This window comes from Vicia villosa, linkage group LG5, assembly GCF_029867415.1.
Source record: "Vicia villosa cultivar HV-30 ecotype Madison, WI linkage group LG5, Vvil1.0, whole genome shotgun sequence".
In the NCBI taxonomy this organism is placed as follows: domain Eukaryota; kingdom Viridiplantae; phylum Streptophyta; class Magnoliopsida; order Fabales; family Fabaceae; genus Vicia; species Vicia villosa.
Window position 1 is genome coordinate 116,847,801 of NC_081184.1, and position 72,089 is coordinate 116,919,889.

The 72,089-nt window shown below is 36.1% G+C and overlaps 1 protein-coding gene across 3 annotated transcripts; it reads left to right on the plus strand.

The window, feature by feature from the left end:
* Positions 1 to 17,047: 17,047 nt before the first annotated feature.
* Positions 17,048 to 50,364, plus strand: LOC131602134 (methylecgonone reductase-like). Of its 3 annotated transcripts, none has more exons than XM_058874142.1 (4): positions 17,048 to 17,437; positions 47,016 to 47,259; positions 47,448 to 47,627; positions 47,743 to 49,482. In XM_058874142.1, the coding sequence occupies exons 1-4, from the start codon at positions 17,139 to 17,141 to the stop codon at positions 47,965 to 47,967; spliced, it is 948 nt and encodes a 315-aa protein (XP_058730125.1). In that variant the 5' UTR covers positions 17,048 to 17,138; the 3' UTR covers positions 47,968 to 49,482. The 3 variants fall into 3 exon arrangements, with proteins under 3 accessions (XP_058730125.1, XP_058730123.1, XP_058730124.1); XM_058874140.1 differs by lacking the exons at positions 47,016 to 47,259; positions 47,448 to 47,627; positions 47,743 to 49,482 and adding exons at positions 17,540 to 17,783; positions 17,987 to 18,166; positions 18,332 to 18,806 and having other exon boundaries at positions 17,055 to 17,437; XM_058874141.1 differs by lacking the exon at positions 17,048 to 17,437 and adding an exon at positions 46,529 to 46,918 and having other exon boundaries at positions 47,743 to 50,364.
* The last annotated feature ends 21,725 nt before the right edge of the window (positions 50,365 to 72,089 follow it).

Here is a 72,089-nt window from a genome sequence, read left to right on the forward strand (position 1 = left end):
GAGAACCAGATGAATCAGTCTCTGTTGGATGTATACACCCTAAAAATCACAGTGAAACCTTAATAATTTAAGATCTCTGATTCCAATGCCAATGGTTGTTTAATGATGCATGATTTTGTTGATGACCTAAGATGTAAATGAATGAGATATGTAAGCCAATTAAAAATAATTAGATGGGCAAATTTTGGGGTGCAACAGCTGCCCCTATTTAATCGTCTTAAACCTGAAGGGGAGATTGGCGTTAGCCTTTCGAGCAATCAAGGTTGAAGAAGATTAAATACCAAGTGAACCTGAAAATTTGCCTGATGAGAGATTGGATCCACTGGGGAAGACATGGTGTCAACTCCATTGAGGAAGATTGTATCAACTCCGAATTGATCAAATTAACTCTGAGTTAGAAATGAATTGAACATCAACTCTGGGTTGAAAAAGAAAAGGGAGGCAACTCTGGGTCAAAGAATAAAGGGAAGTCAACTCTGGGTTGAGAAAGAAAGGAAGAAAGTCAACTTTGGGTTGAGAGAAGGTAGTTGGATAATGACTGTGGATTGAAAGCAGAAAGATGAACAATTAGAAATAACCGTCAACTCTGGGTTGAGCAAAAAGATAACCATCAACTCTGGGTTGAGTGGGAAAGGAAAAATATAACCGTCAACTCTGGGTTGAGTAAAAAGATAACCATCAACTCTGGGTTGAGTGGTAGAAGGATCAACTCTGGGTTGAATAAAAGATAACCGTCAACTCTGGGTTGAGTGGGAGAAGGATCAACTCTGGGTTGAATAAAAGATAACCATCAACTCTGGGTTGAGCGGGAAAAGGAAACAAGAGATACCGTCAACTCTGGGTTGAGTGGGAAAGGACAAAATATGACCGTCAACTCTGGGTTGAAGAATAAAGGAAAGTCAACTCTGGGTTGAATAAGAGGTAAACATCAATTCTGGATTGAGAATGAAAAAGGAAATCAATATTAATGGGATGAGATATAGGCATCAACTCCGGGTTGAGCAAGGGTATCAACTCTGGGTTGAAGAAGAAAAGGAAGTCAACTCTGGGTTGAGAAAGAAAGAAGATCAACTCTGGGTTGAGAGAAAGAAAGAAGATCAACTCTGGGTTGAGAGAAAGTAATTCAACTCTGGGTTGAAAGAGGGAAGATAGACAATTAGGAGTAACCGTCAACTCTGGGTTGAGTGGGAAGGAGAAATAAGATCAACTCTGGGTTGAATAAAAGAAAAGATATCCTTCAACTCTGGGTTGAGAAAGGAACAAGAAAAAGATCAACTCTGGGTTGAATAAAAGAAGAGATAACCATCAACTCTGGGTCGAGAGGGAAAAGATAATTAACTCGGAGTTAAAAGATGAATGGAAAGTCAACTCTGGGTTGAACATAAAAGTATCAACTCTGGGTTAAAGAAAGATGAACATGATTGACTTTGGGGGATGACACCACAATGGTAACTCTGAGTGATCCAGTGGAATATCAATTGATTGCTTGTAGGGACCTCATCTGATGAGTAACTTGGTTTAAGCTTTACATGCAATGTTTGATTTGTTTTATGCACTTCTGGAGATGCAATGCAATGAATTCTATATGCAGTGTACTGATTGATCATGATTTCTGCTTTGTGGAATAGATTAGGCGGAGTTCTGAAATTCTGTTTGAGAGTCAAGGTAGGGTAGATGCCCCTGCTTTATTGATGATTGGATCATGTGGAAAAAATGATAATGAGAATGCAATGATATGCATGATGCATGTATGACTATGGATGGAATGATTGTCTCCAAGATACAAGGAGTGGATGGAGGAATCCTTGCAGGAAGGTTGTTGCTTGAAGGATAGCCCTTGTGAAGGTGAGGTGTTTGGCTTGACTCCTCGACACTTGTCTCGATATCTGACACTTGATTGAAGATGAAGAGATGAATTGTTACTAGCTTGCCCCAGCTTGTATGATCTCTTGAGATAGAACTTTGATAATGCTTGAATCATGGAGATTTGCGATGGACTGCCCCAGTGTCGATCATGGAATGGATGCCCCATATTGAAAGGAACTCTTCCACCAAATGGATGTTTAAGATATTTGCTCGGTGGATGACCAACCTTTGCCTTTGTAAGATTACTCGATGGAATTTCAATGTTGAACTTTCCTTGGTATCAAGTACTTACTTTCAAGTTAGAGACAATTCTGTTTTGAAAAGGATAATGAGAATGCAATGCACATGTTAATCTCAAAAGAAAAGTTTTATTTGCCAAAATGTTGTACTGATACTAACACAAGTGACAAGCAACATTAGGAGTCAGTTTTGACATGATTTCACAGTTTGTATGCTTTCAGAACGAACCCTGCTTCAATTAGGACTTTTGAGGGTTGTAACGTGGCCGGGTTCACGGTTTGAGAAACAAAGGATAAAGGCTCAAGTTCTACTTAACCCACCCCTTCTTCGTGATGTTCTCCAGTCCTACGTTCAGCTAGTTCGACACGAGTATTTACTTTTCAGGAAGGATTGTGATGGATGAGGATCCTTTATGGCTTTGGCGGAGGTGGCAGCCACCCTTTGATTCTTTTGTTGATGGTCACAACAACTTGTCCCTTGGAGGATTTTTCTTTTGCTTTGTTTTTTACTTTCCCTAACTTTTGCCTGGACAAAGAGTTTCTTTTGAATTTGGTTTTCGTTGTCCAGCGGGATATGCCCTAATTTTTGCCTAAGTCATTTGCTTCAAAGCTCTTCCTTTCTTCTTTTTTTTTTTGACTTAGCGGGCTTTTGTTTCTTTCTTTTTTTTTATCATGGTTCATAACTTTCTTTTCATTCTTTTTGTCTCGTTCGGGAACAAGTTGTATGACTTTTGTGAATGACTTGAAGAAAAGGTTGTGACTGCCTTCTTCTTAGTGAATGAGAGACATCCATTGTGGATAGTGCTCTTCTTCTTTTGTTGTGAGAGATGGAATATGGTGGATCCTCGGATGAAATACCTACAAGTTGAGCGCTCAGTCGCACTAGCTGAAGACTACCCTGCCCCTGGTTAAAATTGAGGGTTTTGTATTTTTTTGAAAAGAAACTACTACTCCTTAGGCTCAAAGGGGTTGACGAAGGTTTCACTCCCTTATAACTCCGGTGTTTAGGAATTGAAACAATGCCTGTACATCGTCAGCAGGACCTTTGTTCCAAAAGCATACAGTTAGTAGTTCATGTATTTTTTTTATTTTCATCATTCTCCTTTTTTTAGTTGCTTAAGACAAATGAATTGAATATCAATGAACATAATAACTAAGATGAAATGATTTGAGAAAAACATGTATGTTACATTATTTTTATTTATTCAAACAGAATGAGTTTCTTACAATGAGAAGTACTTGATAACAACAAAAGTAATATAGTTGAAAATGCTTGAGAAGTCTAAACAATGGCAAGATTGGCTCTGAGTTGCAGTAAGAAGTTTTGTAATTATTGCAAGCAGCGGGGCCATATTATCTCTGATTGTCCCACTCGTCCTCCACGATCAGCACAACGGTCGGTGCAAGAATTTCCTTCTAGTACAAGCTCTGTAGTTGGTCCTTCCATCACCAATCCATCTAATGGTGGTGCTCTCCAACCTGAAACAATCCAACAGATGGTACTTTCCGCTCTTTCAACCTTGGGAATTCAGGGTAAGTCTTCGAATGTTTCCTGCCCGTGGTTTCTTGATTCTGGTGCATCCAATCACATGACAGCCTCTTCTGAATACTTGCACAATTTACATTCTTACCATGGTAATCAGAAAATTCAAATTGCGGATGGTAATGCTCTCTCTATCACTAATGTTGGTGACCTCAACTCTGATTTTCGGGATGTGTTTGTATCCCCTGGACTTGCTTCCAATTTATTATCTGTTGGTCAATAGGTTGATAATAATTGTAATGTAAATTTTTCTCGTGATGGTTGCCTTGTGCAGGAACAGGTGTCGGGGAAGGTGGTTGCGAAGGGGCCTAAAGTGGGAAGACTGTTTCCACTTCAGTTTATTTCTAGTCATTTATCTCTTGCTTGTAATAATGTCTTGAATTCTTATGAGGACTGGCATAGAAAATTGGGTCATCCTAACTCTGCTGTTTTATCTCATTTATTTAAAAATGGTTTGTTGGGAAATAAAAATGTTGTTTCTAATGCCTCTCTTTCATGTTCTGTTTGCAAATTAGCTAAAAGTAAAACACTTCCTTTTCCGTCTGGTGCTTATCGGGCTTCCTCTTGTTTTGAAATGATTCATAATGATGTATGGGGTATGTCTCCTGTAGTTTCTCATGCTCGCTATAAATATTTTGTCACATTTATTGATGATTATAGTCGTTTTACTTGGATATATTTTCTTCAGTCTAAATCTGAAGTGTTTTCTATGTTTAAGAAATTTCTGACATATGTTGAAACTCAATTTCATGAAAGTGTTAAAATTTTTCGCTCTGATTCTGGTGGTGAGTACATGTCTCGTGAGTTTCAGGAATTTCTTCAACAAAAAAGGCATTTTGTCTCAACGATCTTGTCCCAATACCCCCCAACAAAATGGGATGGCAGAACCTAAGAATCGTCATTTGCTTGATGTGACACGCACTTTACTTCTTCAAGCTTCTGTACCACCCCGATTTTGGGTGGAGGCTCTTTCCACAGCTGTCTTCTTGATCAATCGTCTTCCTTCTACGGTTATTGATCTCGATTCTCCTTTTTTTCGTCTTTTTAAAATTCAGCCTAATTATAATGATTTACATACCTTTGGATGTGTTTGTTTTGTTCACTTACCTCCATTTGAAAGGCATAAGCTTGGAGCGCAGTCTGTTCAATGTGCATTTATGGGGTATAGTCACTCTCATAAGGGATTTGTGTGTTATGATGTCACTAACCATCGTTTTTCGTATTTCTAGGAATGTGACATTTTTTGATAATCAGTTTATGTTTCCATGTGTTTCTCCTGTCATGAATGATATTGTTACTCTTCCTAATTTTTCTATTATGCCTCAATCTATAGAACGCTATAAACCAGGTCATGTATATGTCAGAAAACATAAACAGCAGGTTCCCACACCCCTTCCCGATGCTGAACCGCCACCTGATCCTGTAATGGTTGAACCACGACGTTCTGGTCGAATATCTCGAGCACCAGATAGATATTCACCAGACAGGTATGATTCCTCACATACTTCTCTGACTGCCACACTCTCTAGCATATCTATTCCTACTTGCTATTCACAGGCTGTTAAAGATGTACGTTGGATAAAAGCAATGAATGAGGAATTTCAAGCTCTTCAAGAGAATTTCACATGGGATATTATCTCTTGTCCTCCTGATGTTAAACCCATTGGCTGCAAATGGGTGTATTCGGTGAAATTGAATTCTGATGGGTCCCTCAACCGTTTCAAGGCTCACTTGGTTGCCTTAGGAAACAAGCTGGAATATGGAATTGATTATGATGAGACATTTGCACCGGTTGCCAAAATGACATCTGTTCGTATGGTACTCTCTATAGCTGCTTCTAACGGGTGGACTCTTCATCAATTAGATGTGAAAAATGCTTTTCTTCATGGTGACCTGGCGGAAGATATTTATATGACTCCTCCTCAAGGTTTATTTCCGTCATCTAAGGGTGTGTGCAAGCTCAAACGCTCCTTATACGGTTTGAAACAAGCGCCTAGAGCATGGTATGAAAAATTTCGCTCCACTCTACTTAGGTTTTCCTTTACTCAGAGTCAGTACGATTCTTCTCTATTTATTCATAGAACATCTACTGGAATTGTCCTACTTCTTCTGTATGTTGATGATATGATTATTACTGGTTCTGATCATGCTTCCATTCAAAGCCTTAAACAGCAGTTACAAGCAGCGTTTCATATGAAAGATCTTGGTAATTTGCATTATTTTCTTGGTCTTGAGGTTCATTCTACATCCAAGGGCATATTCCTCCATCAACACAAGTATGCCACAGATTTAATTTCTATGGCTGGTCTGCAATCAACTAATCCAGTAGATACTCCTCTTGAGGTTAATGTTAAATATCATCGTGATGATGGTGATCTGTTGCATGATCCCTTATTGTATCGTCAACTCGTGGGTAGCCTTAATTACTTGACTATTACTCGCCCTGACATATCATTTGCTGTTCAACAAGTAAGTCAATTCATGCACTCTCCTCGCCACCTACACTTGGCAGCACTTTGACGTATAATTTGTTACTTGAAGGGAAGCTCTCATCGTGGTTTATTCTTTCCTACTGGAGTTCCTCCTAAATTGAGTGCTTATAGTGATGTCGATTGGGCAGGGTGCCCTGATAGGATATCCTTATCTAAATAAATGAACGGTTAGTACTTAGTTAGTAGGCTGTGTAATGGGGTGTATAGACCAGGGCTCACAAACCACCACATGGTGTTGTCTTATAGATTTTCATCAAGAGTCACCACAATATATTTTAGATTAATGATGATCCACTTTGTAGATAGTCACCCACATATTTTTACTGCTAAAATCATAAACTTTCTCTTTATCAATGGGATATGTCATCTGACTAACATTCTCCTGAAGACTTTAAATATAAGGAGGTCAAACAACCAGCTCCGCTACTAGTACTACTATTAGGTCACAATTTTGGTCGGCATAGTCGTTCGCAGCAGTTGCCGGCTGCAGCATGCAAGACATCCGACTGTGGAGTCTGCGGTGACGGCAAAACTCTTGCGCGGAGGTTAGCTCGTTGAGTTGTCAATTAAGGGGCCAATTAATTTGGGCCCCAGCCCCATAATAAGGGGCCTAAAAAAGTCTAAAAATAGTGAGTATAGAAGACAATTTGACACCTTTTCGCCAGGTCATAACTTGAGCCACGAGATGTAGTATAATGTGTTCTAATATGCGTTGGAAAGCTGAACGGATAAGCTATAAGTTTCATGTTGAAGTCAGAAGCCAATTCCTTGTGCAAAAGAGTAGAATAAATCATTTTCATTTCATACTTAAGAAAATAATAGGTTTTGTGGTCGACGGTCATTTTTATGTTTTATGGATTGGTTGCTATTAGGGCCTGATTTCCTTTTATTATTTAAACAATTTTCGTAGCCTTACAACAGGGAATTCTGTACTCACGAAATTAGGACAGAGCATACAAATTCAATGGAGAACCAACCACCTAAAGTTGATCTATTTTAATCGTGTCTCCACCAAACACTTTGAGATTTTTATATCTTTCGATTAAATTTAAGTTCCTTTTAATTCTTCTCTTTGAGTTTCACTTGCTTAATTTGTTATTTCATAGAGTAGAGTTGATTAATTTCGATTGATGTATGATCCTTAACCAATATCACGTTTAGCGTAGCTTTTTCGTTAATTCATGTTAGATTAAGTCGTGTTTGCTTAATTAACGACTACTTTATCTGCTTGCTTAATTCGGAAGTTAGGAACATATATAAGATAATATCAATTGCACTTGTTGATTGTTGCTGTAATCAAAAAAGGAATTAAATTCGCTTATGGATTTGGGAATTATATTATCGATGATAAGCCAGAGACCGAAATAGTAGATTAATTTGTTCATCATATTTGCTTTCACAATAATTAATTGTGATTCACTGTTTCTACGATCACCTTAAAACCTCCTTCTTTCAATCTGTCGATTAATTTAAGTCAAGAGTCCTTGCGATACGACTCGAGTGTCGTTTTCATATACTATTAATTATTATAAGCTCGTTTTTACCCTTGTGCGATTGTGGATCAAATTGGCGCCGTTGCCAAGGACTCTATAGCCAATTTTAAAATCCCAGTTTAGCGTCTTGTTAGCAATATTTATTTATTTTTTTTGTTTTTGGTTTTTGATTTTCAGTTTCACAATAATTAATTGTGATTCACTATTTCTACGATCACCTTAAAACCTCCTTCTTTCAATCGATCGGTTAATTTAAGTCAAGAGTCCTTGGGATACGACTCGAGTGTCGTTTCCATATACTATTATTATAAGCTCGTTGTTTTCCCTTGTGCGATTGTGGATCAAATTGGCGTCGTTGCCAATGACTCTATTTTAATTTTAGCCAAATTTAAAATCCTAGTTTAGAGTCTTGTTAGCAATTTTTATTTATTTTTTTGTTTTTGGTTTTTGATTTTCAGGGTTGTAGGTAAGTATTCTAGCCTATCATCTGACTCTGACTCCGTAAGCAACTATTTCAAATTGCTTCAAATATTTTGCACAAAATCAAAAATATACCAACAAGCAGTTCTCCCTTTGAAGATACTTCTAAGGAAAATCGATCCTCAAAATCGCAAATTCCTCTTTTTTCTATTTTCATATTTTCAAAAAATTCAAAAAAAATTGTAGATTTTTTATTTTATTTTATTTGAATTTTAGTCATATTTTCATAATTTTTAGATTTTATTTTAATCTTTTTTATTGAATTTTATTAATCATATTTGATAGTGATTTCATTGGATTCTATGTTGATTTAATTCTGATTATGATTTTTTTAGTGATTTTATTAGTCATATTTGGTATTGATTTTATTAGAATATGTGTTTATTTGATAATCATATCATGATGAATCAAAATAGAACCTTAAGAGAACTTGCGGCGCCAAATGTTAATTATAATGCATTATATATTGAATATCTTGAAATTGATGTACCATTTGAATTAAAATTTTGGTTTAATAAACTTGTTGCCATGGTTTAGCGGTATTGCAGGTGAAGATCCTCATAAGCATTTAAAAGAATTGTAGGTTATTTTCTCTACACCAATGAGGCCTGAAGGAGTTATAGAGGATCATGTCAAGCTCTAGGCCTTTCCATTCTTACTAGAAGGTGCTACGAAAGATTGGTTGTACTATCTTGAACCAAATTCTATTACAGAGCTGGAATGATCTAAAGAAAGTTTTTCTAGAAAGATTTTTTCCTGCCTCAAGAGCTTCATCTATTAGAAAAGAAATATGCGATATTAAACAAATTAACAGAGAATCTTTGAATGAGTATGGGAGAGATTCAAGAAATTGATGTCTAGTTATCCTCAGCACCAGATTTCTGAGCAGATACTAATCGAATATTTATATGAATGATTGCTATTTATGGAAAAAAAATATTTTGGATGCTGCTAGTTAGGGAGAACTTGTTGATAAGACCCCAACTGCAGCAAAATCTTTAATTAAACATGTCACTCAATTCCCAACAATTCACAACCACGAACAATTATACGATTCTTACAAAAGGAGTGAATGAAATTCAAGCTTTTTCTTCCAACAAGGCTTTAGATATCAGAATTGATGAGCTTACTTCATTCATGAGACAGTTGGCAGTAGGAAAAACTCAAACAACAAGATTATGTGGCATTTGCACTTCCCCTAAACACCCAACAGATACATGTCTTACATTGGAAGAGGGTGTAATTACCGATTTTCCTCAAGCCTACGCAACAAACGCTTACAATCCTCAGAGCAACAACCAAAATATAGTATCCAATCAAACCTTTGGTGTGGAAATCCACCGCCATAAAAAACTTCACAAGTGACTACCTCTATAGCTTCCGGGCCGTTATTAGAATACCTTGTCAAGAAAATGGATGTATGTAATCTTCAATTTCAGCAACAAACAGATTCTAGTATTCTGAATTTGTAGAAATAGATTGGACAAATTGCCACTTTAGTGAATGCCATGCAAGTTCAAGGATCTAACCAACTACCTTCTCAAATAGTAGTGAATCCAAAATGTCCTAATGTGAGTGTAATTTCATTGAGATCTTGAAAGAGTATTGAATCGGTTGAACGAGTCCCAAAAAAAGTAAAAAAGTTGTTTAGCCCATCCCTGATGACGAAGTTGTTGTGAAAGAGTATGTACCACCAATTCCTTTCCCATACAGATTAGTGAAAACTAAAAAAATGGACGAGGAAGATGTGGATAAGGAAATATTGGCCGTATTCAGAAAAGTGGCGGTGAACACTTATTGATGTTATTAGATAGGTTCCCAAATTTGAAAAAGTTCTGAAAGACTTGTGCACACATAAAAGAATATTTAAGGTAAATGAAAGGGTTAAAATGGGATAGAACATTTCATCTTTCATTCAGCCTATGCCTATATCTGAAATAATCCAAAACGGTCTAGAATGTTTCATCTATCACTCTAACCATGTCCCAAAAGTGCAAAGATTCGAGAATTATCTTTATTCCATGTACCATTAGGGATATTAAATTTGAAAATTTCATGTAAGATTTAGGAACTTCAATTAACACTATGCCTAATTCTATTTTTAACAATCTTGACCTTGGTCCTTTTTCAAAATACAGGTTTGAAGATTCAACTAGAAAATAGAGGCAATACTCTCCCTGTCGGAGTAGTGGAAGATATACTTGTTCAAGTTAATGATTTGATTTTTTCTGCAAATTCTATATTCTAGATATGGAAGGAGAAACTAATTTAAAGTCATGCAAGACACCTATCATTTTAGGCAGGTTTTTCTTGAAGACAGATGTTGATAAATCTGATTCATCATCGTTATTGTTATTCTTGGAGAACAACAAATCCTTGATGTTATCCAGATTTTGTTGTATAACCTTTGTGCACATTCTTTTCAAGTTTAATGGATTGCATGCATCTAACTACTCATAAGTTATTTGTTCCAACCATGGGAAAATATTTTTTCCGCACTTGCATTCCATCCCAAAAAACTTTTCAAGCTTACTTAAATTCTAAGCTTTCATTATCTTGAGCAAATATTATTATGGAAAATGCTTTCACAAGAAAGAGAATAAGATATATAGTGGTGGATATCTTGGCAATATCACTACTACAAAACGCACATACGACAATGCCAAAGTCACCACGATTAATCAATACACCGAGGTGACATATCTAAACTAAGACGCTAACAAATTTATTATTATTTAATTAAAAAATGTTAGCATATAATAACGGTGGATGGTTTAACCGTGGTGATAAAATGAAACTTTCATGGGTTCGAACCTCAGCGCCTTCAAATATTTTATTCCTTTAACGTTAAGATGCACCTTTTTTTAAAAAATAAATAATAAAAGGGATATCACTATGGTTGCTAGTTTTAACCGTTGTGAAATAGTATACTCATGTACAAGCAAATTAACTATCACTTTTTGACAGTAGCGCCGTAGCCTTCGCAGGTAAACCCTAGCACCCATTTTTTCTCTTCTTCTTCGTCATTATCCGTGATTCTTGTTCTTCATACATAAGGTATTATTCTTCTTTCATATTCCTGTTAGATAGTTCCTAATTATCTTTTTTGTTGCATCTTGTTGAATGTTCTCTTTTTTTTAGATTCGTCTTCACGACCTTAACAGGAATAAAGTACAAGAAGTATGAAGCTATATTGAAAAATTAATCCACCTTGTACTTCTTCATAGCTTCACAAACAGTATGAACTTCATATTGATGGTATAAGTTGTTAGTATTTTTCTTTTGTTGCATGTATTTGTTGTTGAAAATTAAGTTTGCGGTTTCACATCTTGATAACTTTCATGGTGTTTATAGAACTCAAAACAAGAGCAATACATTGATAAGTCACGAGAAAAGTAAATGAAGAAACAACAGCATCAAACTTCATCTAGTTTGAGAAACTATGAGAAGAAATATAAGAATTCTGAAGTTGTTGTGTAAACTACTTACTCCTTATATTTCTTTTCATAGCTTCACAACCTAGATGAACCTCATAATTGACTCCTATTCCACATACGATTAGTTTCAATAAAAGGTGCATCCTGAAATCATTTATAATATTTGGTTCTGTTGTATGATGTTGTTTTGTTAATAACTGCTTTTGTATGTTGTTGTTGATTAATGTTCTCAGAGCAAGAAGATTAGGTTAAGTTTATTATATTCTATGTAGATTGTTTGTTTCACTAACCCTCACTTAAAATATATTCATTTAAATTGACATAGATACTTATAATCTGCAAATTAAGTTGTATTTGAAAACTAACTTATATCAATCACTGTTTTTCGAAATGCTTGCGTCTTATCTTTCATTTCATGCTATTTTACATATTGAATATGGTATAATGACACGGCTCCGTAGATACATCGGTATCTTCGATTATAGTTAAATTTCAATAAAAATTAATTGGTTAATTTGTCATCAACACTTATCATCGTAATTTTTATGATGAGATATCATTATAAAAGTTACAATGATAAGTGATGATGACAAGACAAATTATCCAATGCCTTGTTGTTATTGAAAGTTAACTATAATCAAAGATAACAATGTATCAAAGGAGTTAAACCATTAAACCACAATCTATATATAAAAGAGCATGAAATGAATAATGAGATGCATGCAATCAAAAAACAATGGTTTGTTTAAGTTGGTTTTCAAGAATAATTAAATTTTCAGATATAGACTTCTTCATCAATTTGAATCCTTGTATTTTTTTAGCAAGGTGTTTGGAAAAACAAGAAATCTACACATTATATAATAAACTCCGGGTACTTTCAACAACGGGTATCTATTGTAAGCATGATCAAAAGTAGTTTATGTTTTAAATTATTTGCTGCTGCCGGGTTTCGAACCCAGTACCTACGTCTATATATCACAACAGTTTATAAGAATAACTGTAGTGATTTGTGGCGCACGCCCTGCCTTACAATAAAGGTTTCAAGGCCGTGGTGGAAACAACGAAATTACAACCACGCCCTACTTAACAGTGGTATGGCACGCGTGATGGTACCCCTTTTTCAAGCATTGTGTAAGGGGTTTTCCGTAGTAGTGTATTTTGAACGTTGTTAATTTATGAATGTAGGGGCGTAAATTTGTTGTTGTAGATGAGTAACAAAATCCCTCGATTGTTTTTTAAAAACGAGGGAAAAGAAATGCCCCATTTTAAAAGAAATAAAAACATAAACATAAAGAAATAAAGACATAAATTGTATTTGTTGGGATTCGAAGCATGCCCTTAATTATTTTTCCCTCGGTTTTATTCATAAATCGAAGGAAAAGATGATATTTATTTAAAAATAAAATAAAACACGACGCACCTGAGTATTATACCTCAGTTATTTGTTGGGTGAAGTGAAAGCTTTGTCATAAAATGTATTATTTGTAGTAGTGCTTTCAAATGATGAAGGAGCTATAAACTCCAAGATTTCTTCGACAACGATCGTCACTTGACCCTTCCAAAATTCTATTAGAAAAGAAAGTCTTTTTTTTTCATCACTGGATGTCAATATCTAGAATTCACAAACATAATCTAATTTTTCAATCTGAAAACACAATCAAACTTTAGAAAAACATCAAAACCTTATAATGTACCTTATAACTACCACTCGCACTCCTAGAATTGAGCAGCAAGAACAATGGGTTCTTGGCTGAAGATTTAAGATAAATTTTTTTAGAAGAATCTCACACACAACTTATTTACACTCAAGAAATCAACTAACTAGGAATTTTTTCTTAAAGGATGGATTGAAAGAAAGTTTGTGTGATTGATAAAATACTTTTTTAGTTTTTCAATAAGAGAATGTAAAAACCATATTTTAAAGGTGAATATTTTTTGCAAAACTTAATTACTGTTTTGAAGAGAAAAAAACTTTTGATATGTGATAGATATAAGACACAAAATAGGTGAAAAGTAAACTAGCAATATAATTCGAGTTAAAACCCAAAATTCTGATTTGATTCAAATGAAATAGTGTATTGAATCAAAATGATAAAATCGGGATTTGACATATTTGATTCGAGTCATGACTTGCATTTGTGATCTCAGTCATGCAAAATTGTGACTCAAGTAAAATTTTCCGAAATGAATTACAAAAGTTTGAGTACATTCGAGATTTTATTCAAACATGAATATGACTAGGGGTGGCAAACGGACATGCCCGCCCCGTTTAGGCCCGAGCCGCAAAAGCCCGCGAAAAAACGGGACAGGACGGAGCATGCATATTTGATTGTACGGGCCTAAAACCTTGCTCTGCCCCGCAAAAAGTGAGGGCGGGCCGGGGAAAGGCCGCGAGCATTGAACCATTTAGCCCTAAAAATAGTAAAATTGTATGAAAAAGCTAATGCCCGCAAAAAAAGGTGCGTGGCAGGGCGGGCACATTTAAAGGAGTGGGTCTAAAACCTTGCTCCGCCCTGCGTAAAAGTGCGGGTAAAACGGGCTTTCCCCGCAGGCCGGGCCCTTTTTTCCACCCCTAAATATGACTCGAGTCAAGGGTGCCTTTGGTTCGAGTCAGACAAAACAGTGAATCGAATCAAGCGTTTAAGCGCCAAAATCCAAATTTCTCATTTACTCATGACTCGAGTCAGACAAAGTTGTGACTCAAATCAAGCTTAAAAAAATCTTGTTTCAAGTTTTCTAACTTGGAATTCAAGCCATACATTGTTGACTTTTTATCAATGTCTATATTTAAAAAAAAAGGATTAATAGTGATTTACCCCCTGTTTTTACTCCTAAAAAAATCCAATCATAAAAATAATAATATATCAAAGAATTTTTCAAAAATTACCAATTTGTCAGGAACAAAATAGATATTATTCATTCATAATGACTTTATATTTTATAGGTTATTGATAAACCCTTGATAGGATAAAATAAAAAAATCGGAAGGAAATACAAACTTCTTTTTACGGAGTGTTTTTATAAAATGGAAGAGACAAAATAGATATTAACTAAAAAAGAAATAATTACACCTTGAATACAATAAAGACTTCTTGAGATAGCTTATGATGGGTGCAGTTACCGTGCATAGATAAAAATCTATGCACCATGCATAGATTATTATGGACCCTTGGATCAAATTCTAGACATCAATTGTTATTACTCAATACTCAATACTCATCACTCAATACTCAGTACTCAATACTCAATACTGGATTAAAAACATGATCCAATGACTTATGTAGATTTATGCATGGTGCATAAGTAAAATCTTTATGCATATTAGCCAAAGCCGCTTATGATAGCATTAGTTGGAACTTCTTGAGATACGTCTTAAAAAAAATGGGATTCGGTGCTCGTTGGTTGAGTTGGATGGAAGGGTGTATTTTTTCTAGTCACATCCGTCTTCGTTAATGGAAGTACCACGAAGGACTTTAAGGTGGAGAAAGGTCTTCGTCAAGGTGATCCTATCTCTCTGTTCTTGTTTTTTTTTGGCAACGGAGGTTCTTACGGGTCTTATGAAGAAAGCAATCGATGTTGGCGATTTTAAGGGGTTCAAGTTTAATGAAGATGTGGAAGTGAATTTGTTACAATTTGCGGACGATACCATTATTATTGGGGAGGGCGATACCGCGAATCTTTGGAGTGTGAAGTCGATCCTTAGAGCCTTTGAGTTGATGTTTGGTTTAAAAATTAACTTCCATAAAAGCAATCTTTATGGAGTTAATGTTGGGGGTTGGTTTTTAGAAGCGGCATCTTCCTTCCTCTCTTGCAAAATTGATTCCCTCCCTTTCAAATTTCTTGGAGTGAAGGTGGGGTCGAGTCCGCGGAAGGTTACTATGTGGAATGACTTAATTACTCTCTTGAAAAGGAGGTTGGCGGTGTGGAGAGGTAAGTACCTCAATGTAGCGGGCCAGGTGGTGTTGTTAAATTCAGTACTAAATTCTATCCCTATTTACACTCTGTCCTTTTACAAAGCCCGAGATTCGGACATTATTAAAGCCGCCCAGCATCTTTGGAAGTTAAAAGCTCCGACTAAAATTCATTTTTTTCGGGTGGAGAGTGATTCTTAATAGAATTGCTACAAAAGATCAATTGCTCAAAAGGGGAATTCTGGCGAATACCGGTGATTTAGTGTGTGTGTTTTGCTCGGAGGAGGTGGAGAATTTACCGCATTTGTTGGGTCTTTGCAAGATCGCTTCTTGTATATGGCGGAAAGTTTTCGATTGGATTGGCTTTGATAAGGAGCTATCGTTGGAGGAGTTTCAAAGGTATTTTGACCATTGTGATAAGATGCGGAAGTTATCAAAGAGAGCTACTGTTGGCGTTATTTGGCTAGCTACCACTTGGAGTTTATGGTTGAGGCGCAATGCGGTTATTTTTGAAAGTTTATTTTTGATGATTGTTTATCGGAGATTGTTCTAATCACTTGGAAGTAGATGTGTTCTTTTTATAAGCTTGTTCATAATTGTAATTTTCATGCTTAGAATATCCTACCCCTCCTTTGTTTTGAGGCGGAGGGGCTTTCCGTTTGTTTTGAGCGGAATATCCCTTATACACTTATTAATAGTATCATTGCTTATTTTAGAATTATCTATATGTGCAAAGACGAAAGATACTTGGCGAACCAATGAAATATTGATTACAAAGATCTAGTCGGCACCACATAAATTCTAGTATCCAAACAAAAATATAAAGAGTATTGATTACAGAGGAATAAACTGAAAAATAATCTAAAATATCATATGCTAGGAGAAAATTCTAAAATATGTTAAAATTATATTTGCAAACTATTTCTTACATTATTTATTCAATATTTAAATATTAACGCAAACTAATTTGAGGTTCGCCTGCAGTTATGCCTGAAATTGACGAGGCTAGAAAGAAGAGTCTGTGTATGTAGCCCAGGTGCATCTCATTATTTTATTTCAAATTATTTTCAATGATAGTAAACTATTCAATATGTTTAGTCCCTAAGAATTTAATAAGGTTTTTAAAATATACAGCTCTGTGTTTTTAAATTCAAGCATTTTTTTTTCTAGAGTCAACTCAAACTTAAGACTTCTTTGACGTCACTGAAGATGCCATTCCACATCATTGAAGTTGTAATACTGCCCTGTATTAATGAACCATCTCTTTCAAAATTGACATAGTCAAACATATAATACTCTATTGAGATAACAATTACATATCTCTATTGTGGATGGATACATGCTATATCTCTTTGAATATTCCAAACTTGAGGACAGTTGCATGCATATCTCTAATGTGGGTTCATGTTATATCAACGATTCAAACTAAGATGTATATATAATAGAATGGAAACTTCCCTTTTCAAATAATCACTCACTATCTTGCTTTTGTCATTGCTTTGCTCATTAGGGAGTGAATAGTCAATATTCAATATTCAATAATATAATAATTATAATACCTTATTTCTGTGATATTAAACAATTATTTATAGCCACAACTCAAGTCTCAAAGTTAACATAACAGAAAATTGTGAATTTTGCGAAACTTGTGCCTTTAACCATCGCAAAACAAAGAAGATGGCAGCGAAGGATGTTCCAGAAGTGGTTCTTAATTCAGGAGAAAAGATTCCGGCGATAGGATATGGAACAGGAACTCCTCCTCCTCTATCAGCTTTGATAGATGCCATTAAAATTGGCTACAGACATTTTGATACTGCTTCTTTCTATAATACTGAAGAACTTCTAGGTCAAGCTGTGTCAAAGGCTTTAGAGCTCGGCCTCATTAAAAATCGCGACGAACTGTTCATTACTTCCAAGTTATGGTGTACTGATGCTCACCATGACCTTGTTCTCCCAGCTCTCAAAACCACTCTCAAGTAAGCATAGTTCTCTTGTCTCTTTTTTTTCCCTTCTTTTTAGCTTGAATTTTTTATTACTTGACTAATTTAATTTTTCGTTTTTTGGTTGAAATTGTTTAGAAACCTGGGCTTGGATTATGTGGATCTCTATTTGATTCATTGGCCAGTGAGGTTTAAACAAGATGTGGTAGGCTTTAACTTTACAGGTGAGGATACGATTCCCATCGACATAAAAGGAGTATGGGAAGCTATGGAAGAGTGTCATAGATTGGGCTTAGCAAAGTCTATTGGTGTTAGCAACTTTGGTGCCAAAAAGCTCACCTTACTTTTAGAAAATGCCAAAATCACTCCTGCGGTTAATCAGGTATAAGATTTTAACACTATTTGATTTGATTCATTCTCACATATATATGAAATACACTAAATTTTTTCCGTGTTTACTTCAAAATGGAAAATTAACACGTATCAGATATAGACACACACGTAAAAATACATCTGGATACCATACATCCTACTAATTATAGACATGGCTGTATCTTCATGTTAGACATTGTTATTTGTATTTAGGTGGAAATGAGCCCATCATGGAATCAAGGGAAACTCAGAGAATTCTGCAAGCATAAAGGAATTCATGTGAGTGCATGGTCACCACTAGGAGCATACAAAGATCCTTGGGGTTCCGCGTCAGTGATGGATAATCCAATTCTGCATGAAATTGCTGAGGCTAACAAGAAAAGTGTAGCCCAGGTGCAACTCATTATTTTATTTCAAAGAAGTCAAACTATATTCAGTGACAAGACAACTATGAAATATATTAATTTAATTATGTTTTACTAAGGCTTTTAAAACATAGATATACTATTATATTGAGATGACTATTACATATTTCTAATGTGGATACATATTATGCAGATAATACTAAGATGGATATACCAGCACGGGGTAACTGCCATTGTGAAAAGCTTCAATAAGGAGAGGATGAAACAAAACATTGAAATATTCGATTGGGAATTGAGCCAAGAAGAGTCAGACAAAATCAATCAGATTCCTCAAATGAGAACCCTAAAAGGAGAAATGTTTATATCAGAAAATGGACCTTACAAATCCTTGGAAGAGTTATGGGATGGTGATGTTTAAATAATTTATGAGATCATGCTTTATGCAATGATTATTTCTTGCACTTAAACTGTACTGTACCCATTTTCTCTTTTTCAAGGTTTTATCACACTGGATTTTCCTTGATAATCTTTTTATCCTATTAGAAGTGAACCTTTTTATCTTCTATAAAATCTCTGATTCTTTAGGTAACTTTAAATAAGAGAAAGTGCTAATAATATAAGAATGTACTCGGATATTAAAGGCTTGCATGACATTGTATCTCAAAGAATTCATACACTAAACTTCCATTCAGTATGAAAATTGTATGGTGTACTCGAAAATATTGGACCAACCTAATTGTGGTAAAAAAAATTATGGTCATAGGGCATGCTTGTTGAGGGGTTAATAATATAACTTGACGATATTTTGAGGGAAGACCTAACTTTTGGTTGGTGATTGCTAGTCATGAGCAACGGAAATTTTTACCTAAGTCACTTATCGAAAATAAACATACAATAACAGACCAATACACCGGAAATAGAAAATTCTCCAAATTTGTAAGAATTTTGAGGATCAACAACAAATATATGACAACAAATCAAACAAATAAAGACACAAGAAAACACCAATACTTTAACATGGAAAGTCCTTCATTATAAGAGTAATAACCACGAATCGTTCAGACAAAGAAATAACTCCACTATAATCAGACACTAGGTAAGACCCGCACGATGCGGTGATGCAAATTAGTTTTAATATATTTTGTGTTGACTTTTAATTATTTTAAGATTTTTTTTACAACTATAGTCGATACATTTATAATATAATAATTTATCTTAAATTTTCTTAAAACACAATCAAATTTATTTTTAACATCTATAATGGGAGAATGTACTTGGCTGTGAGTGGATAAGGTATGTGAGATAAAGAGTTTCTTAGAAGGGTGGAGTTGATGGAATTTGTTGGAAATTTGAATTTCATGCAAAATATCTGGTGTAATGCACTCCAAATTTTCGATACATTATGAAACTAGTTTGAATTTAAAGGTGTGTGAGATGCATGAATGTCCTGGCAAAACAAGTGTGATCTTTTTTTGCCTTTTAGTGTCAAAATCTTGACTTTTTATTTGACTTTTGATTTATGATGCATGAAATGATTATTGAAATTCAAATGAAATAAAATGATGATGAATTTATTTCTCCAAAAGGAATAATTAAACATGAAAATTTAGTCAATTTTCTCAACATGTGCAATGTTGACTTTACTTTGACTTTTATTATAATGTATGATAATGATCAACGAAATTCTAAATAGAATAATGTTATGATGATTTAAATGATTATTGTAACAATGACTCATGATGCATGAAAGTTTAGTCAAATTTGCTATCACGTGAAAATATTGACTTTATGTTGACTTTTTCAATCATATACCTTATTTAGCAAGCAACCATGCCATAAATCTTAAAATGATGGATGAATGATATTAGAAGGTAAAAAAGGTAAAGTAAAATGTTGACTTTGTTTCTCCTTTAACCTCTAAATACATCTTTTTTGACTTTTGACTGGCGAATGCTTATGGGACTCCATGATCAAATGAAATGGTCATGATATGCAGATGAATTTAAATTCAATAAAAATTTGTGGGCAAAATTTTTCGTATGACAACAAGCAGTTAGTCAAATGTTAAGCATGTTAAGCATGTTCGTGTCCAAGTCAAGGAAGCAACATTGGGAAGCAGTCAAGTGGATCCTAAGTTACTTGAAGGTTACAATGGATCATGGTATCATGTTAAGCATGGAGCAGGGGGTTCCATTAGTTATGGGATATGTGGATTTTGACTATGCAGGTGATTTGGATAATAGGAGGTCAATAACTAGGTATATCTTTACTCTTGAGGGGATGCTTATATGCTAGAAATCATCAGTTCATTCTATAATAACAATGTCTACAAATGAAGCAGAATACATGGCAATAGCTTAAGCTGCTTAGGAAGCATTGTGCCTTGCCTTTACATGGTTAGTCAAACAATTTGGTGTTGAGTAAGGTGGAGTTAAACTGCATTGTGATAGCTAGATTGCTATCTATTTGGCGAACAATCTGATGTATCATGCTAGAACCAAGCATAATGATGTGAGGTTCCACAAGATCAGAGAGCTGGTGGCATCCAGAAAGATATTACTTCAAAAGTTTCACGCTTTAAAGAATGCATCTGATATATTGACCAAGCCAGCCACCACCGACAAGTTCAAACAATGTTTGGACTTTTCACATGTTTCTCAGTATTAAGCAGGAGCTACACACCCCTAGTTGCTATGATATGCCATTTTGCAGTTAATCTTCATATGAGTTTGATATTCGCCAAAGTGGAGATTGTTGAGTTTGGGCTCATATGTAAGGCCAGGTGAGTAAGGGGCAGAGCAACAAAGCGGTGACGAGCCTTTCCCTTGTGTTGGACCCAAGTGTTTGTTGAGGGGTGTGAGTGGGGTGTGTGGGGGGTGCAAAGGCAAAGCCCTTGCAGTACACTTTAATTATGTGTATTATTGTAATCTGTATCATTAGTATCCATATATATACTTGTATACTGAAACCCTAATGTGTAATTTAGAATAAATCAATAAGACATAACTATAATTACTATATATAATTGTAAACGTAGGAAATTTATCTGAATATATGCGTGTTTCTCTTTACTCTGATATGCAATCGTGTACCTGTTCCAATAAACCGTGTGTTATTAATTCAGGCATCATTGTTGTGAATTACGACAAGGTTCAATTCAATCAATTATTTATTATGTGAGGCAAAGAACAGTAGAAATCAAAATAAATGGCCTTCAATAATAATAACCAATAAGCAGAAAATATAACAGAATAATGCGAGAAAAGACAAAAGGTATGTTTACCTAGTTCGATCAAAAGATCTTCTCTAGGGGAGATATCAACTCTCCAATTCCCTATACTCAGAAAGTTGTTACAAGAGATTACAGATGAGTTAGAAGAAAATAGACTTCTCCCCTCAGAGTTCCCAAGAACAACTCTGGAGGCTCCCAAGAACAAACTCATATTTTCTACTCAAGTGTTTCCCAACCTCTCAAACTCGCAATATATGAATCACTCAAACCCAAGTTTTTAAAAAGTATTTCCCAAATCCCTTAGATAACTCCCAAGGTTTTCCAAAACCTTTGCCTTTCTAAATTTTCCCTCGAGAATACCATAAACCCAATAAATCCTAAGATTGTCACACTGTAAAACACTAAAGAGACACATATTTATAATTACAAAAATCCAACGTACAAAGCCCAAAGAACAACCTATTAATTATTAGAATAAAATATTATAAATATCTTATAATATATTTTATATTAATTTAGACTATTTATAAATTAATATATATCAGATATTCTAACATTAAATAACAGAGCCATAAACTGAACCGGTCTAACCCGAAATCTGCGAACCGTCTAAACCGAACATTCTTGCTCTTTTTTTGGCTTAGTGATTTTTGATAATCTTAAAATATGTTTTCTTTATCTACATTAACAAAGGTTTTAAGGCATACTTCAACAATCTCCACCTTTGACTTGAAACCATGTTGATGTCAATTTAACTATTAACAATCTTGCTGATCTCTACCATGTTGAAACTCTAATTAATAACCTTGATTAAATTCAAATCAACCTTGAATCTTAATCTCGCCACTTGCATCCACTTGTTTCCAATTAGCCTTTTCTGCCTAGGTAAGTTAACAAGACCACAAGTATGACTTTTCAACAATCGTTGACTCCGCCTTCTTTCAAATGCCTCCCTAAAGGTCTTTCTTTCTGAATTTTGAAACCTTTCAACCATATTCAAAGCATAACACCCAAGGCTAACATAATCTTACCTTTTGAAATGCTACAAAGCCTCTCCTTCTATTATCATGAGTCAAATGATAATCATAAATCTCTATAATCGTTCTCTCACTACTACTAGTATTATAGTAGAAATCTCCACCTCAACCCTAGTTTTCTCCGTTATAGTTTCTAAGAGATTTATCCCTTGGTTTTTACTATTACTCTGAAGAAAATCTCTATCAACCAAGTAAGCTGCTTTGATATCATCCCTTCCCCAAAAAATCAATAACAACTTAGCGGTAACATTCATTTTCCCCTTATATTTTGCAAAATTCAACATACACTTCTGAAACAGCCTCAAGGCATTCATACAACCATGACCTCAAATTCCATAGCTCTTTCTTGTCATGAAAGCTTCTACTAGTTAATGATGAATGAATAACAACACTTAAACCTTCTAAAATATATGGACCACACATTTTAGACCATTTAACAATAATCACTTCATCATGCAAAATCTTTAACACTCCACGTTCAACTCTAGTGTAATAACCTAGATCATCAAACATGCTTATAGATAACAAATTTTGCTTGAGTTCTAGAACATACCTCACATTGTGAAGAAGAAAATCATGATTATTAAACATTTTAAGTCCGTACGTACCAATACCATGAAACATTGCAAGTCTTATTATCACCAAGGCAAACAACTCCACCTTGCACCAACTTCAAAGTCTCAAAGTATTATATTATTGGACACATGTCATAAGAGTAACCTGAGTCAATAACCCAACTATATTCAGTTTCCAAACTCGATACCACTAGTGCATTAACATCCTCATAACCATCATCATTCAAGGAAACTGTAACTTGAACAAAATCATCATTGACCTTTCTCTCTAGACAATCCTTCTTAAAATGACCAATTTTTTTGACTATTTAAACATTTTACCTTTGATTTGTCAAACCTCTTTGATTTGGACATCCCTTTACACTCACCTCCTTCTCTTGACACACTTAAGCCTTCACCATTATCTTCAATCTTCAAATATTTTTCCTTTAAAAATTCTTTGGATTTTACCACTGTCTGGACTTCATCCAAAGTGATAGTATCTTTTTACCATAAAGGAGGCATCCTTAAAGTGCTCAAAGGATTTAGGTAAAGAAATCTAAAAGATTAAAACTTTATCCTCATCATCATTCTTCACTTCAATATTCTTAAGATCATAAATAATCTTGCGAAATTCTGTAACTTGCTCCACTATAGATTTTTTCTCCAGAATTCAAAATGAATAGATTTGTTGCTTCAAACAAAAACTGTGAGCCAAAGACTTTGTCATATACAATGATTCAATTTTTTCCCACATAGCAACTGCAATTTTCTCCCAGGCATCTTCTCTTAAAACTTTATCCCAGAGGCACAAGATAATGGCACTCATGGCCTTATTCACCGTCTCAATCTTCTTTACCTCTGTAAACCCTGCAAGAATCAATGCTTCACTCTTCAAAGCATCGATACGCTCCTCTTGAACTAAAATTTCTTGCATCTTAATTTTCCACAATCCAAAGTCGTTGTTTCTGGAAAATTTCGCGATCTTCCATTAAGTCATGGTGATCACTTGATACTCCTTTATACCATGGTGGGCGCCACTTGTTATGAATTACGACAAGGTAAAATTCAATCAATAGTTTATTATTTGAGGCAAAGAACGGTAGAAACTAAAATAAATGGTTTTCAGCTATAATAACCAATAAGCAAAAAATATAACAGAATATGGCGAGAAAAGAAAAAATGTTTGTTTACCTAGTTCGATCAAAAGATCTAGTTTCAGGGAGATAGCAACTCTCCAATTCACTATACTCAGGAAGTTGTTACAAGAGATTACAGATGCGTTATAAGAAAATAGTTTTCGCCTTCAGAGTTCCAAGAACAACCCGAAAGGCTCCCAAGATCCAACTCCTATTTTCTACTATAGTGTTTCCCAACCTCTCCAACACTCAAAATATGAATCACTCCAACCCAAATTGTTTAGAAGTATTTCATAAACCCCTTAGATAACTCAAAAGGTGTTACGAAATCTTTGTCTTACTAAGTTTTCCCTCGAGAATACGATAAACCCTATAAACCCTAAGATTGTCACACTGTAAAACACTTAAGAGACACATATTTATAATTACTAAAACACAACATACAAAGCTCAAAACACAACTCATTAATTATTATAATAAAATATTATATCATATAATATAATATTGATTTAGACTATTTATAAATTAACTAGTGGGATACCCGTGCGTTCGCACGGGTACTGATGTGGTATGCACGCTTTTGTTTTCAAAATATAATAAAAATGTAAATAAGAAAAACCAAATTATTTTACCAAAAGAGTTTATTATTTTTAAAAGAACGACATATTTTTAAAATAAAAATAAAATTGTTTTACCAAAATTGTTTTACAGCAATAGTATATATTTCAAATTTTCATATATTATTTTAAAAAATATTGTATCTTAAATTAAAAATAATATTAAAATCAAAATATTAGTAACATAAATAATTTAAAGAATAACACATTTTTCTTGTGTTTGGATTCATATATTATTTTAAATATATTTATTTTTATTTTCTTTAATTGTAAAAAAATTTAATAGTTCGCACGAATTCTAATATTGACACATGTTTAACCAAGAAAGTCTATTATTAAAAATAAAACATATTTTTATTTATATTTAGAGCATAAATATAGTTTTTCCATATATACAAATATTTTAATCAACCGTATATTTTCTCGTATGTAAATATTAAATTTGTTTTGACATTATTTTTAAAATATTTATGCATTCATTTAGTGATCTTACCAAGATAAAAATAATCTTCAGTGACCTGCAACACTTGAGCTTTTTGTGGTTGGTGCGAAAAACAGGGGGTGTACCTGCAAGACACTTTGATGCCAAAGTAAGATTCAAAGTGAAGGGAGAGAGCAAGTACAAAGTTAGAGTGAGATTAAAATACACAACCCTCTTGTGAAGAGGGTATTTATAGTGCCCTAGGCCAAAATCTCTTTTTGGACTTAATTCTCCGGCCCAAAATAGAAGACTGCCAGGTTCCTACGTGGATAAGGGTGACCAGTGCGTGGTCCACGTCCTAGGTCAATTGTCTATGATCCTCAGATGGTGGAATACCAGTTCTTCCGGATGGCAGTTGGCCACGTGTCCTTAGAGTGACACGTGGGCGAGAAGCTCCCAAACGGTCATGGCAACTTGAGCCATTTCGTTGGGCCTTCCTTACAATAGTATTGGATTGGGCCTTGTCTTTATGCAATCATTTAGATTTGTAAATATGAACTAATAATATATTATTTGAAAATATTATTTTAACTATATAATTAAATTTTACTAACATAAAAAAATAAGTTTTGCCCGTATTCGGATTCATACATTATTTAAAATATATTTACTTTTATTTTCTTTAATTGCACAATAAATGTAACGTAATAACCCGTGAGTTCGAATGAATTTTGGTATATACCCATTTTTTTGAATAAGCAATGTTATTAGAAAGAGAGTATAAGGGATACTCCTCCCGATACAGACGGAGAACCTCAACTACTCAAAACAAAAGAGAGGATGAGTACTCCACACGAAAAAATTACACGTGTTCACAAGATTATAGCTAGCGGATAACCATTTCCAAGAAATGAAAATGATCTCCGACATACATTCCGAAAAACTAAAGGACCCATTATTGAATATGATAACGTTTCGCCTCATCCAAACACACCACACCGATGCTAGCCAAATTACCGCTACTATTTCCCTTCGAACCAACATTCTCACCTTGTCAAAAGTAAAAGGGAAAACTTGAAACTCCTCCAAGGTTAACCCCGCGCCAGATCCAATCCACTCTAAAACCTTCTTCCATATGGCCGCAACCACCCGACAACCTCCGAGAATATGCGATAAACACTCTTCCTCCGATGAACAAAAAACACAAAGCAAGTTGTTATTATCCAAAATACCTCTTTTATGTAAAAGATCCTTAGTGGCAATTCTATTGTGAATGACCCGCCAACCGAAGAAGATGAATTTTGATGGAGCTTTTACCTTCCAAATAAAGGAGCAAGCTTTAACCACATTAGAGTTGATAGGGGGACCCGAAAGCTTGGTAAAAAACCACTCGTAACACGAATTTACTGTAAAAACTCCATCCAAAGTAATGTGCCAAGCGAAGGTATCCTTAGAAGAGTCACATAATGCTATATGGGAAGTGGAATCGCACAGCTCCTGCCACAATGATGTTGTGCCTACGCTGCTATCTTGCAAAATAGCAGCAGCGTTCCAGCCGCGAACCAGCCCCGATGCAGCCTCTGCCACTGATATTGAATCATCCTTTGCTACCGCAAACAACTCTGGAAAGGTATGCATCAACGATTGAGAGGTTGCCCAGCTGCTGTACCAAAACGAACGTCGAGACTATTGCCAATAGCACACGCCACAACCCCTGAAAAATTATGGTTTAACAAAGAAATATAATGTCAGATAAAAGGATGTCCCTCCACCATATTGAGTCCCTTTTGTAAACCACGGAAATATCGCCAATAAGTACCTTCCTCTTCACATCTTTGTATCGAGAAATAAGAATGCTACGCAAAACAACCTCTTCATCCGACAAAATCCTCCACTTCCATTTGCTGAGTAACGCGATGTTCATCACTTCAATGTTCTTAACCCCTAGGCCCAACGGATGGATCTTTTTATGTCATTCCTGCTCCAAAGGAACTGGCTTTGAATGGCCTTAATCTCTTTTAGAATCTTGGTAGGATCCTTGTAGAAAGATAGCGAAAAAATAGAGATGGCATTTAGGACCAAATTGATCAAACACACCCTTCCTGCCAAATTGATATGCAAACCCTTCCAAACAACTAACTTGTTCTTCAAGACCGAGATCAAATCCCTCCACATCGATTGCTTCCTTGGACTATCTCCAACCCTAACTCCAAGGAATTTAAAAGGAAGCCTATCGACTTTACAAGAAAGAAAGGTAGACGCCGCTTCTAAATACCCATCCTCCATGTTGATACCATAAATGAAGCTTTTGTGGAAATTCACCCTCGATCCCGACATTAACTCAAATCCCCTTAGAATCGTTTTCATGGTCCACAAATTCGCGGTGTCACCTTCCGCCAATATTATGGTATCATCCGCAAATTGGAGCAAACTAACATCCTCCACTTCATTAATCTTAAAGCCTAAAAAATCTCCCAAAACACTAGCTTTCTTCATTAAAGCCGTTAACACCTCTGTGGCCAAAAAAATAGAAAAGGAGATAAAGGATCGATCTCCTTGGCGGATCCCCTTTTCGACCTTTAAATCCTTGGTTATGCTTCCGTTGATGAGAACCGACATGTTACTCATGAAGATGCATCCGTCCATCCAACTTAACCACTTGGCTCCAAACCCCATCTTTGTTAACACATACTTCAAAAAGTTCAAACTTACACGGTCGTAAGCTTTCTCAAAATCTACTTTTAGAACCACACAACTCTTATTCACTCTTTTAGCTAAGTCCAACACCTCATTCACAAGCAAAACTCCATCCACAATATTTCTACCCGGACCAAACGTCGTTTGATTTCTCGAAACCAATCTCCCTATAACACTTCTCATCCTTCTCGCCAAGAGTTTAGAAAGAATCTTATGCAAACTACCCACAAGACAAATGGGTCTAAAATCGGACAAAGATTGGGGATTCTTGACTTTAGGGATAAGAGCTATGAAGGACGAAGAACAACTCTTCGTGAGCCTCACCTTATTGTGAAAATCCTTCACAAATGTCACCACATCTTACTTAACCGAATCCCAACAATGTTGGAAAAACTCTAGAGTGAAGCCATCCGGACCAGGACTTTTGTTACCGTAACAATCCTAAACCGCTGCCTTAATCTCCTCTTCCAAAAATGGTCTTTCCAACCACATCCTATCCTCCTCGTTAAGAAAACTTAGATCAACACCCTCCAAGACAGCCCTATTAAATTCTTCTACTTTGAAAAAGTTTTCAAAGTGATTCTTGGCCTCTAGTTTTGTAACACCCGTAATTTCGTAAATTAATTTAATTGAATTTTAATTGAATTATTTGAATTTATTTAATTATTCGGGGATTAAATTAAAATTTTGAAGAATTATAGGAATACGATTATTGGGCCAGAGTTGTAGTTAGTAAAGAGGGGGTGTCAATTGTTGAGCCTTTTACTAAAGTTGGTCTGTTTTTCATAAAAGAAGGAAAATAAAGGGAATTGGAAAAATAGAAGAGAAATAGCAGTTTGGAGAAAAGAGGAGAACGTGAAAGAGCTGAAGAGCATAGGAAGGGGAAGAACCAAACCAAACTCTAAGGTAAGGGGGACTCTCCGGTAATCTCTTTTATCGATTCATGAGTAGTAGGATTGATTGTATCTTGTTTGATTCAATTGAGATATGTTAGGTTTTGGGAATATTTGATGAATTGGAATGATAGTGATTGTATATGGTGTTAATTGGTTCCCCAAACATGTTAATGTTGTGTTATAACATGAATTCTGGTGTTGTTTTTGTGTTTGAATCGTTTTGGTATGAATTGGGTGGAAACAGAAATGGTTAGATGTTATCAAAACCGTGTTCTTGGGACTGCAGGTACGAAGTAACCGGTTACCTGGGTGTGGTAATCGATTACTTGAGGTTACGTCAACGAAGAAGTGCTATTCGTTGTGTAGTAACCGGTTTCTGGGATTGGGGTAACCAGTTACCGTTGTTTGAAAATGTGTATTGTTGCTGTCTGGGAGGCAGTAACCGGTTACTGGAATTGAGATAACCGATTACCGCTGTTAAAAACAGAATCCTAGGTTACTTGAGTTACAGTAACCGATTACTTGAAGTGAGGTAACCGGTTACCGCTGTTCGTTTTTGAAAAATAAAGTATTTTATAAAATTCATATCTTTTAAACCGTTTATCCGTTTTGAGTACCGTTTTGAGCATCGTGAAGCTAAAAAAATATTCTATGATACTGAATGATGTGTGGGAATAGTAGTTGGCTTTATTTTAAATGTCGTGATTTAAATTCTTGGTATTGCATCATACATTGTGTGCATAAATTGATTAATGTGACAATGTGGATGTATTGTGACAATATGTTTGTGATGAAATATTGTGCTTGATGTGATCTATATACTGTGATCGTTTGGAATATGTTGAGGTGTGAATACATTATCCATAATTGTTGTTGGTGTTCATGATTAGCATGCGATAGGTGATGCATGCATACATAATCATATTGTGGCTGTATCCTGGTGGTGTTGGATCAGCGGTAGCAAATTCCCATTATGTGGAATTGGTGAGTGGAGGTAGCCGTATCCTTGATGATGGTGGATCAGTGAGATGGGTTAATCCCTTGGATTGGTACCACATGCATGTAGTTGCATTGCATTAGGTTGTATGTATGATTATAACATGGAAGATGTCCAATGTTATAATGTGATATGATTGATTTAGCTAGTGTCTTTGATGTATCATTGTTGAATACCTGAATATATTCAGTTGGGTGAATAATATATATGATGTCTTGCTATTTATGGATTTATAACATTGATTAATTGCGAATGAGACTCACCCTTACTGTTGTTATTTTTCAGATTAAAGTGTAGCAGCTTGCGCTTGGTGAGGATAACTCGTAGAGTTACTTCGTTTTAGTTCGGTTGTGTCAGTATCGTGCTCTGGCCTTGTAACATTGGGGAACGCTTATTTTAGAGTCGTTTGATGAATTATTTTCCTATGTTGGAATAATGGCTTTTTTTTTAAATCGGTGAATTTTGGTGTGAATCCTGATTGTTTTATGTTATTCAGTTTTGAAGTATTTTCTGTTGTGTTAACATATTTACTGAATAATATGTGTTGATGTTTCCCCTAATGCATGACACGATTTATTATTTTAAATATTATGAAGCTGTAATACCCTTTTTATGTTTTACTCTGAATTTTATTTGATATTCCGCGGGGTTTTAGAAGGGTGTTAAACCACTGCACACACATTTTAACTATGGTCACACTCATGATATTAAATATAAATCATACTCTGAAAACTATTGTGCTAGACCTAAGCTCAAACAAAGCTTCAGGCACACTAACATCAAAGGACCCAAAAAGATATGGGTACCTAAGGAGAAAATGGTCTATGTTGCAGATGCCCTTAGCAGTAAAATCAAAACATCAGTCATGGTACCTGGACTCTGGATGCTCGCGTCACATGACGGCAAGAAGGTCTATGTTCCAAAGCTTGGAACTTAAATCCGGCGGAGACGTTAGATTTGGAGGGAACCAAAAAGGAAAGATCATTGGATCAGGAACTATTGGTAATGGTAACTCTCCCTCTATAACTAATGTTTTACTAGTTGAAGGATTAGCTCATAACTTGCTATCTATTACTCAATTGAGTGATAATGGTTATGATATAGTATTTAATCAAAAGTCTTGCAAAGCTGTTAGTCAGAAAGACGGATAAATCCTCTTTACTGGTAAGAGAAAGAGTAACATTTATAATATTGATCTTTCTGAACTAAAATCTTTAGAAAGTAACTTGTCTTTTGTCTGTAAATGATGAGCAATGGGTTTGGCACAAAAGATTGGGACATGTTAGTTTGAGGAGATTATCTCAACTCAACAAACTCAATTTGGTAAGAGGACTCCCCAATCTAAAGTTCAACTCAGATGCTCTTTGTGAAGCATGTCAGAAGGGAAAGTTTTCAAAAACCTCTTTCAAATCTAAAAATGTTGTCTCTTCCTCTAGACCTTTAGAACTTCTGCATATTGATTTATTTGGTCCAGTGAAAACTGAATCAATAAAAGGCGAGAAATTTAGATTAGTCATTGTAGATGATTACAGTATATGGACATGGGTAAAGTTCTTAAAACATAAAGATGAGTCACATACTGTATTCTTTGATTTTTATAACCAAGTACAAAATGAAAAAGAGTTTAAAATCATTAAGGTTAAAAGTGATCATGGAGGAGAATTTAAGAATCATCTCTTTGGGAAATTCCTTAAAGACAATGGAATCTCTCACAATTTCTTCTGCCCCATGACACCTCAACAAAATGGGGTTGTAGAACGTAAAAATAGAACATTACAAGAAATGGTTAGAACTATGATTAATGAAGCTCATATGGCTAAGCATTTCTGGGCAGAAGCAGTAAACACTGCATGTTATATTCAAAATAGAGTGTCCATAAGACCTATTCTTGAAAAGACTCCCTATGAACTATGGAAGAATAGGAAACCCAACATTTCATATTTTCATCCATTTGGTTGTACATGTTTTATTCTTAACACTAAAGAACGTCTGAACAAGTTTAATTCTAAGGCACAAAAGTGTTTTCTGTTAGGATATTCTGAACGTTCAAAAGGCTATAGAGTATATAATACAGAAACCTTGATAGTTGAAGAATCAATCAATATCAGATTTGATGATAAGCTTGGCCATCAAAAGCCAAAGCAGACTGGAAATTTTGCAGATACAGAAGAGCAACTCACAAACCTTGATAATTCAGAATATGAAGATGCATAATAAATTACATCAACCATGGAAAACATGAGAATCACTGAAGAGAATCCTCATAAAAGATTTTCAAGACTAACTACACATCATTCAGAAGATGTCATTCTAGGCAAGAAAGATGATCCTATCAGAATTAGAGCATTCCTAAGAAATAATGAGAATTCATTATTTGGATCAGTGTCAATGGTTGAGCTAACTTCAATAAACGAAGCTCTTCAAGATACATATTGGATCATTTCCATGCAAGAAGAAATAAACCAATTCACCAGAAATTGTGTATGGGATCTAGTTCTAAGACCAGAAGAATTCAACATTATTGGAACAAAGTTGGTGCTCAGGAACAAAATGAATGAGCAAGGAGAGGTCATCAGAAACAAAGCACGACTGGTTGCTCAAGGGTATAATCAGCAAGAAGGTATTGACTATAATGAAACCTTAGCCCCAGTCGCCAGGTTAGAGTCTATCAGATTATTAATTGCTTATGCTTCCCAATATAACATAACTCTATATCAAATGGATGTTAAAAGTGCATTTTTAAATGGTTATATTGAAGAAGAAGTGTATCTTCATCAACCCCCTGGATTTGAAGATTCTATATATCCTGAACATGTTTTTAAACTAAATAAATCTTTACATGGTCTAAAGCAAGCTCCAAGAGCTTGGTATGAACGATTAAGTTCATTTCTTCTAGATAAAGGTTTCTCTAGAGGGAACGTTGATACAACACTATTTCGAAAATCATTTAAACATGATATCTTAATTTGTCAAATATATGTGGATGATATTATGTTTGGAACTTCTAATATATCTCTTGGAAGAGAGTTTGCTAAGTCTATGCAGGCAGAATTTGAAATGAGCATGATGGGTGAACTAAAATTCTTTCTGGGAATTCAAATTAACCAAACTTCTGAAGGTACTTACATACATCAAACAAAGTATGTCAAAGAACTTATGAAGAAATTCAAACTATCATAAAGTAAAGAAGCAAAAACCACAATGAATCCTACTTGCATCTTAGGTAAAGAAGAGGTAAGTAAGAAGGTAGACCATAAGCTCTATAGAGGTATAATTGGTTCACTACTCTACCTAACTGCATCTCGACCTGATATTCTGTTTAGTGTGTGTTTATGTGCAAGATTCCTATCAGATCCTAGAGAATCACACTTGACTGCTGTCAAGAGAATTCTGAGGTATCTAAAAGGTACTAATAATGTTGGACTATGTTACAGAAAATACAGAGAGTTTAATTTAGTAGGTTATTGTGATGCCGATTTTGCTGGAGACAGAATAGAACATAAAGTAGATCTGGAAGCGGTCAGTTTCTAGGAAATAATCTGATCTTCTTGAAGGATAGAAAAACACTTAGAAAGGGGGGGGGGTTTGAATAAGTGTAGTCTAAAAACTTGAACGATAAAAACAATTTGCACAGTTATTGTTATCCTGGTTCGTTGTTAACTAAACTACTCCAGTCCACCCCCACGGAGTGATTTACCTCACCTGAGGATTTAATCCACTAATCGCAACAGATTACAATGGTTTTCCATTTAGCCCACGACTAAGTCTTCTAGAGTATCCTGATCACAACCTGATCACTCTAGGAACAAATGCTTAGACACAAGCTAAGACTTTCTTAGAGTATCCTGACCACCACGTGATCACTCTAATTACAACTGCTTAGACACAAGCTAAGACTTCCTAGAGTATCCTGATCAACACTTGATCACTCTAGTTACTTACAAATTAATGTAATCAATTCTAAGAGTATTACAATTGCTTCTGAAAAGCTATAATCACAACAGTGATATTTCTCTTAACGTTTAAGCTTAATCTCACTAATATATTACAACAGCAATGTAGTGAGCTTTGATGAAGATGAAGTTTCTGAGCTTTGAGTTGAACAGCGTTTCAGCAAGTTTTTCAGAATAAGTTCTTTCAAAAACGTTAACCTTGCTTCTCATCAGAACTTCATATTCATAGGCACTTGAGAAGATGACCGTTGGGAGCATTTAGTGCTTTGCGTATTCCGTACAGCATTGCATTTAATGTTTTACGCTTTTGTCAACTACCTCGAGCCTTGTTCACGCTGTGTCTACTGACGTTGCCTTTAATAGCTTCCAACGTTCCTTTTGTCAGTCAGCGTAGCCTGCCACCTGTACTTTCTTCTGATCTGATGTTTGTGTATACAACGTTTGAATATCATCAGAGTCAAACAGCTTGGTGCATAGCATCTTCTTGTCTTCTGACCTTGAAGTGCTTCTGAGCGTGATACCATGAGAACTTCAGTGCTTCTGCTTCTGATCTCAAGTTCTTCTGATGCTTCCATAGACCCATGTTCTGATTCTGCCTTGACCATCTTCTGATGTCTTGTCAGACCATGTTCTGATGTTGCATGCTGAACCTTCTGAGACAAAGCTTCTGAGCGCTGATTTGTGCATACTCTTTATATATTTCCTGAAAGGGAAATTGCAATGTATTAGAGTACCACATTATCTCACACAAAATTCATATCCTTGTTATCATCAAAACTAAGAATATTGATCAGAACAAATCTTTTTCTAACAATCTCCCCCTTTTTGATGATGACAAAAACATATATAAATGATATGAATTTGCGATCAGAAAGAGCAGACGACTAAAGACAATTACACAGCTATAGCATAAGCATGTGAATATGTCTCCCCCTGAGATTAACAATCTCCCCCTGAGATGAATAATCTCCCCCTGAAATTAATACTAGAAGAATTTTATAAATAAAAGACTTCCCTGATTATTTCGGTAGAGACGTTCACGGTGCTTGATCTTCAGAACATTCATGACTTCTGATTTCTGCTTCCATAGGACAGCTTCAGAACATTGAATTTCTTTAGATCCTCAGAACATTCACATCTTCTGATTCCTGCTTCCATCGGACAGCTTCAGAACTTGAATTTCTTTGATCTTCAGAACATTCACAGCTTCTGATTCCTGCTTCCATCGGACAGCTTCAGAACTTGAATTTCTTTGATCTTCAGAACATTCACAGCTTCTGACTTCTGCTTCCACTAGGACAGCTTCAGAACTTGAATTTCTTTGATCTTCAGAACATTCACAGCTTCTGACTTCTGCTTCAATTGGGACAGCTTCAGAGCTTGAATTTCTTCTTACATCACTTCATGCTAGATTGTATCAGAACATTGTTGAATGTACCAGAGCATCATCAGAGCATCTCTACATCCTGAAATGTTACAGAACAAAACTAAACGACAAAAGTCAGCATGAATGAGTCAAAACATAGAATATGTTTCATAACACATATTGTATATCAGAGCCATATGGTACGTGTCAGAACACATAAACATAATGTTTCAGATCATATTCTATCATCAGAATATCTGAACATTCTTCCTTCTTGCTTCTGATTCTGAAGCTTCATAGCACTTAATTTGCTTCAAGAATCCAAGAACTTGATTCTCTAAAGAATTACTTTTCCTCATCTTGTTGCTTCTTATGTTGATCTTCAGAGATAATCTTCAATTCCTGCAACAACACAACTTAAAGCATAGAACTTTGCAAGTTCTGTTAGTAATGTGGGGCCTTTTTACCCGGTAACTGATAATATTAATCAGATCATTTATCATATATTTTCTCCCCCTTTTTGTCATAACATCAAAAAGAATATAAAAGATTCAGATGTAGAAAACGACAAAGGAAAGAAACAGAATTAAACTTTTCATTGATTAAACACGCAGGATTACAAAAGATGTATGCAGAATAAGCAGATGCAATCAAACAAAGAAAATTACAAGGACTTAAGGACTACAACCCTAGCCTAGTCATAATCTTAGCTAGCATATCATGAATCCCTGCGGCGTTCTCTGCATGCCTGTCCAGACTAGAACCTCCACTGTAGGAGAGATGCATGAATTCAAGGAGGAAGTGAGAGACAGTTCACAGGAAGAGAGTTAATGTCTCAAACGGGGCTTTCCCTTAACATAGAAGTCAAGAACATGATCCTTAACTTCATCCAATATCTCAAGAAAGTCTTCTTCCTTTGGATAAATGTTGATAACAGCATCACAGAAGAGATCTGACTTGAGACTTCTTGGAATCTTGAGAGATCCGTCTTGAAATCACTATCAGCGATCCCCGAGATTTGTTTCTCAACCTGGAACCAGACAACCCTTCCAACCGTTCTATTCAAATAGATCGACCATCCTTGAGCCTTCGTCTTCGTTTTTGGTTTGAAACCATAAGCACCCAAGTCATCAGAGTCCACAGAAGATTTACACAAAACTTCCATTTCTGATGGAGGAATGTAGCGAGTTTTCAATGGAGAAACCTCTTGAGAGGAACTTGAAGACGGATTCATGGTGAATGCTAGGTTGAAGATGAATAAACTAGGGTTTATGCAAAATGCAGATAAAGAGAGAGAGAGAGAGAGAAATAAATAGAGGGAAAAGAAACGTTTGAAGAGTATAAAAAGAAACTGAAATGATGAATGGCATTTAATGTTACATGACGTGAGGAGAGATAATAATGACAAAAGAAGTGATTAGAACAGTTACCTAAGTAGGCGTCCCCTCAACTGCACGCACGATTGTCCAGAGATAGTGAACACGTGTTTACCATCTGGATAGCCAGTTACAGCTGTTTTACTTTTAAAGAGATTCTGAATCAACTTAGACAATGAACCGTTAGTAATAACCGAATCACTACTTCTAATTGATTGCAATCAGAACTTCTTAAAAAAAACTAATCCAATTTCATTTCAGAAGATACTCATACATAAGATCTTCTCATCTTCTCATTCTGGGCATAAATCCATACTGATATTCTTCAGAATGAACTTAAACCTATCTTCAGCAAGGGGTTTTGTAAAGATATCAGCCCATTGATGGTCTGTATCCACAAAGTTTAAAGATATAACACCCTTCTGAACATAGTCCCTTATGAAGTGATGTTTAATCTCAATATGTTTAGCTTTTGAATGCAAGATAGGATTCTTAGATAAACATATAGCAGAAGTATTATCACAGAAAATAGGAATGTTACTCTCGTATATCTGATAATCTTCTAGCTGACTTCTCATCCAGAGCATTTGTGTGCTACAACCAGCAGCAGCAACATATTCTGCTTCTGTTGTTGAGAGGGCAATTGTAGCTTGCTTCTTGCTGTACCATGAGATCAGATGACTTCCAAGAAATTGACAACTTCCAGAAGTGCTCTTCCTTTCAATTCTATCTCCAGCATAGTCAGCATCACAGAATCCTACTAAGTTGTAATCTTTGGATCTTCTGTAAACTAAACCAACATTAGTAGTACCTTTCAGATACCTCAGAATTCTCTTAACCGCAGTTAAATGAGATTCTCTCGGATCTGATTGGAATCTAGCACACAAACAAACACTGAAGAGAATGTCAGGTCTAGAAGAAGTTAGGTATAAAAGAGATCCAATCATACCTCTGTACAACTTCTGATCTACCTTCTTACTTACCTCATCCTTACCTAGGACACATGTTGGATGCATAGGAGTTTTGGCTTCTTTACTTTCAGAAAGATTAAACTTTTTCAGAAGTTCTTTCACATACTTCGTTTGATGAACATATGTTCCATCAGAAGTTTGGTTGATTTGAATCCCAAGGAAATACTTGAGTTCTCCCATCATGCTCATTTCAAATTCAGCCTGCATAGACTCAGCAAACTCCTTTCCAAGTGTAGCATTAGATGTTCCAAAGATGATATCATCAACATATATCTGGCATATTAAAATATCCTTTTTAAATGTTTTACAAAAAAGAGAGTAGTGTCCACTTTTCCTCTAGTGAAACCATTTTCCAGAAGGAAAGAACTTAAGCGTTCATACCAAGCTCTAGGAGCTTGCTTCAATCCGTATAATGATTTCTTTAATTTAAAAACATGATTTGGAGACTTGGAGTCTTCAAAACCAGGAGGTTGATGGACATAAACTTCTTCATCTATATAACCATTTAAGAAGGCACTCTTGACATCCATCTGATAAAGAGTGATGTTATGTTGAGTGGCAAAAGAAATTAATAGACGAATAGATTCTAACCTGGCCACTGGTGCAAAGGTTTCTGTGTAGTCAATCCCTTCTTGCTGACTATAACCTTGAGCAACCAGTCTGGCTTTGTTTCTTACCACTTCTCCCTTCTCGCTTAGCTTGTTTCTGAATACCCACTTAGTGTCGATGATGTTAAATCCTTTTGGTCTAGGAACCAAGTCCCATACATCATTCCTTGTAAACTGATTGAGTTCTTCTTGCATGGCAATTATCCAGTCTGGATCTTCTAGAGCTTGATCAACAGAAGTTGGCTCGATCAAAGAAACAAGACCTAATTGACATTCTGCATTGTTCTTAAGGAATGCCCTTGTTCTGATGGGATCATCTTTCTTCCCAAGGATCACATCTTCTGAATGAGCTGAAGCAAGTCTAGGTGATCTTCTGACTGTTGGCTCTTCAGAAATCCTGAGATTCTCTAAAGATGCAGCAACTTGATCTTCTGATCCATTGCTTCTGAGACTATCAGCCTCTGCAGCTTTGCTTCTTGGTTCTACAGCTTCTGATATATCAATATCTATATCTGCAAAATTCTCAAGCTGCTTTGGTTTTTCAAGACCAAGCTTATCATCAAACCTGATATTGATTGATTCTTCTACAATCAATGTTTAAGTATTGTATACTCTGTAGCCTTTAGAGCGTTCAGAATATCCAAGAAGGAAACACTTTTGTGCTTTAGAATCAAACTTACCAAGATGATCTTTAGTATTCAGAATAAAACATACACATCCAAAAGGATGGAAATATGAAATGTTGGGCTTTCTGTTCTTCCACAATTCATAAGGAGTCTTATTTAGAATAGGTCTGATAGAGATTCTATTCTGAATATAACACGCAGTGTTTATTGCTTCTGCCCAGAAATGCTTAGCCATATTGGTTTCATTGATCATGGTTCTGGCCATTTCTTGTAGAGTCCTATTCTTTCGCTCTACAACTCCATTTTGCTGTGGAGTTCTAGGACAAGAGAAATCATGGGCCATCCTTCTGACTTACAGCCTTGCAAGACTTTTGATTGAAGATTATATCATAACCATTATCACTTAATTGACTTATGGACAATAAGTTATGCGTTAATCCTTCTACAAGAAGTACATTAGTTATGGAAGGAGAGTTACCAAGACTTATGGTTCCAGAGCCAATGATTTTGCCCTTCTGATCTCCTCTAAACTTGACTTCTCCACCTGGTTTAAGCACCAGGTCTTGGAACATAGACCTTCTTCCCGTCATGTGTCGCGAGCACCCAGAGTCCAGGTACCATGACATTTTGCTTTTTGTCCTCTTTGCCGCCAAGGATATCTGCAACAGAAATTATCTTCTCCTTAGGTACCCACAATTTCTTGGGTCCTTTCTTGTTAGTTCTCCTCAAGTTCTGATTGAACTTGGGTTTAGCATTATATGAAATAGGAGGAACAGAATGATAGTTTATGTTCTGAGTTCCATGATATTTCTTAGGTTTTGTCACATGCTTCTTGGTGTGTGTTATGTGAAAGCTTTGAGCATGTGATGTGTGCCTAATATCATGGGAGTGGCCAAATTTAAATTGGTTATACAGAGGCTTGTATGATATTTTCATATCATCCACAGATTCAAGCTTGTATGGGATTTCACCCTCATAACCAATGCCAGCTCTTTTGTTTCCTGACACAGCATATATCATAGAAGCAAGTTGACTTTTGCCAATACTTCTAGATAAAAACTTTCTGAAACTTAAGTCATATTCTTTCAGAATATTGTTCAGACTTGGAGTAGATTTTTCAGAGACAGAAGGAGATCCAGTATTTTTGGATAAATTTAAAACTTTTTCCTTCAGTTCAGAATTCTCCACTTCAAGCTTCTTAGTTTCAAATTCAAATAGCTTTTTCAGCTTCTTGTATTTGATACTAATCTGAGACTTGAGTTCCAGAAGTTCTGTTAGACTGGAAACTAACTCTTCTCTAGATAGTTCAGAAAATACCTCTTCAGAATCTGATTCTGATGTAGATTCTGATCCATCATCTTCTGTAGCCATCAGCGCGAAGTTGGCCTGCTCTCCTTCAGAGTCTGATTCTGATTCAGATTCAGAATCATCCCATGTTGCCATAAGACCTTTCTTCTTATGAAACTTCTTCTTGGGATTCTCCTTCAGAAGTTTTGGACACTCGTTCTTGTAATGTCCAGGCTCATTGCACTCATAGCAGACAGCCTTCTTCTTGTCAGATATTCTGTCACCAGAAGATTCTCCTCGTTCAAATTTCTTTGAATTTCTGAAGCTTCTGAACTTCCTTTGCTTGCTCTTCCAGAGTTGGTTTACCCTTCTGGAGATCATGGACAGTTCATCTTCTTCTTCAGATTTTGATTCTTCAGGATCTTCTTCTCTAGCCTGAAAGGCGTTAGTGCATTTTTTAAAATTAGATTTTAATGCAATAGACTTACCTTTCTTCTGAGGTTCATTTGCGTCAAGTTCAATCTCATGACTCCTCAGGGCACTGATCAGCTCTTCCAAAGAAACTTCATTCAGATTCTTGGCAATCTTGAATGCAGTCACCATTGAACCCCATCTTCTGGGTAAGCTTCTGATAATCTGCTTTACATGATCAGCCTTGGTGTAGCCTTTATCCAGAACTCTTAATCCAGCAGTTAGCGTTGGAAATCTTGAGAACATCTTCTCAATATCTTCATCATCCTCCATCTTGAAGGCTTCATATTTCTGGATTAGAGCAAGAGCTTTAGTCTCCTTGACTTGAGCATTTCCCTCATGGGTCATTTTCAATGACTCATATATATCATGGGCAGTTTCCCTGTTAGATATCTTCTCATACTCAGCATGAGAGATAGCATTCAGCAAAACAGTCCTACATTTATGATGATTCTTGAAAAGCTACTTTTGATCATCATCCATTTCTTGCCTTGTAAGCCTTACGCCACTGGCTTTCACTGGATGTTTGTAACCATCCATCAGAAGATCCCATAATTCACCATCTAGACCATGAAAGTAACTTTCCAGTTTATCTTTCCAGTATTCAAAGTTTTCACCATCAAATACTGGTGGTCTAGTATAACCATTGTTACCATTGTATTGCTCAGCAGAGCCAGATGTAGATGCAGGTGGATCTGTTGGAATTTCACCAGCCATCTTTTACTGAAGCGTTTTTCTCTTCCTGAATCTTTTCTAAACACGGTTAAGTGCTTGCACCTTAGAACCGGCGCTCTGATGCCAATTGAAGGATAGAAAAACACTTAGAAAGGGGGGGTTTTAATAAGTGTAGTCTAAAAACTTGAACGATAAAAACAATTTGCACAGTTATTGTTATCCTGGTTCGTTGTTAACTAAACTACTCCAGTCCACCCCCACGGAGTGATTTACCTCACCTGAGGATTTAATCCACTAATCGCAACAGATTACAATGGTTTTCCACTTAGCCCACGACTAAGTCTTCTAGAGTATCCTGATCACAACCTGATCACTCTAGGAACAAATGCTTAGACACAAGCTAAGACTTTCTTAGAGTATCCTGACCACCACGTGATCACTCTAATTACAACTGCTTAGACACAAGCTAAGACTTCCTAGAGTATCCTGATCAACACTTGATCACTCTAGTTACTTACAAATTAATGTAATCAATTCTAAGAGTATTACAATTGCTTCTGAAAAGCTATAATCACAACAGTGATATTTCTCTTAACGTTTAAGCTTAATCTCACTAATATATTACAACAGCAATGTAGTGAGCTTTGATGAAGATGAAGTTTCTGAGCTTTGAGTTGAACAGCGTTTCAGCAAGTTTTTCAGAATAAGTTCTTTCAAAAACGTTAACCTTGCTTCTCATCAGAACTTCATATTCATAGGCACTTGAGAAGATGACCGTTGGGAGCATTTAATGCTTTGCGTATTCCGTACAGCATTGCATTTAATGTTTTACGCTTTTGTCAACTACCTCGAGCCTTGTTCACGCTGTGTCTACTGACGTTGCCTTTAATAGCTTCCAACGTTCCTTTTGTCAGTCAGCGTAGCCTGCCACCTGTACTTTCTTCTGATCTGATGTTTGTGTATACAACGTTTGAATATCATCAGAGTCAAACAGCTTGGTGCATAGCATCTTCTTGTCTTCTGACCTTGAAGTGCTTCTGAGCGTGATACCATGAGAACTTCAGTGCTTCTGCTTCTGATCTCAAGTTCTTCTGATGCTTCCATAGACCCATGTTCTGATTCTGCCTTGACCATCTTCTGATGTCTTGTCAGACCATGTTCTGATGTTGCATGCTGAACCTTCTGAGACAAAGCTTCTGAGCGCTGATTTGTGCATACTCTTTATATATTTCCTGAAAGGGAAATTGCAATGTATTAGAGTACCACATTATCTCACACAAAATTCATATCCTTGTTATCATCAAAACAAAGAATATTGATCAGAACAAATCTTTTTCTAACACTTCTAGTATAGCAAAAAGCAAGCCACAATTGCACTATCAACTACAAAAGCAGAATATGTGGCTGCTGCAGGCTGTAGCACTCAAATGCTTTGGATGAAAAGTCAGTTAGAGGATTATCATATCTATGAGCGTAAGATTCCTATTTTCTATGATAATACTTCTGCTATATGTCTTTCTAAAGATCCTATTCTACACTCTAAAGCTAAACACATTGAAATTAAACATCATTTCATCAGGGACTATATTCAGAAAGGGATATTAAGCTTAAACTTCACTGATACAGACCATCAATGGGCTGATGTTTTTACAAAACCACTTTCTGAAGATAGATTCAAATTCATCCTAAAGAATATCAGTATGGAATTGTGTCCTGAATGAAATTATGTTCAAAATCTATTGTGCCTAAAGTTGAAATATCTGAATTATAACTTCTTACAAGTTACCATCTAGAAATATCTGACCTACTCGGTTCAGAAGTTTGTTTTCTAAGATGAGTCAGAAGTTCAGTAGATAAAACTGCTAATCCATGTAAACTTAAAAATTTGAGCACGTGTTCAATATCTGAAAGGTCGCGCGTGTAAAGCAAAAATGAGTAAAAAGTCATTGGTAACTGTTGCATTAATTTCTCTACGTTATCCCTAAAAAGTTTTTAATCATAACGCTAAAATTTCTTGGTCATTGAAACATTTTTCTCTTCATTCCATAATGCATGCGAATCTATGCATTGATTACCTAGGCAAAATGTTTCACTCCCCTCATCAATCTCCTATAAAAGCCTTCCTGTGTCAAAGTTCTTTAGCATCCAACAATCCATTTGTGTCCGTTTTCTTTTACTCAAAACCTTTATTCTATCATGGCCGCCCAAACAACCCTCTCTGTCATAAAAGAAAAGAATTTATGGTTAGCCAAAAGAGACAACTACTATATCGACCTCTGCCATAAACAAGGATGAGAATCCTACATTCTTCTTCTTAATGGTTCTGTCTTTCCCAACTTAGTGAAAAATTTCTAGGTCAATGCTTTAGTCAGTTAAGATAATCTGAGCATTACCTCCTCCATCCACGGAATTCAGCTTACAGTTTTTGAAGCATCTATTACTGAAGTAATTGGATGTCCAGCTAGGAACAATGTTGCATGTCTCACTGTCTTTGACTATGCCAATGCATTTGTCATTCCAAACGACTTGAGCAGATGAGCCCGTCGTCTCAGAAACAACCCCTATTATCTCTCTTCATCCAAACAAGCCTGGTTTATGATGATCCTTTAAAACCTCATTCCTCGAGGAAAATTCCACAAAATTCTGTATGCTAGAGATAGGTTCTTGATCAATCGCTTGGGAGCAAAGAAGCCAATAAATCTTGCTGCGGTTATCTTTGGACACTTGAGAGAGTCTCTAATAGCTTTTAAGTATGGTCAAGAATTCTTCATACCCTATGGAAGAGTCCTGTCAGCTTGTTTTGAATCTGCATGAATCGTGAACACTCTTCGCACTTCAGAACTTCCAAACAAAAGGGAAGCATTGTATGCTGAGCACTGTGAACGCTTTTTCTTTCATGGAGGATATTATGAATATAACAACTAGGAGTCTGTGTCTTAGCATTTTGAGTCTGTAATAATCTAGATTTTTTTTATCAATGAATATTTTCCTTTTGTCTACTATTTTTGTCTGGGATAACATGATATTTAATACTTATAACAGTTCTACCGGGCTAAAAACGACTCATACATTTTCATCATTTTTTGATTATGACAAAAAGGGGGAGAATTAGTTAAGGTTAATTAATTAAGGTTATTTAAGGCTGTAGAAATTTTGAAGAAGCTGAAAGGGGGAGAAAACATAAATCTTCTAAAAGGAATAGAACATTGATATTTAATTTTCGAACAGAACATATCTAATTCTATATCAAGATACTCTGATCATTGAACTCATAAAGTAAAATTACTATTCTGAATGATCTGAACATCATCTGGACAAGTCTTAGGGAATCAAAGATAAATCTTTTCTAACTTGTGTACCAGAAGTTTCTATTGTTAAAAGAATGCAGGAATATCTTAAATTAGAAGGAATATTTCCTTAGAATTTCTGAGAAGATACGCGTATGCATAGCCACATCCATCAATCTTCTGAAGAAACAAGCCAAGGAGAAAATTATTCAGGGAAGTTATATGTTATATTTCTCTTTAAATATTTATTTCAGGGGGAGATTATACACCTCAAGGGGAGACTGTTTCTCTCATATACAAAATTTCTGAACAGAACGTAAAAGTTTTGTCATCATAAAAAAGGGGGAGATTGTTAAAACATAGTTTGGTTCTAATCATATTTTAGTGTTTTGATGATAACAAGCAAATAAATTTTGTATAAGCAAACATGATACTCTAATTATATGTTCCTGAGTTTAGAAGATGTACCAGTTTCAGCACAATCAGAACTTGACAAACACGCAAAGCTGGACAAACGCAAGAGATACTCAAGTCTTAAGGCAACTTTTGATACTGCACCAAACTGCTGCGAATACATCTATAACAGAAGCTGAAATACAAGGCTGAACAGAAGATCATGAAGACTGATTCAAAATAATACCGTTAAAGACATAATCATTAGCAAAACGGCTTCTACACTCCAAAAGTGCAATTCCCAAGGTTGATTGAAGAAGCTATCCACATGCAATTCCATGGAGAAAACAAAAACTAAGACAACACGCAAAACATTTAATGCTGGGTACAAGAGTTGAAGTTAACGGGCAAAAATCTTGAAGCTATATATTCATGATCGTTTGAATCAACAAACACAACAATCACACACAAGAACATCATTACTCTGAAAAATCATCAAGTGTGAAGAAAACTCGATGAAGCATAAACTCTCATATTCATATTCTGAGTTCATAAACTTTGTACTTAATCTTAGTGAAATATCACAATGGTGATTACAACTTTTTAGAAGCAACCTTATACACTGTCATTTGAAGTTACGCAGTAACTAAGTCCTTGAGAGACCAGTTGGGTCAGAAGTCTCAAGAAGTTTAGGACTAGTTGAGTCTTAGAAGTTGGTTAGTCACAAATAGTTGGTTTGTGCAGGATTGTTAGTCACCAGCAGTTTGGCTCGTGCATTGTATTGTGAGTCACGACAGTTGGTTGTGCAGGTGTAATCAGGTTCTGATAATAGTGGATTAAGTCCTCATTGAGAGAGACAAATCACCTGAGGAGAGTGGACTGGAGGTAGCCTTATTGAGAAGGTGAACCAGGAAAAATATACTTGTGTCATGTCTATTGTTGTTAATGATATATCATAAAAAAAAAGGTCATTAAAAATATACAACATAAAATTTATTATTCAATCTAATTAACGTATTCTTTGTTATTATTAGGCTGCAAACATATAGATCGAAAGCACGGCTGTCGAGGATCCTATTCCATACATTATAGTGTCAGGAAAGGTAATTATTTAGTATGAGAATGTAATTATCATGAAAAATGTTCTATTTTTATTAAAAATAAATTATATATAAATAATTACTTACGATTTTTTATAAATCAAAATAGTTGTAATATCAATAACATAAATAGTTGTAAATAAATCTGAAATCCGCAAATTGATCTGATCAAATCTGAAATCCACAAACCGTTCAACTGAAACATTCTTGCTGCTTTTCAACTTTTTGATTTTTAACAATCTCAAAATATATTTTCTTTCTCATTTTGATTTCAGTAATAAAGGTTTTAACAATATTTTTTTCTATAGTCAAACTTTATTGTCATTGAAATTGTAACACAGCCCTGTGCCAAAGTCAAACTTATAATCTCTGAATATTCCAAACTTGATGACAGTAGTGGCATTGCATACCTCTGATGTTGAAACATGTTATATCTCTATCAACCTATTTAAAACTTTATAAAATTATACATATACTACTATATTTAATTGAGATGATAGCTATACATATCTTTAATGTGAATATTTATTATGCAGATAACACAAACAGATTTTGTCGTTGCTTTTGTCATTGCTTTGGTTATTAGTCAATATTCAATATTTTAACATTCAATATTCAATATTTTAATATTCAATGAGGAATAATATAATAACTATAATAACCTTATATCTATCTTAAAACATTATTTAGAGCCACAGCTCAAGTTTCAAAGTTAACATTCATAAGAGAAAATTTAGAATTTTGCGAAACTTGTGCTTTATACCAACCAAAAACAAAGATGGCGGCAAAGAATGTTCCAGAAGTGGTACTAAATTCAGGAGAAAAGATGCCAGCCATAGGATATGGAACAGGAACTCCTCCTCCTCTATCAGCTTTAATCGATGCCATTAAAATTGGCTACAGGCATTTTGATACTGCTTCTTTGTATAATACTGAAGAACTTCTTGGCCAAGCTGTGTCGAAAGCTTTAGAGCTCGGCCTCATTAAAAATCGCAATGAACTGTTTATTACATCAAAGTTATGGTGTACTGATGCTCACCATGACCTTGTTCTCCCAGCTCTCAAAACCACTCTCAAGCAAGCATAATTCTCTTCTCTTTTCATTTTTTTTCCTTTTATTAAGCTTGTATTTTTTGTTACTGGACTAATTATTTTTTTTGTTGAAATTGATTAGAAAGCTGGGGTTGGAGTATGTGGATCTGTATTTGATTCACTGGCCAGTGAGATTGAAACAAGATGCAGTAGGCTTTAACTTTACAGGTGAGGATACGATTCCCATCGACATAAAAGGAGTATGGGAAGCCATGGAAGAGTGTCATAGATTGGGCTTAGCAAAGTCTATTGGTGTTAGCAACTTCGGAGCCAAAAAGCTCACCTTACTTTTAGAAAAGGCCAAAATCACTCCTGCAGTTAATCAGGTATAAGAATTTAACACTATTTGATTTTATTAATTCACAAATATAGATGAAATACACAAAAAAAATTCACTATTTACTTCAAAATGGAAAATTAATAGACAATTAGCAGATACGCGTAATGTATGATGCATCCTACTAATTATAGGCATGGCTGTATCTTCATGATACACATTCTTATTTGTATTTAGGTGGAAATGAACCCATCATGGAATCAAGGGAAACTCAGAGAATTCTGCATGCAGAAAGGAATTCATGTGAGTGCATGGTCACCATTAGGAGCATACAAAGATCCTTATGGTTCGTCTGCAGTGATGGATAATCCAATTCTGCACAAAATTGCTGAGGCTAAAAACAAGAGTATAGCCCAGGTGCAACCACTTATTTTATTTCAAACTATCTTCAATGACGAATTTTAAATATGTTTTGTTAATTAAGGTTTTAATAAAGTTTTATATATCTCTAATGTGGATACATATTATGCAGATAGTACTAAGATGGATATACCAGCATGGAGTAACTGCCATTGTGAAAAGCTTCAATACGGAGAGGATAAAACAAAACATTGAAATATTCGATTGGGAATTGAGCCATGAAGAGTCAGACAAAATCAAACAGATTCCTCAAACTAGAACCGTAAAAGCAGAAATGTTCATATCGGAAAGTGGACCTTACAAATCCTTGGAAGAGTTGTGGGATGGTGATGTTTAAATAATTTATGAGATCATGCTTTAAGTAATTAGTATTATTTCTTGTACTTAAACTGCACCCATGTTATCCTTTTCAAAGTTTTACCTTGATAATCTTTTTATCCTATTAGAAGTGAACCCTTTTATCTTAAAATCTCTGATTGGTAACTTTAAGTAAGAGAAAGTGCCAATAATATAAAGGGTTAAATGCAATTCACCCCCTGCCATTAGGGCGTGTTTCAGATTTGCCCCCCTGAATCTTTTTTTTTAAGAAGACACCCTTATAAAAGTGTAAAGCCTGTTTCACCACACCCTTTTACTACCAATGCTGACTGGGCGTTGACTGCTTGGATGACGTGTAACAGAAACCACAAACTGGAATTTTTGGCAGAGAAAAATAACAGCATAATAAGAAGGAAAAAGAGTTATAACAGAAAATCAGGAGGAATTTTCATAACACAAAAAATCGGTTACAACAGGAAACTGACCTGTAACCGGATCCATAACAAACTTATCTTTCACTCTCCAAATTTTCGCTTCTGATAAGAATCCACCATATTCAATCTCTCCCTTGAAGCTCCCATTCTATCCAATTCTCTTTGAATCTTCAATCCAGAGTCTTCAAGCACCTCAAATCTTCAATCTAATTCTCAAAGTGTATTTGGCCCATGTTTCTAAATTTGATATCAAATCAGCCCCGTAAAACCGACATCAAACCGAACCGGTCCACAAAACCAAACCTGCATCAAAAGAGCCTGCATCAGTGACTCATCATCATCATTCAGCTCCTCCACAATTTCTTCCTCCACCATTTTTCGTCAACCTTCTCCCTTTTCACTCCCATTCATCCACCTTCCACTCTTCATCTTCTTCACAAATCTTCAATCTTCTTCTCCCTCTCTTGGCCTTCAGAACCTCCTCTCCACCACCATCACTTTAGATCGTTATCAATATCATAACTTCAACACGCATCAACGCATCTTCTCTGCAACGCTCAACAATCCTCCTCACTATTCTTCACCGTGAACAATACCAACGCCACACAACGCTCTTCCTCACTGCGAACAACAACAACAACAACATTTCAGATTCAGAAACAAGCAAACCGAAGAAAGAGAAGATTCGCAGGATGGTGAATTGAGAACGAGAGCGGAGATCAAGATATACCTGAGTTTCAATTAGGCATGAATATGCGGTGCTCGTTTTGAAGCACCGTCGGAACGACTCCGGCCGAATCAGAGATGAGAGACCGAATTTTATTACGTAAAGGAGATTTGTAATTGAAAGACGGGTCAAGCAGATAACATCGTCGATGATAGAGAGCTCGAGACAAAGAGAGTTTGAGAAGGATATGTCGCTCCCTTTCTTGATTATGGTGGCCGGAGACTCATCGGGGATGGAATTGAAACTGGTACGAGCAATTTTCAGTTTGGGGGAGAAAGAAAACCCTAGAAATCTATTTATTTTTAAGAAGATAACACAGTCAGCATTATTCCTTTGCCACATCATCCAAGCAGTCAACGCCCAGTCAGCATTGGTAGTAAAAGGGTGTGGTGAAGCAGGCTTTACACTTTTATAAGGGTGTCTTCTTAAAAAAAAAGATTCAGGGGGGCAAATCTGAAACACGCCCTAATGGCAGGGGGGTGAATTGCATTTAACCCTAATATAAAAATGTACAATTGTATCTCAAAAATATTGGTTGGTGATTGCTAGTCATGAACAACAATATAACTTGACGATATTTTGAGGGAAGACCTAACTTTTGGTTGGTGATTGCTAGTCATGAACAACAATATAACTTGACGATATTTTGAGGGAAGACCTAACTTTTGGTTGGTGATTGCTAGTCATGAACAACAGAAATTTTTACCCGAGTCACTTATGGAAAAAAACATACAATAACACCAATACACAGGGAATATAAAATTCTCTAAATTTATAAGAATTTTGAGGATCAACAACAAATCGAACAAATAAAGACACAAGAGAACACCAATACTTTAACATGAAAATTCCTTCATTATAAGAGTAATAACCACGAGTCGTTCAGACAAACAAATAACTCCCCTATAATCAAACACTAGGTAAGACCCGCGCAATGCGGTGATGCAAATTAGTTTTAATATATTTTGTGTTGAACTTTTTAATTATTTTAAGATTGTTTTTTACAACTATAGTCGATACATTTATAATATAATAATTTATCATAAATTTTCTTAAAACACAATCAAAATTATTTTAAACATCTATAGTGGGAGAATGTATTTGGTTGTGAGTGGATAAGGTATGTGAGATGAAGAGTTTCTTAGAAGGTGGATTTGATGGAATTTGTTGGAAATTTGAATTTGATGCAAAATATCTAGTGTAATGCACTCCAAATTTCTGATACATTATGAAACTAGTTTGAATTTGAAGGTGTGTGAGATACATGAATGTCTTGGCAAAACAAGTGTGATCTTTTTGTCTTTTAGTGCCAAAATCTTGACTTTTTACTAAACTTTCGATTTATGATGCATGAAATGATTAGTGAAATTCAAATGAAATCAAATGATGATGAATTTATTTCTCCAAAAGGAATAATTAAACATGAAAATTTAGTCAATTTTCTCAACATGTGCAATGTTGACTTTACTTTGACTTTTATTATAATGTATGATAATGATCAACGAAATTCTAAATGGAATAATGTGATGATGATTTAAATGATTATTGTAACAATGACTCGTGATGCATGCAAGTTTAGTCAAATTCGCTATCACGTGAAAATATTGACTTTATGTTGACTTTTTCAATCAAATACCTTATTTATCAAGCAACCATGCCATAAAATCTTAAAATGATGGATGAATGAGATGAATGTTGACTTTCTTTCTCCTTTAACCTCTAAATACATATTTTTTTACTTTTGACTGATGAATGCTTATGGGACCCCATGATCAAATGAAATGGTCATGATTTGCAGATGAATTTAAATGCAATAAAAATTTATGGGCAAAATTTGTGGTATTAATACAAGCAGTTAGTCAAATGTGCATGTTCATCTCCAAGTCAGGGAAGCAACATTGGGAAGCAGTCAAGTGGATCCTAAGGTACTTGAAGGTTACAATGGATCATGGTATCATGTTAAGCATGGAGCAGGGTGTTCCATCAGTTGTGGGATATGTGGATTCTGACTATGCAGGTGATTTGGATGATGGGAGGTCAACAACTAAGTATATCTTTACTCTTGCGGGGGTGCTTGTATGCTAAAAATCATCAGTTTAATCTATAATAGCAATGTCTACAAATGAGACAGAATATATGGCAGTAGCTGAAGTTGCCTAGGAAGCATTGTGGCTTACAGGGTTAGTCAAACAAGTGGGTGTTGAGCAAGGTGGAGTTCAACTGCATTGTGATATCTAGAGTGTTATCTATTTGGCGAACAATCTGGTGTATCATTCTAGAACCAAGCATATTGATGTGAGGTTCCACAAGATCATAGAGCCGGTGGCGTCCAGAAAGATATTACTTCAAAAGGTCCGCGCTTCAAAGAATACATCTGATATATTGACCAAGCCAGCCACCACCGACAAGTTCAAATAGTGTTTGGACTTGTCACATGTTTCTCAAAATTAAGCAGGAGTTACACACCCCTAGTTTCTATAACATGACATTATGCAGTTAATCTTCATATGAGTTTGATATTCGCCAAAGTGGAGATTGTTGAGTTTGGGCTCATAGGTAAGGTCAAGTGAGTAAGGGGTAGAGCCACAAAACGGTGACTAGCCTTTCCCTTGTGTTGGACCCAAGTGTTTGTTGAAGGGTGTGACTGGGGTGGGGGTGCAAAGGAAAAGCCCTTGCAGTACGCTTTAATTATGTGTATTATTGTAATTTGTATCATTAGTGTATATATATATATATATATATATATATATATATATATATATATATATATATATTGTGAGATATTGGATCGAACTCTAGTATTGTCGAAGGGTAGCTTCTTGGTTCGACAGTTTGACAGAGTTAAGCATGAAGTCGAAGGATTGTTCACATGCTGGTGTCGAAGTGTGCATGCTGTAGTCGAAGATGGGTCTAGCATGCAGATGTCGAAGATGCTAGAGTTGTTAGCATGTTAAATTAGGTTTTAGTATTTAAACCCTAATTTGTTAAGTTAGCTTGTTTATTAAGTTGGCTTGTATAATGGGTCTTGTGGAAAAAAGCCCATTAGTTAGTATGTTAGGTTTTATTATAAATAGCATACTAGTCTCTCATCATTGCTAAGCTGCAAATCCTAATTTAGGGTGAGAGAGGTTATTTGTTATTCTTGTAAACTTGTAATCTTGTTTTAAGAGAAAGTAAAAGAATAGCAGTTATAACCAATTCTTGTGTTCTTATTATCTTCCCTAATTCCCTATTATACTTTGTTATTGGTATCGTTTTCACAACAAATTGGTGCGGTGAGCGTGGAGAAGATGCCTTCAACAAAGTATGAGATTGAAAAGTTCACCGAAGTGAATGATTTCGGTCTGTGGCGCTTGAAGATGAAAGCCCTACTGGTTCAGCAGGGTTGTTTGGAAGCGTTGAAGGGAGAGGCAGCCATGAATGCAGAATTGACGGCAGCGGAGAAGACAAATATGATCGAGAAAGCACACAGCGCAATTTTGTTGAGCCTTGGTGATAAGGTTCTCCGGCAGGTATCAAAGGAGACGACGGCATCAGGGTTATGGGTGAAACTTGAAAGTTTGTATATGACCAAATCGCTGGTAAATCGACTCTACCTGAAGCAAGCTTTGTATTCATTCAAGATGATTGAAGACAAAGTATTGGCTGAGCAGTTGGATATGTTCAACAAGCTGATTCTTGATCTTGAAAATATTGATGTGAAGATCGATGATGAAGATCAAGCGCTGTTACTATTGTGTTCTTTGCCTCGATCACATGCTCACTTCAAAGAAACTCTCCTGTATGGAAGGGAGTCCCTGACGTTTGAAGAAGTTCAATCAGCCTTGTACTCTAAGGACTTGAATGAACGAAAGGAGCATAAACCTTCGACTGTTGGCGAAGGTTTGGCCGTTAAAGGAAAACTCTTACGAAAGGATGGTAAGTTTGACAAGAAGAAAGGCAAAAGCCAGTCGAAGACTTACAGTGGCGAAGCATCTGGCATTCGATGCTACCATTGTAAGAAGGAGGGTCACACAAGAAAGGTGTGCCCTGAACGCTTGAAATATCATGGAGGTAAGGATAATGGCAACGCTGCCATTGTTCAAGATGATTTCGAATCATCTGATGTTCTTGTGGTTTCAAGCAGTGACTCTAAGAAGGAGTAGATTATGGATTCAGGTTGCACTTGACACATGACTCCAAACAAAGACTTGTTCGAGGAATTATGTGATCAAGATGGTGGATCAGTATTGCTGGGAAACAACAAGGCTTGCAAGATTGCAGGTGTTGGATCTGTGAGATTCAAGCTCCATGATGAGTCAATAAGGTTGTTGACTGAAGTCAGGTATGTTCCTGATTTGAAGAGAAATCTGCTTTCTCTTGGTGAATTCGACAAGAAAGGATATGTTTTCCAAGGAGAGAAAAGTATCCTAAGAGTCATGAAGGGTTCGAAGGAAGTCTTGAGAGGCGTGAAGAAACAAGGCTTATATACCCTTGAGGCTGAAGTTGTAAGTGGTTCGACAAATGTTGCATCCACGAAACCTTTGTCGAAAACAGAAATCTGGCACATGAGATTAGGCCATGTCAGTGAAAGGGGTCTGGTCGAATTAGGGAAACAAAATCTGCTTGGTGGAGACAAAATCGAAAAGCTGAAGTTTTGTGAACCCTGTGTACTTGGAAAATCTTGCAGAGTGAAGTTCAACAAAGGCAAACAAAGAACACATGGATCCCTTGATTACATCCATGCTGATCTTTGGGGGCCTGCAAGGTGTCCATCACATTCAGGAGCAAGGTATTTTCTATCCATAGTAGATGATTATTCCAGAAAATTATGGGTATTCATCCAGAAGACTAAGGATGAAACTTTTGAGAATTTCAAAAGTTGGAAGACTCTGGTTGAAAATCAGACTGGCAGAAAGGTCAAGAGGTTGAGAACCGACAATGGCCTTGAATTTTGCAATGAGGCATTCGACAGTTTTTGTGCTGCCTCTGGTATTGCAAGGCATAGAACTACTGCAGGTACTCCACAGCAAAATGGTTTGGCTGAAAGGTTTAATCGAACTATTTTGGAGAGAGTCAGATGCATGTTGACTAGTGCGGGGTTAACAAAGGTGTTCTGGGCTGAGGCTGTTTCGACAGCAACATATCTGATAAACAGATGTCCTTCGACAGCGTTAGATATGAAGACACCTGAAGAAGTTTGGTCGGGACATCCACCAGATCTCGACAAACTGAGAGTATTTGGCTGCGTAGCCTATGCTCACATTAGGCAAGACAAGGTCGAACCTAGAGCTCTGAAATGCATGTTCATGGGATACCCTGAAGGAGTCAAAGCTTATAGGCTATGGTGCCTAGAGCCAGGTCACAGGAGGTGTATCACCAGTCGAGATGTAGTTTTCAATGAAGCTGAAATGGCTTTTAAGAAAACTGATGATGTTGGTCGAAGTACAGAAACATCTGACGAAGAGCTGGAATAGGTAGAGATTCCTGTTGAGGTAGAGCATGTTGATGCTGAATTGCATATCCCAGATGAAGTCGAAGAAGAAGCAGAAGATGCTGAAGTTGAGGAAACTGACGATGACTACCTATTGTCGAGAGATAGGCCGAGAAGAGTCATCAAGCCACCTCAAAGACTTGGATATGCAGATCTTATAGCTTATGCCTTAATCTCTGCAAGTGAGGTTCTAGACGAAGAACCTAGAGACTATAAGGAAGTTATGAGGAGTCGAAATAAGACTGAATGGCTGAAGGCCATGGATGATGAGATGAAATCTCTTCATGATAATCATACTTGGGAACTGATCAAGAAACCTGTTGGGGCAAGGTTAGTCAGCTGTAAATGGATTTTCAAAGTTAAGGAAGGAATTGAAGGAGTGTCGTCGAAAAGATACAAGGCAAGGTTAGTTACAAGGGGTTTCACTCAGAAAGAAGGTGTCGACTTCAATGATGTGTTTTCTCCTGTTGTGAAGCATAGGTCCATTCGAATGTTGCTTGCCATGGTGGCACAGTTCGATCTTGAACTGGAACAGATGGATGTGAAGACTGCGTTCTTGTATGGTGATCTAGATGAAACGATCCTGATGAGGCAACCTGAAGGGTATGTCGAAAAGGGGAAGGAAGATTATGTGTGCAAGTTAAAGAGATCTTTGTATGGGCTGAAACAATCTCCTCGACAATGGAATAGGAGATTCGACAAGTTCATGGCACGCATAAGTTTCATTAGAAGTCAGTTCGACCACTGCGTTTACTTCAGATTTCGACCTGGTAATTCATTTGTTATTTTGTTGCTTTATGTGGATGATATTCTCATAGCAAGCAACAATGTTGAAGATGTGATGAGGGTGAAGGTTGAACTCAATAAGGAGTTCGATATGAAGGATTTGGGAGCTGCTTCTAGGATTCTTGGAATTGACATTCGGAGAGATAGAAAGAAGTCGAAGTTATGTCTATCTCAAGAGGCATATCTACGGAAGATTCTTGAAAAGTTTGGTATGTCGAATTCGAAGCCAGTTGTGACTCCAACAAACCCTCAATTCAAGCTGAGTATTGATCAGTGTCCCAGTACTGATGTCGAAAGAGCCTATATGAATAGCATTCCGTATGCTAATATAGTTGGTTCTTTGATGTATGCTATGGTTTGTACTAGACCCGACATAGCATACGCAGTAAGTCTTGTAAGCAGGTATATGGCGAATCCTGGAAAAGCTCACTGGCAAGCATTGAAGTGGATTTTAAGGTACATAAACGAGTCTCTGAATAGAGTCCTAATTTATGGTGGAGCCTTGGGTGAAGATAGTAAAGCAGTAATAGAAGGATATGTCGACTCTGATTATGCAGGTTGTATGGATTCCATAAAATCTATTTCTGGATATGTTTTCACTATGTTTGGCACTGCAATTAGTTGGAAAGCAACACTTCAGAAGGTTGTTGCTCTATCAACCACTGAAGCGGAGTATATTGCCCTAATTGAAGCTGTGAAAGAAGCATTGTGGCTTGAAGGTTTTGCGAAGGAGCTAAAACTTCAAGGTCGAGGTATCACTGTTAAATGTGATAGTCAAAGTGCAATACAACTGTCGAAGAATTTAGCCTATCATGAGCGAACTAAGCACATTGATGTGAGGCTGCATTTTGTAGCAACCTGCCTAAAAATTATAGCTCAGAGAGTCGCCACCTATTCTACCAAGGCGAATAGGAAACCTTGCGCAGTTAAAAGATCGGGGTAAGATACTATATTCAGGTCGAGGGAAGGTGTTAGGCACCCTCAACCCTTTCCTAAGGTTTGCATTATAAAGTCAAGGTTTATGGCTAAAATTGAGGTTTATAGCTAAGGAAGTGAATAGGGGAAAATTGAGATTTTAGGGAAAGGGACTCGCCTTGTTGCCAAATGCCTACGTATATCCTTAGGGAGAATCAGAGTCCACGTAGTTCGGGGAAGGGTTGTACGCCTTAGGATTAGAATTGAAGGTGTTTAAAATTGTTTGTGCTTTGAAAAGCGTTTTTGAACTGTCTAATTGATACGGATGAAGATCCATAGTTTAGTACCAGTAGTTTGAAAAGGTTTGGGAAGTGTTTTAGGATTTGGGCGTACAACCCTGGTTTTAATTTGTTACCATTAGTTGCAATAATCAATAGGTTTGATTACCATGGCTAACGGATTGAAGGGAGGATTGCTAACCACTATAATCGATTGATTCAATTATCGCGAATAGCAAATGTGCGTGTTTTAATTACTTAATTTTATCGTTATCCCTCATAATCGATAGATTCGATTAAAAATAATAACGAATTGATAAAAATTGCTAATCATCGTAACCAATAAGATGGTTAAAACCATTTAGCAAAATAAAGATTATTTGGATTTATTTACGAACAGACGTTACCTTAATCCGAGAATAATGTACAATTTGCTTAGCATAGTAAAATTAATTCAATTACAAATTATATCACCACATTAATTATTTACAAATAAGTCTCCTAATAAAATGACGTATTTTAGTATTTATATTATTTTTTTGGAATTTTGGGATGTTTTAAATGAAAAGTAATGTTTTTTCTTTTCTAAGTAAATAAATAAATAAAAAAACATGAAATGGACATTAAGGCTAATTGAACATTATATACTTTTAAGATTAATTGGCAAAGAGTAAAAAACAATATCAAAATGAAAACATGTAATTGAATAAAACCAAATAGAAAGTTTAATATTAAGAAAATAAAATTAGAAAATGGTATATTAAATGAGAATAGCTTAAATGACATACCATTACTTCTTTTTCCTGAAACCAGTACGTCCCTTTCATCTTCAAAATAGAAAGAAACCCATTGTTCTTCTCTTGCATCAAAACTTTCACTTCTTCCTTATGTCTTAGATCGAGTTACAGAAACAACAATCACCATCATATCACCTTTCTCCTTCTATGCTTCAAAACTAAATCCAATTGGTGGCTGCGGCGGTGACGCGGTTGAGATTGATGTTGGGCTGTGAATGGATCCACCGTAGTGAAAACGTACGCGGATCTTGGTGCCGGCGTGGGAGCAGCTGTATCGGATCTAGTTTGTTCCTTACGGTGCTTCGATTTTCTTGCTGCACCTTTAATGAAGAAAACGCAGGTTGCTGGCTGAAGCAAGGGCGGCGCTCGCGGTGGTGGCTGAAACGCGGACTATCGGAAACGAGGGAGGGCCGAGACGGTGCTACTGCTGGTGGTTCGCCGAGAGCGGTTTGCGGCTGTGCGCCGGCGATGGGTTCCCACGGTGAGGTGTGCGATTGTGTTACCGGTGAGTGAGATCGCAAAAGTTTCTTCGGTGCCGGCGGTGCAAAGGGGTAGCCAGCGATTGGATCTACGATGGCAACAAAGGCTTGCGGCAGCGGGAATCACGTATCGGAGCGGTTTAGCGTTTGCAGCAATAAGTGTCGAATCGATAGATTTGTGGATCTACAACTTTGTTTCTACTTCTTTTCCCGTAACTCAAAACAGCAACAAAAAAAAGGAAAAGTTGCACAAGTTGTATAATATGGTGTGTTGCTTTTTTATGATTTGAATTAATTGGAATTTTTTTTATGGAGAATTGGTGAGAAGTTTGGTTAATGGTGATGAATAAGATATTTACATATTGACTCTAATTACAGAATGTTGTTTCAAGGTCTCCTGTGAAAGCTTTGTGTTAGTGCTTAAATGGTGATGGTGAAGGGTATGGGTTGATTGTGAAAAACGTGTGGAATAGTTTTGTGTATGAAAACAAAGTTTAGAATGGTCGCGTCCTGGAGAATAAAGGGTTGCTACTGTATAAAACGTGAGGAGAGACTTGGAAGGATTAGTAGTAAATGGAGTTGGCCTCTCCTAATATGCACTAAAAATGTTTTATTTATATTAGTCAATATTAGGGTTTTCTACACCTAATGGGCCTATTGCCCAATTAACTAAATAATTATAAAAAGACAAAAAAATCCTAATAATATTTAAATTAACACTAATAATTTTAACAATATATAGTTTAACTCCTATTTAATTTATAAAAAAATACAACTATAAACTAAAATTAATATACTTAAAAATATCATTTTTTTTGTGATTTTTTTCTAAATAAATAAATGAAAAGAGGTTAGAAAAAAAACATTACAAAAATAAAAGAAGAAAAGTTAGAAGTTGGATTCGAACCCGGGACCTCTCGATCGCACACTCTTATCCTTAAATTCTTACCGACTGCACCATATCAATCATTCGAAAAATGACATAGACAATTATAAGGGGCAAATTTTGGGGTATGACAGCTGCCCCTGTTCAATCTTCTTAAACCTGAAGAGTCAGATAGGCACGTCTGCCTATCGTGATCTAAAGGTGGAAGATGATTGGACACTGAGAATGCCCCGAAATTTGCACTTGTTGGGAAGGATGTTCTGCAGGAGATGGGCTTAAAGATGCCATCCAGGGTAAATACCCCTCTCTTTTTCTTTGAATGTGAAGCAAACGCTTTTGAAAGGGACCATCGTGTTTTGGTTGTAACACGGCCTAAAAAAGGCAACCTGAATTTTGTGCAATGTTACGATGCATGCGATGTATGATGTAGTGAGCTTCTCAAAATAAATGAGAGCGATGTATGCATATGCATTATGTATGAATGAGGTATGTTAATTGAATGATGCATGATTGTTAGTTGAAGTTAGTAACTTTGGAAAGGAAAAAATATAGCCTTGCTTGAAATTTTGAAGAAGATCACTGCCAAGGGACTAACGTGATAAACCCAATTGAAGAATTGTTTGAGAAGCCTTGTGATCAGGGGAAATAAATCCCCACTTACAAAGAGACGTAGCCTCATATCACTGCCAGGGAACTAGCGTGATAAGACATAACTTACTGCTGCTCAGGGACTAACGCAATAAGTCATGGTTGGGGTTGAAATTGGAATTGAAAGTGCCATTATCACTGCCAAGGGACTAATGTGATAAGACGTAACGCGATAGGTTACGATTTGGGTTGAAATTGAAGGTGCCATTATCACCGCCAAGGGACTAACGTGATAAGATGTAACGCGAGGGTTACGATTTGAACTTGAAATTGAAGGTGCCATTATCACTGTCAAGGGACTAACGTGATAAGACGTAACGCGAGGGGACTAACGTGATAAGACGTAACGCGAGGGTTACGATTTGGACTTGAAATTGAAGGTGCCATTATCACTGCCAAGGGACTAACATGATAAGACGTAACGCGAGGGTTACGATTTGGTTTGAAATTGCCGTTATCACTGCCGTGATAAGACGTAACGCGAGGGTTACGATTTGGTTGGAAATTGCCGTTATCACTGCCGTGATAAGACGTAACGCGAGGGTTACGATTTGGTTGGAAATTGCCGTTATCACTGCCGTGATAAGACGTAACGCGAGGGTTACGATTTGGTTGGAAATTGCCGTTATCACTGCCGTGATAAGACGTAACGCGAGGGTTACGATTTGGTTGGAAATTGCCGTTATCACTGCCGTGATAAGACGTAACGCGAGGGTTACGATTTGGTTGGAAATTGTTGTTATCACTGCCGTGATAAGACGTAACGCGAGGGTTACGATTTGGTTTGAAATTGCCGTTATCACTGCCGTGATAAGACGTAACGCGAGGTTTACGATTTGGTTGGAAATTGCCGTTATCACTGCCGTGATAAGACGTAACGCGAGGGTTACGATTTGGTTTGAAATTGCCGTTATCACTGCCGTGATAAGACGTAACGCGAGGGTCACGATTTGGTTTGAAATTGAAGGTGCCATTATCACTGCCAAGGGACTAACATGATAAGACGTAACGCGAGGGTTACAATTTGGTTTGAAATTGAAATTGAAATTGGAATAGGATTTGAAATTGAAATGGGATTTGAAATTGGAATTGAAATGGGATTTGAAAGCAGGGGTTTGGAATTGGAAATTGGGAATGGGAATTGAAATAGGATTTAGAAATAGGATTTGAAATAGGATTCGAAAGATGGGAGTTGGGAATAGGATGTGGAATCAGTTTGGAATAGGAATTGGAATAGGAATTGAAATATAGGAATTGGAATAGGATTGGAAATAGGAATTGGATTAGGAATTGGAATAGGATTGGAAATAGGAATTGGACTAGGAATTGGAATAGGATTATGATTAGGAATAGGAATTGGAATAGGATTGGAAATAGGAATTGGACTAGGAATTGGAATAGGATTATGTCTTAGAAAAGAAGGCTACCTAGAAAGACATGATACGCCTCAAACAAGACTGACCTAGATAGGCTGAGATGTGCCTTAAACAAGATTCACCTGGGGAGGATTTTAGAAAGGATATGGGATGTCTTAAACAAGACTAGCTTAGAGAGGTTCCTGGAAAGGTAAGGAAGGATTGGATACATGTTTTAAAAAATTACCTAGAAAGGTATGATATGTCTTAAACAAGACTAACCTAAAAAAGTCTTTGGAAAGGATGTGATACGTCTTACACAAGACTCACCTGGAAAGGCTTTTGGAAAGGATAATGAATGTCTTGGAAAAGACCACCTAGTAAAGTTCTTTGGAAAAAGAATGTCTTAAAGAAGACTACCTAAAAAGGTTTGTCGAATGTCTTAAAGAAGACTACCTAAAAAGGTTCTTGGAAAGGGAATGTCTTAAAGAAGACTACTTAGAAAAGTTCTTAGAATGTCTTAAAGAAGACTACCTAAAAAGGTTCTTGGAAACGACGATGATTGTCTTAGAGAAGACTACCTAGAAATGTTTAATGAAAAATAATGTCTTAAAGAATACCACCTAAAAAGGTTCTTGGAAATGATGACAATTTATCTTAAATAAGACTGCCTGAAGTGGTTCCTAGAAAGGATGATGCATGTCTTAGAAAAGACTACCTGAAAAGGTTCCTAAAAAGGATCGTAGGATTTGTCTTAAAGAAGACTACCTATAAAAGGTGTGGTGTAATGTATCTGCCAATGTATGCAATGCATGACTTATATGTATTTGTATGATGCACCAATAATAGGTTGTTGATAACCAAAGCGTGCATATTTTGCTGATGTTGTAAGGTTGTTGGATGCTAGCGCGATTTCCCAATACCTGTTTCTTGAACTTTGAAGATTGTAGTTAGGAGAAAGATTGATTCGAGGTTGTAAAGTATGAAGACGCCTTTTCCTTTTGTTGTGCGCCCTATGGGTTTGATATCCATTGCCCCCAGTATTTTTGTGGAAAAAGATGCTTATGAGGGAAGTGCCCCAGGAAATAGTCTTATCGTATGTTTCGACGTTCAGATTGAAGGGTGTGCCCCTGACTTCCCAGATATGGGGGGTTATCCACGGTGTTCTATCCATTTGAATTTATCCCATGTTTGACATGTCCCTGATTGAGATTGCTTCGAGATGTAACATAAGTCAATTGAACCTTAGGAAGAATGCCCCTAGTTAATAGGATGTTTGGTTGTATGCCTCTGTTTAGGAAAACCCTCTAGACGTGGTTTCCCCATTCAAGAGTCTTTATCAGAAATGATCACCTTTGTGCTAGGTGTATATTCGTAGACGGTGTTTGTACCTTTTGAGAAGTAACTTCAATGTAATGCAAATGCAAGTTTTGAAATCGAGGTTCGTTATGAATTAAGATTGAATGATTAGAAATGACTGCTTGAAGAAGCGTAGTGATTAGAAATGGTTTTAACAAACTTAGGAGTCAGTATAACAAATCCTGCTTAATATGCTTTCATGGTTAACCTTGCCTCAATTAGGACTTTTGCGTGTTGTAACTTGGCCTGGTTCATGTTTTAAGAAACAATGGTTATAAGGCTCAAAAATTTATTTATCCCACCCCTTTCTCCTTGATGTTCTCCAGATCCTAAGATTCGCCTAATCCAATGAATGTGCTTTTTTGGCAAGAGAATCGTTTCAGTTCTGATGTTGAGCAGAAGCCTTAGTAAAGATCCAAGTACTGATGAAAACTGTTTGTAAAGATCCAGGCATTGATGTGAAGCTTTGTTGGTTTAGCAGTCACAAGATTATCCTTTGTATTTCACCTTTGTTTTTTCTATCCCTTATTTTTGCATGAACCAACTCCTTTGAGTTTGATCCATCGGGATGCCCTAATTTTTGCCTAAGTCATTATTGTTTCCTTTCATGAAATTTTCCATTTTGACTTAGCGGGCGTTTTTTCTTTTTTTTGAATACTCCTTTGGAAATATTGATCCTAGGATATTAAATGTTGTGACTGCCATGTTGACTTGATTTGTAAGCTTCACCTTTGATACTTCCTCGATCTTGAATGATGTAATGAGGAAGAAGGTTTTGTGAATGTTATTGTTATCTCCATTACTTCCTTATTCTTGGATGAATAAGAGGAAGAAGATGTGCCTGAACCTTCGCTTGAATCCTTGCTCGGATTGATTGATGCTCTTGACAACCAAAATACACCATTGAATTAATTGAAATCTACCCTGCCCCTGGTTAAAATCAAGGTTTTTTTGAAAAAGTAGAAACAAACTCCAGCTCCTGGCTCGAGGGGGTAACGAGGGATTAACATCCTTATAGCTCCACTGTTTGGGATTTGAAATAATGCCTGTACATCGTCGGTTCGGTCTTACCTCGAAAGCGTATGTTTGACGAGATTTAGTTATTTTGTATTCGTCATTCTCCCTCAAGTTTGTTAATAATTGGGAGTGATAATTTGAAATGGAAAGTCGTAGTAATGCAAGAGCAAGGAGAAAGAATTGATTTCAAAACATGCATGATCATTTTATTGAATTACTATTCGATAGGTACAACGTTTTGCATCAAATAACACTTTGTGATCGTAGAAATTACAACTTGAAATGGTAAAACCTATTGATCCTAAGGGCAATCTTCTTTGTGAATCCATTGACCTCGTTTCACTCCTTAGTTCCTGGACTTATAGAAGTGCAGGGTAATCTCGAATTCTCCTTGGGCACGTCAAGCCTGTCGAGGATGAATTGTTAGCGGTGGGTTTTCGTCGTTTCGGAACTTCACGAGTTTCCTTAGACTGAACCTCTTTTGCTTTTCCATAGGATAGTATCACACCATTTGCAAACCTCAGAGTTTGTAAGTTGATAAAGATATCCTATGACCCTTTTGCCCCTTGGTGTGGAGTTAATATATGTCGCCTTCCCTCCATCGTAGTTAAGCATCTTCGTTCAGGGTGTTGCCCCAGTTGGACTAATCCTTACTTGGTGATAACCTTTGTTGTATGTACAATCCTATTACGAAAGGGCATGGCCATGTAGATGGAACGGCGAAAGGCATCATTTTTCTCCTTGTGAGACCAAGTTCGTTCTCGATAATCTATCCTCCTTTCTCCATAGTCTACGATCCTTTTTCTTTCTTTGGGAGTTTCGAGAAATCGGCTAGCATGGCAAGTTAAGATGCGGGCGAAGGTAGAAATGCAAATGTAAATGTAAATGTATGGATGCATGAAAATGCGAATGCACGTGTATGCAAAGGACTCCTTTATTTTTTGTATGTTATGACTCCTTGTATGCAATGCAATGCGGATGTGCGGTAGATATAATCCTAAGGATAAACTGTGCGGATTTAGGGACGACATTAGACTCTTAATGAGACACTTGCAAGCTAGATATTATGACACATTAATGGGAATCCTTTAGACTAAGGGGTACGCGGAATGTAACAGCTGACGACCGTTCACGACAGTTACCAAGTCTCATGGCCATCTAGAGGCCGTTCGACGTGTACCAATGAAGTTGTCCCTCGTGGGAAGGTTCTCTATGCGGAACACAACCTATCTAAGGACGATATTTGACGCAGTGACATCCCTATAGGCTAGGGACGAAATATGCACAGATGGAAATCCAAAACCCTACCAGTTAGAGGGTGCGTGGGAATAAACACGGGTTGACCGTTCTAGACAGTTACCAGCTCTCATGGCCATCGTGAAGCCAATCGACGTGCGTTAATGAGGATGTCCTTCAAGAGAAGGACACATTGTCGTAGAAACACATGAACGTAAAAGAAAATCCCTATGGGCTGGGGAATGCGTAGATGGAAGCACAGGGTGACTGTTCAAGACAATCACAAGGTCGCATGGCCATCGAGAGGCCAATCGACGTGCATAAATGGAAATGTCCTTCGTAGGAAGGACACGTAGTTGTAAAAACACAAGGATATGAAAATAAAATCCCTACAGGCTAGGGAATGCATAGATGGTGATGTCCTTCGTGGGAAGGACGTAGTCTTAGAAATTAGAGTCCCTACAGGCTAGGGACTACGTAGGGATACCTACAAAATTTCCACGCATAGATATTCACAGTATATAAATTGCAAACATATAAAGAGCATAGAAGCACAAAAGTCCTAGGTTCATAGGTTCGACGTAGCGGCTCTTGGGAGCCAACCTTTTTATAGGGGGTTCTAGAAGGTCTCATGGGGTCGTTCGTAGCCTCCGAGACTTTTTGTCTCTTTGGGTTTTAGAACAACTCATTTTATCCATGAGGTTCGAATTTTTGGGGTAGGTTCTCGGAGAGATCAGCCAAGTATCCAGTCCAGCCCTCAACAAAGTCAAGCCTCGTTTTGGACCTTTCTGAATACTCAACCCACTCCGAGTGGAGTTATCAATGAGACTCGTAGGAGATTCATACTCCCCTATTGATCTCAAAGTTAACTCCCACACTTAGGGTTTAACAACAATGTATAATAACCCAACAGATATAATAGAAAAATAGCAAAAAATATTCATTTAAATAAATATTTAATTAAACTGCAGTAATGAAATTGCAAAGGAAGATAAATAAATAAATAAAATTTAAATATTTAAAACTAACCTCGAACTCCAGCCGCTTGCAATTTAAAATGCGATACACAGCAAATATTTAAATAAACAGATATTATTTAAATAAACAGGTATTTATTGAATTGACATAAAAGGATGAAATTATAAATAAATAAAATAAAAATTTTAAATATTTATAAAAAATAAATAAACCCTAAAATGGCAAATTAGCCAAACCCTAAAAAGTTTGCCACAAACCTAAATGTTTCGCCAAAAACCTAAACTCTGCCAAAACCTATAGGAGCATAATAATTCACCATTAAGTGATGTCCCCAGCAAAGTCGCCAGCTGTAGCAACCTGCCTAAAAATTATAGCTCAGAGAGTCGCCACCTATTCTACCAAGGCGAATAGGAAACCTTGCGCAGTTAAGAGATCGGGGTAAGATACTATATTCAGGTCGAGGGAAGGTGTTAGGCACCCTCAACCCTTTCCTAAGGTTTGCATTATAAAGTCAAGGTTTATGGCTAAAATTGAGGTTTATAGCTAAGGAAGTGAATAGGGGAAAAATTGAGATTTTAGGGAAAGGGACTCGCCTTGTTGCCAAATGCCTACGTATCTCCTTAGGGAGAATCAGAGTCCACGTAGTTCGGGGAAGGGTTGTACGCCTTAGGATTAGAATTGAAGGTGTTTGAAATTGTTTGTGCTTTGAAAAGCGTTTTTGAACTGTCTAATTGATACGGATGAAGATCCATAGTTTAGTACCAGTAGTTTGAAAAGGTTTGGGAAGTGTTTTAGGATTTGGGCGTACAACCCTGGTTTTAATTTGTTACCATTAGTTGCAATAATCAATAGGTTTGATTACCATGGCTAACGGATTGAAGGGAGGATTGCTAACCACTATAATCGATTGATTCAATTATCGCGAATAGCAAATGTGCGTGTTTTAATTACTTAATTTTATCGTTATCCCTCATAATCGATAGATTCGATTAAAAATAATAACGAATTGATAAAAATTGCTAATCATCGTAACCAATAAGATGGTTAAAACCATTTAGCAAAATAAAGATTATTTGGATTTATTTACGAACAGACGTTACCTTAATCCGAGAATAATGTACAATTTGCTTAGCATAGTAAAATTAATTCAATTACAAATTATATCACCACATTAATTATTTACAAATAAGTCTCCTAATAAAATGACGTATTTTAGTATTTATATTATTTTTTTGGAATTTTGGGATGTTTTAAATGAAAAGTAATGTTTTTTCTTTTCTAAGTAAATAAATAAATAAAAAAACATGAAATGGACATTAAGGCTAATTGAACATTATATACTTTTAAGATTAATTGGCAAAGAGTAAAAAACAATATCAAAATGAAAACATGTAATTGAATAAAACCAAATAGAAAGTTTAATATTAAGAAAATAAAATTAGAAAATGGTATATTAAATGAGAATAGCTTAAATGACATACCATTACTTCTTTTTCCTGAAACCAGTACGTCCCTTTCATCTTCAAAATAGAAAGAAACCCATTGTTCTTCTCTTGCATCAAAACTTTCACTTCTTCCTTATGTCTTAGATCGAGTTACAGAAACAACAATCACCATCATATCACCTTTCTCCTTCTATGCTTCAAAACTAAATCCAATTGGTGGCTGCGGCGGTGACGCGGTTGAGATTGATGTTGGGCTGTGAATGGATCCACCGTAGTGAAAACGTACGCGGATCTTGGTGCCGGCGTGGGAGCAGCTGTATCGGATCTAGTTTGTTCCTTACGGTGCTTCGATTTTCTTGCTGCACCTTTAATGAAGAAAACGCAGGTTGCTGGCTGAAGCAAGGGCGGCGCTCGCGGTGGTGGCTGAAACGCGGACTATCGGAAACGAGGGAGGGCCGAGACGGTGCTACTGCTGGTGGTTCGCCGAGAGCGGTTTGCGGCTGTGCGCCGGCGATGGGTTCCCACGGTGAGGTGTGCGATTGTGTTACCGGTGAGTGAGATCGCAAAAGTTTCTTCGGTGCCGGCGGTGCAAAGGGGTAGCCAGCGATTGGATCTACGATGGCAACAAAGGCTTGCGGCAGCGGGAATCACGTATCGGAGCGGTTTAGCGTTTGCAGCAATAAGTGTCGAATCGATAGATTTGTGGATCTACAACTTTGTTTCTACTTCTTTTCCCGTAACTCAAAACAGCAACAAAAAAAAGGAAAAGTTGCACAAGTTGTATAATATGGTGTGTTGCTTTTTTATGATTTGAATTAATTGGAATTTTTTTTATGGAGAATTGGTGAGAAGTTTGGTTAATGGTGATGAATAAGATATTTACATATTGACTCTAATTACAGAATGTTGTTTCAAGGTCTCCTGTGAAAGCTTTGTGTTAGTGCTTAAATGGTGATGGTGAAGGGTATGGGTTGATTGTGAAAAACGTGTGGAATAGTTTTGTGTATGAAAACAAAGTTTAGAATGGTCGCGTCCTGGAGAATAAAGGGTTGCTACTGTATAAAACGTGAGGAGAGACTTGGAAGGATTAGTAGTAAATGGAGTTGGCCTCTCCTAATATGCACTAAAAATGTTTTATTTATATTAGTCAATATTAGGGTTTTCTACACCTAATGGGCCTATTGCCCAATTAACTAAATAATTATAAAAAGACAAAAAAATCCTAATAATATTTAAATTAACACTAATAATTTTAACAATATATAGTTTAACTCCTATTTAATTTATAAAAAAATACAACTATAAACTAAAATTAATATACTTAAAAATATCATTTTTTTTGTGATTTTTTTCTAAATAAATAAATGAAAAGAGGTTAGAAAAAAAACATTACAAAAATAAAAGAAGAAAAGTTAGAAGTTGGATTCGAACCCGGGACCTCTCGATCGCACACTCTTATCCTTAAATTCTTACCGACTGCACCATATCAATCATTCGAAAAATGACATAGACAATTATAAGGGGCAAATTTTGGGGTATGACACATTTCATCAGAGGAGTAATCGAGCGTGGAGAAGTCCAAGTGCTGAAGGTTTCGACTGAAGACAATGCTGCTGATATGATCACCAAGACATTGCCAAGTTGCAAGTTTTTCCACTGTATGCAGTTGATAAAGCTGCATGAAGAAAGTTAGTTTGTTCCTTGATGTTGTAGAGTTAGATCCAAGGTGGAGATTTGTGAGATATTGGATCGAACTCTAGTATTGTCGAAGGGTAGCTTCTTGGTTCGACAGTTCGACAGAGTTAAGCATGAAGTCGAAGGATTGTTCACATGCTGGTGTCGAAGTGTGCATGCTGTAGTCGAAGATGGGTCTAGCATGCAGATGTCGAAGATGCTAGAGTTGTTAGCATGTTAAATTAAGTTTTAGTATTTAAACCCTAATTTGTTAAGTTAGCTTGTTTATTAAGTTGGCTTGTATAATGGGTCTTGTGGAAAAAAGCCCATTAGTTAGTATGTTAGGTTTTATTATAAATAGCATATTAGTCTCTCATCATTGCTAAGCTGCAAATCCTAATTTAGGGTGAGAGAGGTTATTTGTTATTCTTGTAAACTTGTAATCTTGTTTTAAGAGAAAGTAAAAGAATAGCAGTTATAACCAATTCTTGTGTTCTTATTCTCTTCCCTAATTCCCTATTATACTTTGTTATTGGTATCGTTTTTCACAACATATATATATATATATATACTTGTAACACTGAAACCCTAATGTGTAATTTAGAACAAATCAATAAGACATAACTATAACTGTTATATAGTTGTAAACGTAGGAAACTTAGCCGAATATATGTGTGTTTCTCTTTACTCTAATATGTAATCGTGTACCTGTTCCAACAAACCGTGTGTTATTAATTCAAGCATCATTATTGTGAATTACGACAAGGTTCAATTCAATTAATTATTTATTATGTGAGGCAAAGAACACTAGAAACCAAAATAAATGGCCTTTAGCAATAATAATCAATAAAAAGAAAATATAATAGAACAATGTGAGAAAATACAAAAGGTTTGTTTATCTAGTTCGATCAAAAGATCTTCTCACGAGGAGATAATAGCTCTCCAATTCCCTATACTCAGAAAGTTGTTACAAGATATTACAGATGAGTTACAAGAAAATAGCCTTCTCCTTTAGAGTTCCCAAGAACAACTCTAGAGGCTCCCAAGAACAAACCCATATTTTCTACTCAAGTGTTTCCCAACCTCTCAAACTCTCAATATATGAATCATTCAAACCCAAAATTTTTAGAAGTATTTCCCAAATCCCTTAGATAACTCCCAAGGTTTTCAAAAAACTTTGTCTTTCTAAGTTTTCCCTTGAGAATGCCATAAACTCAATAAACCCTAAGATTGTCACACTGTATTTATAATTACTAAAACTCAACGTACAAAGCCCAAAGAATAACCTATTAATTATTAGAATAATTTATTATAAATATCTTATGATATATTTTATATTAATTTAGACTATTTATAAATTAATATATATATATATATATATATATATATATATATATATATATATATATATATATATATATATATATATCAAATATTCTAACATTAAATAACAGAGCCATAAACTGAACCGATCAAACCCGAAATCTGCGAACCGTCCAAACCAGACATTCTTGCTGCTTTTTCGGCTTACTGATTTTTGAAAATCTCAAAATTTGTTTTCTTTCTCTTCATCCACAAAGGTTTTAAGGCATACTTCAACAATCTCCACCTTGACTTGAAACTGTGTTGATGTTGATTTAACTATTAACAGTCTTGCTGATCTCTACCATGTTGAAACTCTAATCAATAACCTTGATCAAATTCAGATCAACCATGAATCTTGATCTCGCCATTTGCATCCACTTGTTTCCAATTATAACTCTTCAACCACCGTTGATTCCACCTTCTTTTGAATGCCTCCCTAAATGTTTTCTTTCTGATTTTTGAAACCTTTCAGCCATATTCAAAGCATAACACCCAAGGCTAACATAACCTTACCTTTGAAATGCTACAATAAACTCTCCTTATCTTGTCATGAGTCAAATGATAATCAAAGATCTCTATAATCATTCTCTCAATACTACTAGTATTCATAGTAGGAATCTCCACCTCAACCCGAGCTTTTTCCGTTATAGTTTCTAACAGGTTTATCCCTTGGTTTTTTACTATTCTTACTTTGAAGAAAATCTTTATCAACCAAGTAAGTTGCTTTGACATCATCGCTTCCTAAAAAATCAATAACAACTCAGCGGTAACATGCATTTTTCCCTTATTTTTGGAAAAATTCAATATACACTTCTGAAACATACCACACATTGTGAAGAAGAAAATCATGATCATTAAATATTTTAAGTCAGACCGTACCAATACCATGAACCTTGCAAGTCTTATTATCACCAAGGAAAACTACTCCACCTTGAACTAGCTTCAAAGTCTCAAAGTATTATATTCTTGGACACATTTCATAAGAGTAACCTGAGTCAATAACCTGGCTATATTCAGTCTCCAAACTCGATACCACTAGTGCATTGACATCCTCATAACCATCATCATTCAAGGAAACTGCAACTTGAACAAAATCATCATTGACCTTTCTCCCTGGACAATCCTTCTTAAAGTGACCATTTTTTTAACTATTAAAACATTTTACCTTTGATTTGTCAAACTTCTTTGATTTGAACATCTCTTTACGCTCACCTCCTCCTCTTGATACACTTATGCCTTCACCATTATCTTCAATCTTCAAAACTTTTGCCTTTAAAAATTCTTTGGATTTTACCACTGTCTGGACTTCATCCAAAGTGATAGTATCTTTCTTACCATAATGGAGGGCATCCTTAAAGTGCTCAGAGGATTTAGGTAAATAGCTTTACAAGAGTAAAACCCTATCCTCATCATCATTCTTCACTTCAATATTCTTAAGATCATAAATAATCTTGCGAAATTATGTAAGTTGCTCCACTATAGATTTTTTTCTCTAGCATTCAAAATGAATAGATTTGTTATTTCAAACACAAACTGTGAGCCAAAGACTTTTTCATATAAAATGATTCAATTTTTCCCACATAGCCACAGCAGTTTACTCCATGGCGTCTTCTCTTAAAACTTTATCCCCGAGGTACAAGATAATGGCAGTCCTGGCCTTATCCACCATCTCAGTCTTATTTACCTTTGTAAACCCTGCAGGCATCAATGCTTCACTCTTCAAAGCATCAATATGCTTCTATTGAATTAAAATTGCTTGCATATTAATTTTCCACAATCCAAAGTCGTTGTTTCTGGAAAAATTCGCGATCTCCCATTAAGTCATGGTCCTCACTTGTAAACAATACTCCTTTGCCTCATGGTGGGCGCCATTTGTTGTAAATTACGACAAGGTACAATTCAATCAATAGTTTACTATGTGAGGCAAAGAACAGTAGCAACTAAAATAAATGGTCTTCAGCTATAATAACCAATAAGCAGAAAATATAACCAAATATGGAGAGAAAATACAAAATGTTTATTTACCCCTTTCGATCAAAAGATCTATTTTCAGGGAGAGAGAAACTCTCCAATTCATTATACTCAGGAAGTTGTTACAAGAGATTACAGATAAGTTATAAGAAAATAGTTTTTGCCTTCAGAGTTCCAAGAACAACCCAGAAGGCTCCAAAGATCAAACTCTTATTTTCTACTATAGTTTTTTCCAACCGCTCCAACTCTCAAAATATAAATCACTCCAACCCAAATTGTTTAGAAGTATTTCATAAACCCCTTAGATAACTCCAAAGG

Coding starts and splice junctions, on each gene's coding strand:
- LOC131602134 (XM_058874142.1), top strand. CDS start 17,139: ATGGCAGCGAAGGATGTTCCAGAAGTGGTTCTTAATTCAGGAGAAAAG. Junction 17,438..47,015: donor GCTCTCAAAACCACTCTCAA/GTAAGCATAGTT, acceptor GAAATTGATTAG/AAAGCTGGGGTTGGAGTATG. Junction 47,628..47,742: donor AAAACAAGAGTATAGCCCAG/GTGCAACCACTT, acceptor CATATTATGCAG/ATAGTACTAAGATGGATATA.